General features: G+C 46.2%; 4 protein-coding genes across 4 annotated transcripts; all 4 read right to left on the reverse strand.

The window, feature by feature from the left end:
• Positions 1–17674: 17674 nt before the first annotated feature.
• LOC124685862 (protein LYK5-like) lies at positions 17675–18903 on the reverse strand. Its single transcript, XM_047219885.1, has one exon. The coding sequence runs from the start codon at positions 18901–18903 to the stop codon at positions 17773–17775; it is 1131 nt and encodes a 376-aa protein (XP_047075841.1). The 3' UTR covers positions 17675–17772.
• Positions 18904–31787: 12884 nt separating this feature from the next.
• LOC124689134 lies at positions 31788–36476 on the reverse strand. Its single transcript, XM_047222716.1, has 13 exons — positions 36264–36476; positions 35896–36153; positions 35421–35595; positions 35206–35267; positions 34952–35115; positions 34734–34831; positions 34269–34327; positions 34056–34190; positions 33721–33977; positions 33488–33647; positions 33301–33382; positions 33181–33225; positions 31788–32122 (listed from the first exon to the last, which is right to left on the reverse strand). Exons 1-13 carry the CDS (start codon positions 36474–36476, stop codon positions 31902–31904), a joined length of 1929 nt encoding a protein of 642 aa, XP_047078672.1. The 3' UTR covers positions 31788–31901.
• Positions 36477–38028: 1552 nt separating this feature from the next.
• LOC124685863 (pathogenesis-related thaumatin-like protein 3.5) lies at positions 38029–39911 on the reverse strand. The gene is made up of 4 exons (XM_047219886.1): positions 39854–39911; positions 39630–39766; positions 38755–39436; positions 38029–38231 (listed from the first exon to the last, which is right to left on the reverse strand). Exons 2-4 carry the CDS (start codon positions 39682–39684, stop codon positions 38102–38104), a joined length of 867 nt encoding a protein of 288 aa, XP_047075842.1. The 5' UTR covers positions 39685–39766; positions 39854–39911; the 3' UTR covers positions 38029–38101.
• A 193-nt stretch (positions 39912–40104) lies between these two features.
• On the reverse strand, positions 40105–43733 carry LOC124685864. The gene is made up of 3 exons (XM_047219887.1): positions 43635–43733; positions 41277–41745; positions 40105–40555 (listed from the first exon to the last, which is right to left on the reverse strand). The coding sequence occupies exons 2-3, from the start codon at positions 41730–41732 to the stop codon at positions 40403–40405; spliced, it is 609 nt and encodes a 202-aa protein (XP_047075843.1). The 5' UTR covers positions 41733–41745; positions 43635–43733; the 3' UTR covers positions 40105–40402.
• Positions 43734–71531: the final 27798 nt, after the last annotated feature.

Below are 71531 nucleotides of genomic sequence, written 5' to 3' on the forward strand. Positions count from 1 at the left end.
GGGGCCACACGAGGGCCCCACACACCAGGGCCGCGCGGCCAAGGCCTGGGCCGCGCCGCCCTGTTGTGGCGGCGCCTCGTGGCCCCACTTCCTTTGCCCCTCGGTCTTCTGGAAGCTTCGTGCAAAAATAGGACCCTGGGCGTTGATTTCGTCCAATTCCGAGAATATTTCCTTTGTAGGATTTCTGAAACCAAAAACAGCAGAAAACAACAATCGGCTCTTCGGCATCTCGTTAATAGGTTAGTGCCGGAAAATGCATAAATACGACATATAATGTGTATAAAACATGTAGATATCATCAATAATGTGGCATGGAACATAAGAAATTATCGATACGTCGGAGACGTATCAAAGCTCTCCATGATGTACAGTTCACTACCTGCATCGGTTGCACCGAATTTAGCATTCAGTGCATCCAGAGCTCTTTACTGTCTGTTATGTGCATGTACACATCACACAGACGATCAGCAAGAATACTCAGAACGCATCCGACGAAGAGAGTATTGTTTTCCTTGAACTTGTTCTGATCTTGGTCAGATATAGTTCCTTCAGGTAAACCATCACTAACTTCGAACACTTTCAGATGAGTAAGCCAGAGCGTGGCCTTAACCTGCCACCTCTTAAAGTGCACACCGGTAAACTTATCCGGCCTCAGTGCATCCGCAAAACCAGCCATTGTTAACTCAGGAAATTGCCTACAATTAGGTTTTTGGATTGTTGGATAATTAGGCAGAATTTCCATGATTAATTCCAGAATATAAAACATAACGACAGCAGCTACTAACATGTGAAACTCGAACATACTAGATGCATTAATCAACATGAGTAGCAGCAGCGCAAACGGTAAAGCATCCATCGCTAAACAGATCGAGATATGTCGCACGTACCGATCTGATGGAGGTGGCGGTGGAGGTGTAGCAGATGATATCGCAGCAGTAACGTTGTTGATGACAACGTTGTTGACGACAGGGAAGACGGGTCGAAGTAGACGGCGTTGAAGACGATGGTAGGCAGCACCGCCCGACTTGGACGGAAGGCGACCTGTGATGAAGAGCTTGAGCGAGTCGCGCAGAGCGCTTCCCAAAAACCTAATTCGCCCTCTCCCGTACAGGATCGCAAGGACGAGCGGTTCCGGAGACCTGCTCTCCCGTTCGCCGATACACGTCGGCGCGCGGGATGGAGTAGGCTACAATGGCGGCGCAAGCAGAGAGAGGTGGAAACCCTAGCTCGTGTATCAGATGTGTTTATGCGGTAGCCGGGCAGGAATAGGCAACGTGGGCCACGCCCACGTCGCACGAACGTTTCGAGTCGGTTACAGATAGCCCACGATCCGGGAGCGACCCGAACCCGACTAACTGCGACGCGTCCGTCTAGGACTCTGTTCGTTTTCCTGAGCTGCAAAAAGTGTCGTGTCGTGTCGTGTCGAGCGAGCGAGGAGGAGGAGGAGCGCGCGCGTGTAGCACTCCTATTCTCACTCACTTACTAGTGGTGGAACAACCCACCTTATAAGATGGTCTAACTTTCTCCCAACTTTCCATGTGGGACTAAACTTCCCACCTCTTGCCACTCCCTAGTGAGCTGCCACCAACTTGGGCTCAAACTCACAAGGCTGCCACTAAGTGGGCTTTGAGATTTATAGAGAAAATCTGAAATCTAGTATGGGTCACCAAATGTGGGCCCAGTATTTCAACAGAAACTATAACTCCCCCGGATCTTGTATCTCCAGTTTTGTGTTTCAGCTAGATGCTGGGGCACTAGCTGGCTTTATGTGTTATCTCTTTCACTGGTGCAGTTGATGAACTGCTTGTAAGGCTTTTTTTTGTGTGCTCTGTCACTTGTTTGTACTCTGGTTGTTGAGTATTTATTAATTTAAAGCTAGATTCTGCTCTAGCCTTCTGTCTAAAAAAATATGACAGTGTTAATATTTCGCATAAGTTTAGAATTAAATGACACTAGAAATAGATGAAAGGATAATTTAGCAATAGTAACTCATACGTTTAAATTACAAGTTTTAAAAGGTTCATATAAACCTAGATTCATATAATGTGTATATGCAATAAATAATAATTTACAGACTAAAACATGTAAACAATGCACAACTACATGATAGGGCTTTTTCCTCACGTCGTTGCCGTCAGACTATTCTGCTATCGTCGGTCTATGCCTCTCCGCTCCCGGAAAAAGCGACGGGACGGTGATGCTCTACAGAGCACCTATTAGTTTTTCTTTCCTCATCAAATTGGTGTTTCGTCTCGCTTGATTCCTAAGAGCATCTCCAGCCGCGTCCCTCAAAGCGTCCCCTAAAGGGATTTGGGGCGCGCCGGACAAAAAAACCGTTCCAGCCGCGTCCCCCAAAGCCCATTTTTGTCCGGCGCGCCCCCATACGGTGTCCGGCGCTCCGAGCCCGTCCCCGTCCCACAGGAGACGCTCCGGTCACGCCGGACACAACGAAAAGCGAGGCGAACCGACGCGGGCCCGACGCGTCAGCGGCTCGGAAGCCTAAAACCCCGTCGCCTACCTTTGGTCAAGCGACGTTAATGGCGTCCCTGTTTTCCCAGGCGACGCAGGGACGCGTCTCGTCGTGCATGGCCGCGTGGCCGTCCGCGCCGGCGTTATTGCGTGCAACCACCCGCTGCCGCCGCTGTTTAAAGACGTCCTGCAGTTCTCACCATTCACAAACCTTCTCGTCGCCGCCGCCTCCCCCCTCCCAGATCTTCTCCTCGTCGCTCCAAAAATTTCGAGCTCGTCCTCCCGCAAGATCGCCGCGGCGAACGGCTTCGGCCGCGGCAGCCTCACCGTGCCGGAGGCGTGGTATCCAGTCCCGCCGGACATGCGGCTGCCAAGTAGCGGCGGCTGGAAGATGGCCGTGAACGGCATTGGCGTTCCGCCGCCGCCGAAGCCGCGCACGGACCAATGGTGGGACGCCATCAAGGCCCGTCGGGCTCAACTCACCGCCGAGGAGCGGTTGGATCCGACGTGGGTGGCCAACAACAACGACGCCTGGTGGACGACGTACTTCAAGGAGAAGTACGACATCGAGATGCACAGCACCGACGGGCTCGTCGGCGGCCCCAATAGCTGGAACAAGGACGGACGCGCCCTGTTCTGTGGCGTTCCGGGGCGCACCCTCAAGAACGTCATCCGCGACATCCGCAACGGCGCTCCAAGGCTGGAGATGCCGTCGTCACCGCCGCCGTCTCCTCAATGGCAGCCGAGGAGGACGACGTACTCGTCCTCCTCGCACTCTTCTTCCTCAGGACCGGCGCGATCGACGCCGTCCTCGTCTTACCGGTCGGCGCCGTACACCGTCCCCAAACGGGAGGTGAAGGAGGAGCCGGCGATGCCCGTCAACACGAGGCGTGGCGGCAGCGGCAGCCGGCGGCAGCAAGGGAGGCGCGGCGGCGCCCTCCTCATCCCGAAGCCGGAGGTGAAGGAGGAGCCGGAGGAAGCGTCGCAGGCGGCGCTGCTGGCGGAGTACGAGCGGCAGCAGCGGCTCATCGCCAGCAGCGACGACCCCGAGGACTGCCCAGGTCTGCGGGCGGCATTCTTGGCGTCCATGAACGACAAGGACGCCTGGAGGAGCCACCTCGACACAGCGATCGCCTTGTCCATCCGCGACTCCGGCAAGCCGCTGGTGGACCTCACCGACGACGGCGAGGCAGGACCAAGCGGCGCGGGGAAGGACGAGCCCGTCGACGAGCCCGTCGACGAGCGCGTCAAGCAGGAGGTCGTCACCGACGAGATGTACAACTTCCAGCAGTACTACGACGCCTCCGGCCACCGCAAGTGGTTCTAGATTAGGTTTAGTTTAAATTTAGTCAAATTTCGTTCGAATCTATGTAAGTTTGGACGAATCTTAATCGAATCTCGTTAAGTTTAAAATTTCCGAAATTTTGTTTGGGGGACGCGACTGGGGAGCGACGTCCCCAAACGCGGCACGAACGAAACACGTCCCCCAAACGCTCAATCCGGCGCGGTTTGGGGGACGCGGCTGGAGATGCTCTAAGGCACACGTGGAGATTGTTGGAGAGAATTCTGTGCCTGCATGCCACTGAACATCGTGGACAAACAAATTTTGGCCTAGGGTAAAGTAAAATAAATATATTTTATACGAGTACTTTTATTGTATTAAATATAAATAAGTACGATTTTTTGTTACTTACATTTCATAGTTACCACATAAAAAACCAGAAATTTAGTTAGTTTTATTTGTTGTAAGGTTCTAATGTATCTAACCGCAAGGTTTTTGTGTGTGCTAAATTAAATGGTATGTTGTAATATAAGTTATCCTTGAACTCTTTTTTTTTTCAAAACTGCAGAAAATATGTATTGTGTCTATGTAGACTTTAATATCCTTAAATACCATGACAGACTCTAAAAAGTTTCAATCAAACATTGCAGTAGTTCTAGTGTAATATTATGTAAGTATAATTATAGAAAAATTTAAAATACAATTTGAACCATTGGCAAAATGGTATTGCTGGTTGGGTTAAGTAATAAGCTAACAACATGTGTAGGCTTTGCACTTAGTAATCTTAGCAATGTACGGAAATTCAATTCGGCTCCCGGGTGCGTATGCTCCCTCTATCAAAAAATCATATTTCGAAATGTCGACAAATTTTAACGAAAAAAATTACATGTATATCTTCATAATATTTGTTCGTTCGTCAAGTTTCACGAAAAACTAATATTTTTTGTGGTCTATGTAAAAAAAGAGAAAACTTATCTTGTGAAAAGCATTATTTTTAGCACTGAGTTTTGTCTTTTTTACACACGTCACATGACAAGTCGATTTTTTATGAAACAACTTTGTAAGCGTGTAGCACGAGAAGATGTATATGTGAATTTTTTTTTCAATTTTTTTCAAATTCAAAATACGTGTAAGATGCATTTCAAAATAGAGGGTAGCAATGTAATACTATATAATATGTACTAGGTTGGAGTAGTATACATATTATATAGTCATCGGGAGTGGTGTTTTGGAACATGGATGCATATGCTCCCTATATTTTGAAATGCATGTTACACATGTTTTAAATTTCAAAAAAATTGAAACAAAAAATCCGCTCGTACATCTTTACGTGCTACGCGCTAACAAAGTCGTTTCATAAAAAATCGACTTATCATGTGACGTGTGTAAAAAGACAAAATTCAGTGCTAAAAATAATGCTTTTCACAAGATAAGCTTTCTCCTTTTTACATAGATCACAAAAAATATTGGTTTTTCGTGAAACTTGACAAACATTCATATATTATGTAGATGTACATGTAGAATTTTTTGTCCAAATTTTTCCACATTTCAAAATATGATTTTTTGGTAGTGGAAGCATACGCACCCGGGAGCCGAATTGAATTTCCGTCATCGGCGAACATTCAGTACCTATTACATACTGAGACTATGGACATGGGTAACAACATTCGGTGGAAACGGATAAGGCCTGCGCCGCCCGACTATGTCAGTGCGACTACGTCACTGATGTGGAACCTCAATGGAAACAATTATTTACAATATTTCCTACTTAAGTTTGTCACCTAAGTTTTTTTTTTTTTTTTTGCGAAACACAGTACAATCAAAGACGCTCATACATACGCGCACACACCCACCCCACCTAAGTGACTACATCAATTACATACTAATCGGAAACACACATTGTTTATATTTATTGTGCAGAAGAAAAAAAAGGCAACATGAGGTTCACTTCGCCTTAGTTGGAGCCTGGCTCCTATGTTTTCATGTCTGCCACATTGTTGCCATATATTTTGTCCTCCACCTCATCTTAAAGGACATAAGAATGCATAGGTAAGAAAAAAAAATATAGAAAAATGACTCTATCTAATGCATAAGTGTAGGGATGGGGTTAGGATTTTAGCATAGGTTAGAGCAAGTACAATAGAGTCCAGTCAGCTGACTATAAGACATTAAATAATATATTTTAGATGAGTTGGAGGAGAGAGAAGAGGAGAGAGAAGGGAGGTGGGCTACTATGCAATAGCCAGCTCTTGCACGTGCTCCTAGGCACCTTGTGAGAGTGAAAGGTGGGCCATATATTAGTAAAGTATTACATTCTTATAGCCAACTATTGTACATGTTAGCTATATGATGACTACAAATGATATGACATCTTGTTATAACCAACAGTTGGCTATACTACTGGAATTGCTCTTAGGCGAAAGAGACAGTGATCGAATATCATATATAATGTAAGAACTCCTTTTATATAGTTATGGAAGTACGCACTCTCATGGTAATGTAACTTTTAAATGATTTTACTATGCCCAAACCGAACTTCTGATACCTACTTTGGGGCAGGTGGTTCTGAATCATGTGAAACATCTCTCTAGAGGCTAGTAACTGTTAGATGTAATAAGACCTTGACACGTATACCGTATGGAGTAGTACTCCAACACGTCTACGTGTCCTACATGTACACGTCATCGTGGGGCTTTTCCACCTATATAACATGCAACACGAGACCCCAACGGGTCATCGTTTCCGCCTAGGTTAATATGGTATCAGAGTCTGCCTCTTCCACCTCCTAGCCACCGACACGCAAAAATTTTCGCCGCCGCCTACACATCTGCCGTCGCCGCCGGTCCTTCTGACCTGCTGCCACCGTCTTACATACAATAGCCAAACCTCCAACCTACAAAACACCGCCGCTGCAGCTAGCCAAGTGCCCCTGCCGCCGCCAACACACAACCCTAGCCGCCGCCGACTTCCTTGTCCGCCGCCGTCGCTTCAATAAAACCCTAGCCGCCGCCACCGATCTTTGATCCGCCGCCGCCGCTACACACCTTGCCGCTCCAATGGCGTCCTCCTCATCGTCGACTGTCCTCGGTGTGACCCTCGGATCACCTCCGTCTCAGAAGCTGACACGGGGCAATTTTTTGTTCTAGAAAACACTTGTCACTCCGACGCTGCGTGGCGCTCAAGTTCTGCCTCTCCTTGAGGGTACCGACGTCGCCTCCGCGAGTTCATCGAAGTTGAAGATGCTGACAAAAAGAAGATCAAGACTGCAAGCCCGGCTTATGCTGCCTGGATCGCTCGAGATCAGGCGGTCATGAGCTATCTCCTGAACTCGATGTCCCCTGATATCCTTGCACACACTGTTGGCCTCGAATCCTCGGCTCAGGTCTGGCTTAAGATCAACACCATGTTCGCTACTGCCTCTCGTTCCAAGGTCAACCATCTCCGTGATGCTCTCAACAGCACCAAAAAGCTTGAGCTCTCGGCTACGGCCTACTTTGCAAAGATGAAGGGTTTCTGTTCTGAGCTTACTGCGATGGGCAAGCCTGTTGATGATGATGATGAACTCGTTGGCTACATCTGCCGTGGCCTTGATGGCTCTTATAATGATGTTGTTTCTGCAATCAATGGCAATCCTAGTGCCACCTTGGACGATCTCTTTGATCAAATCAGCGCTCATGACATCCGCCAAGCACATCTTCAAGCCTCGGGTGATTCTTACACCCTTCATGCCAACCTCGTTCGTCGTGGCCGTGATCCTCGTGGGGGTCCCGACCGTGACCCTGATCGTGCTGATGATGATCGTGGCCACCGCCGTGATGATGGTGGTCGCCGCGATGATACTGGACGGATGATCGGCGTCGTGATGATTGGCATCGTGAAGACCGGCGCCGTGATGATAACCGTCGCCGTGATGACCCCCCTCGTCGCCGTGATGACGCTCCACGCCGCCGCGATGATGATCCTCCTCGCCGCCGTGATGACAAGCGTGATGGTGGTGCTCCTTCTCGTCGCCGTGATGATGGCGACCGCACTGACCGTCGCCGTCGTGGACGTGCGCCCACTCCCTTTGTGGATACCACGTGCCAAATATGCAAGATCTATGGCCACCCTGCTTCTGATTGCTGGTGGCGCTATGATGGTGATCGTGATGATTCTGATGATGATGATCGTGACACCAAAGCGGCTCATATAGCGTCCTATGGTGTTGATACAAATTGGTACACTGATATCGGCGCTACGGACCATATCACTGGCGAGTTGAGCAAGCTGTCTACTCAGGAGAAATACACTGGACGGGATCGCGTCCAAACGGCCAATGGTAATGGTATGCAAATTGCTCATATTGGTCATTCAACTTTTCGCACCCCATATCGTCGCATGCATCTTAATGACGTCCTTCATATTCCTAGTGTCTCTAAGAATCTGCTTTCTGTTCATCGATTTACTCTTGATAACCATGTCTTCATTGAATTTCACCCCTTTTTATTTTTGATTAAGGATCAGGCCACACGGAGAATACTGTTTAAAGGTCCGTGCTATGGCGGCCTTTACCCCCTCATCCCCTACATGACCAACGCCTCCAAGCAAGCCTTCATCACCATCAAGCCTTCCTCCTCCACGTGGCATCGTCGCTTAGGACATCCTTCTTCTTTTATAGTTCAGCAGATTCTTAGGAAAAATAAAATTTCGTATACTCCAGAAATAACACCTTACGTGTGTGATTCATGTCAATTAGCTAAGAGTCATCAGTTGCCATATCCTGTGTCTACCAGTGTTTCTACTGTTCCTTTGGAACAAGTGTTCTCTGATGTCTGGGGTCCAGCACCTTTGTCTGTTGGCAAGAATTCATACTATGTAAGCTTCATCGATGATTACACTGTTCAAAAACTAGGCCGATTCAACGATTACTAGGCCGATTAATCGCTACTAGGGGCTTGACCGTGTCGATTACCATTAACCTCTTGTGTTAATCCTTTAGCTTGATTAATCAGTTCGAAAGTCCGATTACTAGGTATTTTCCCGATTAACTACCACACTTGATCAAAAAAGTTACAATATTTTCAATGCATATCGCTAATACATGCGCTACCCCTTCCCAATAAAGTAGATTTTGCGAAGCTCCCGCTTGATTGCAACTTCCAATAGCTTCATTTCCACTGTTGCCAAATAGTTTCTTGCCCTCCCAGACCAGTTACTCATAGTTTCCCAGACCTCAGGAGCTCGATCACCATGACGAGCTCGTCCAGGAACTAGAGGATGCCTTCAATAGGTTAGGTGGTTGAGGTGTAAGAGGGGCCGTACCCTAGGTGGGAGAATATAAACTTCAGAGGTGAGAGGAGAAGAAGTGGAAGGAAGGAACGCGGCTTCGGCTAGTGGATCCTGATTCGCTCCTGACCTTAAAGATTAGGTCATGGAGGAGAAGCGTACAAGTTTTTCTAGGATTTTAGGCTTTAGAGAAGTAGGGAGAGATATATAGAGGCTCATATACTATTATTTTTCTTATATAAATTTTTTTAAGTGCTAATTTGTGTAGGTTGCACCGATTAATATCCGACCGATTAAATCAGTTAATCGTCCGAATTCCGATTAATCTCTACTCCCAAGCCGGCCGAGCAGTTAACGATTACCGATTTCCTTAACATTGGATGATTATAGTAAATTTTCTTGGATATTTCTTCTTAAGAAACGTTCTGATGTCTATCGAGTATTTCTTAACTTTCAGCAATACGTTGAAAGCCAATTTGGCACCAAAATTAAAACCATGCAAACTGATTGGGGAGGTGAATATGAAAAACTCAACAGTCTATTTCAGAAAACAGGCATTGTTCATCATGTCTCTTGTCCACATGCTCACCAGCAAAACGGCTCGGCTGAGCGTAAGCATAGACATATAGTTGAAGTTAGTCTTTCTCTCCTTGCTAATGCCTCTATGCCTCTCAAATTTTGGGATGATGCTTTTCTTACAGCAACGTTTTTAATAAACTTGCTTCCTACCAAAATTCTCAATTTTGACACACCGGTAGAACATCTTCTTGGTATTAAGCCCAACTATCAGTCTCTTAGAATTTTTGGCTGTGCTTGCTGGCCTAATCTTCGTCCCTATAACACTCGTAAGCTTGCATATCGGTCTACCCAATGTGTTTTTCTTGGATATAGTCCTTTACACAAGGGAGTTAAATGTCTTGATGTCAAAACAGGCAGGGTTTATGTCTCTCGTGACGTTGTTTTCGATGAGAATGTCTTCCACTTTGCCTCTCTTCATCCCAATGATGGTCAACGTCTCCGTCAAGAGCTTCTTTTGTTTCCTCATGATCCGCCTTCCACATCTTTGAATATTGGGGATGCACCAGTTGATGAACATATGACTATGCATTACATACCTGTTGTTACTAACAATACTCAGAATATTGTTGAGCTTGATGTTACAGATAATTCTACATCAGATTCGGAGCACACTACAACAAATCTGAGTGAAAACGGCGAAGATACGGAATTTTTACAGCATGAAATACCGATGCCAGAAAACGACAACAGCACTGAACACGATGTTGATTCAGGAGTTGTCTCCTCTGCGCGCGCGGATCTCGAGGACGATCTGCTGCAGCGCTCTGCCGCGTGTGCGCGTCCGCCCGCCACGTCGCCGCCCCCTACTGGTCCGTCGGCCGGGCCGAATCCGCCCCAACCGCGCCGCGACACGTCGCCGCCCCAGACTGGCTTCCCGCCCGACCCGCGCCCGGCCCCGCCTGCCTCCTCGCAGGCTGCGTCTGCGCGTGCGGCTCCACGCCCGACAGCCGGGTCAGCTGCTCCCCTGCCGCCGTCAGCGCCAGGTCCAGGATCCTCTGTGCCGCCGACTGCTGCTGCTCCTGGTGTGCAAACACGCTTACAGAAAGGTATTCGAAACCCGAAAAAATATACTGACGGCACTGTCCGCTATGGTTTGCTTACTGCTTCAGGCGAACCTCGGACGTTGTCTGAAGCTCTTCATGATGATCATTGGCGATCTGCTATGGAAGAAGAATATCATGCTCTTATGCAAAATCAGACATGGCATCTTGTGCCACCCAGTTCTAGCAAAAATTTGATTGATTGCAAATGGGTCTATCGTATCAACCGTCGTGCTAATGGTATCATTGATCGTTATAAAGCTCGCCTTGTTGCCAAGGGATTTCAGCAACGCTATGGCCTTGATTATGAAGAGACATTCAGTCCAGTTGTCAAAGCTTCCACCATACGTGTTGTCCTTGCTATCTCTGTCTCTAGAGGTTGGAGTCTGCGGCAGCTAGATGTGAAGAACGCGTTTTTACATGGTGTTCTGGAAGAAGAGGTCTACATGAAACAACCCCTGGCTTTGAAGATTCTACTTATCCACAACACATTTGCATGCTTGATAAAGCACTCTATGGTCTTAAACAAGCTCCTCGTGCCTGGTTCTCTCGCTTGAGCTCTAAGCTTCATGAGTTTGGTTTTGTTCCATCTAAAGTTGATACGTCTCTCTTTCTTTATCGACGGTCACAGATCACTATCTATGTGCTCATATATGTGGATGATATCATAGTCACGAGCTCCTCTGATGCTGCAATTTCGGCTCTTCTCAAAGATTTGGGTACAGATTTTGCTATTAAAGATCTTGGAGACTTGCACTACTTCTTGAGTATGGTAGTTCAGAAAACTTCTAATGGTATTGTTCTCACACAAGAAAAATATGCCTCGGATATTTCTGACCAAAGCTAATATGACCGATTGTAAATCTGCACCCACTCCTTTGTCTTCTACCGAGTCACTGTCCCAGCATGAGGGGGAACCACTTGGTCCTGAAGATAGTACACGATATCGCAGTCTTGTTGGTGCTCTTCAGTATCTCACATTGACACGTCCAGATTTGTCGTTTGCAGTTAACAAAGTCTGTCAGTATCTTCATGCTCCTACGACCTCTCATTGGTCGGCTGTTAAAAGGATACTGAGATATGTCAAAGATACAGTCAACATTGGTATAACGTTTCAGCGGTCATCCTCCACTCTTCTGAGTGCCTTCTCAGATGCTGATTGGGCTGGCTCTCTTGAAGACAGACGTTCCACTGGTGGGTTTGCCATATTTGTTGGTTCTAATCTTGTTTCTTGGAGTGCTCGAAAACAGGAAACTGTCTCAAGGTCTAGTACTGAAGCAGAATACAAGGCTTTAGCTAATGCTACAGCAGAATTAATATGGGTTGAAGCTCTTCTGTGTGAACTTGGAGTTCAGTTAAAGAAGAAACCGTGTCTATGGTGTGATAATCTGGGAGATACATATCTTTCTGCAAATCCGGTGTTTCATGCCCGCACAAAGCACATTGAGATAGATTTTCACTTTGTACGTGAAAGAGTTGCCCGTAAATAGTTGGACATTCGGTTTATCTCCAGCAAAGATCAAGTTGCTGATGGTTTCACAAAGGCGCTTCCAGTCAAGAATCTACAAGAGTTTCGTCGTAATCTAAATCTCCTTCGTCGCCCTCCGTAGTTTAGATTAAGGGGGGGTGTTAGATGTAATAAGACCTTGACACGTATACTGTATGGAGTAGTACTCCAACACGTCTACGTGTCCTACATGTACACGCCATCGTGGGGCTTTTCCACCTATATAACATGCAACACGAGACCCCAACGGGTTATCGTTTCCGCCTAGGTTAATAGTAACAACACTTGGAAATGCAAAATGAGGAAATCAAAAAAATTATGTTCGGTTTTGAATTAGACACGTTAAAAATAAAATCAACATCGACTATAACCCCTAGCCTTCCAAGCCCGAGAGCATATCCCCTATTTTAGTTTAGATCCAGTCCGCCCTTAGACTAGAGTCCTTGGGCACTATATACCCCTAAATAAAGTAAAGGTGGGATCTGTGACCAATAGATTATGCAAAGCTAATATGAATGATCATTGGCAAGATGTATCCAATCCTTTTCCTTTAGTCCATCATGATGGGAGAATCCCACTGCCCAGGATCCCGGCATACCTCCCACTTTTTCCTGAGATATTAGCCTGAATTGTCAAGAACAACAAAAGAACTCCAATCCAGCAAAGAAAGTTAACATAATATTATTATGACAAATAAACTGAGTGAATATTGATTACTCGTATTCCTGCAGGACATGTACAAAAAGGGGTATGAAATATCCATAGTTGATGCACCACATGGACGCCAAGTGATTGATACTATACCTCCCGGGCCAAAACTTCTTGTTTCAGAGGCGTGGGGGGGGGGGGGGGGGCCATCAAGCTTGGTCAACCATTAACAAGCTATCCTAAATCTAATTTTATCAATTCTATATGCACGGCAACGGCAGCTCTCCTATCGGTCGGGGATCTGGGTTTTCTAGTTAGTTTCTCCCTTAAATTAAATTATTTCCCGACCACCGACCTAGTCCATTTTGTATTTCTAATGGAACTCCTTGTGATCCCACTGATTATGCTACAAAGCCGTTGCCACTGTGATGTTCGATTTTTTGACGAAAGAGCGCATAAATGGTGACACTTCTTGTACAGATGTTTCTCCCTGGAGCCCTGCATCCGTCCAGAAGGTCGCCCTCATCCCATCACCGACACGGATGTCGATAGCAGCTCTGAAGAGGGCCTCGGCATCTAGGTCATTCTCAACTGGAATCAACGCCCAAGGACACATCTCTGAGGCCCATCGCAACCACTTCCAGTAACATCGGAGTGCAGTGCCAAATAACTTGAGGTTCAACATGCCAAGGCCACCATTTTTAGCCGGCTGGCAAACCCTCGTCCAAAGCAAAAGAAAATGGCCACCATTCACCTCCTCCTCACCCTTCCACAGAAAACCTCTGCATTGGTGGTTAATGATGTCTAGTGCCCATTGTGGTAGGGGTAGGACCGAGATAAAATATGGAGAGCCATAAACACTAACTGAGTCAGGGTGAGGTCCTGATGCATGTAAAATGCATACATGAACTTTGTCCGTTATTAGAATGAATTTCCACATATTTGCAACATATATGATGATAATACCATGTTTTACATTGATTTATGGGGATTTACCAATAATCCCCTTTATTTGGTTTATATCTCTGCATAATAAGAATGCCCTATTTTGTGTATTTTTCACTTTCAGAGATTTATACAGATTCAAATGGAGCTAGGATTTTTGGATGGTTATTTTTTTCATTGGGAGAAGCAACCTGGGCCCTGGAAGCACACCCGGAGAGGTCTGAGGCCCAAAAGAGACCAGGTGGCGCGCCAAGACATGTAGGGCACGCCACCCAGGCTCTTTCAGCTGTCAATGGTCCAAATCACTTGATTCTTTCACCCACCGACGTATTTTGACCTAAAAATCACTATATATATGGCCCCGAAGAGTTCTCGGGAGGAGAGCGCCGCAGAAACATAGAAACACGAAACAGAGGCTGCAGCAGCGAAGATTGGAGGGAGAAACTCCACCGAACCTGCCACCGGAGGGATCTCCACCTTCTCCAACGTCTTCCTCATCATCACCATGATCAAGGGGAGGTAGTCCACCTCTAGAATACGGGTTTGTGGAAGTAGCTTGATCTATTTCTCTTATGTTCTTCATAGTTCTTAATGCCATATGAGCTACCCAATATGATTACGGTCATATTTGTAATCCCTATGTGGTGGACCATTATTCGGAAATACTTTTGTATACCCACGCATGGGTGTGGGTATTTCCGTCACCGTCTATTACTTGAGATTTATGCCCACCATGGTAGATGGAAAGATTCATTTCTATTTCCTCTTTTTATCCGAATCTCAAAGCACGATGGACGATGACGGAAACACACACACCCATGTTTGGGTGTACAAAATCCACTCTCTTATTTATTCTATGATATGATACTATGAGATTTTGCTATAATTTGTTTAAAATGTATTGATAGATGCATATTATGTACCTCGTAATTAAGTAATTGTTCTGATCCAACTAATATGCAAGAACGTGTGTGGGGTGATGTGTGTGTTAGATAGAATAGCATGATTTTAGTGATTGAATAATGACAACAAATTCATGATCTATTATGGCTTTGCTTTTTTGTTTTGCTATCTCACTAGGGATAAAGTGAATGCATGTGCATGTTAATTATGTGATAAAAAGTAATAATCTTGTTTGTTTAAGGTAGCATATTTGATATTTAAACATCATATCAAAGTTCTTATAACTATGCTCTGTTAATTCTTAATATAAGATTATTTGAAGTTATTCCTGTCTTGTGGAGTGTAAGAAAGATGTGTTGCATCATCTCTATGTTAGGACGTGATGCCCATATGAATGTTTATCTTATACATGTTAGAGTTATTGTATTCATAAATCATTGCTGAATTGTTTTTGTCCACTACAACTTAAAAGAAAGAATAGTCAAGTGAACCCATAAACCCCGATCCAATTTTGATTATAAGAAACACATTGCCATCACTTTTACTTTTTATTTACATTACTATTTTAATCCAAAAATACAAAAATATATATCTTTCTTATTTGCACTTAAAACCCCAAAACAAACAAAACTTTAACGCTTTTACTTAGTTTATTTTAGTTACTTAGTTTACTTTGCTTTCATTACTACTTTATTTATTTTTACTTACACGAAATCAATCTTATGCTTGACAACCGTGTGCGAAATAGTAGCGACGCGACACTCGGTCGGGCATGTTCCCGAAAAAATGGCCGATTCGGCCATTCCTCTTGGCCTGCTTTAAATATCATATCATACAAGATTTCGGTGCAAGCTAGGCTTTCGAACGGACGTTTTTTTGGCACACTAGATGCGAGAGAAAAGGCTTCGTGACTAACTAACCAAACAGGCAGTTCAAAAAAAAAAAAAAAACTAACCAAACAGGCACTTCATGTCAAAGCTAGCACACGGAGCAAGTACTGGTCCATTTCCAGATGATGATGGAGTACAAAAGAACAAGGTTTGCTTCAAAGGCTACTCGCACATGACGTTGCTTCAAAAGCATTTTTCCTGTTTTTTTTGAAAACACAAAAGCATTTTTCCTGGAGCACACAAACAAGGTTTATTGTGTTACCATGCTAATATACTAAAGTAAACACCTTTTTGACGGAAAATGATCCGCCCCGTTGGCTTGCACAGATCGAATGCGCGAATTGGGTTATACTCCAGGTTACTCCTAAAGAGATTAACAGAAAAAGAAAAGACAACTTGGAAGTGCATGTTTATACATTTCATCAGCAAACACTTTTTTTTTTGTCTTGAATCTTCCTATCTTACTCTTCCGTATGGAAAACAAAATGAGGTACTCCCACTTGAATTAGATAATTGGCTTTCTGTTTGGCTCATAGATGCAATTCAAACATTTTCTTACATACTTGTATCTCTTAAGATCAGGCAGTGAACAACAAACAAATCAGCCTATCCCCGAGGTTCTCATATCAGTTTCCGAAGTGAACAATGCGTAAGCGGATAAATTGTCAATGAGATTTCCATCTAGCTTTATGTGCCATCTAATTTTCTGATTTTTGTTGCTGTGTGATCGTGGCCGTTAGGTGAGGTTGTTTTCTCTCTGATTGTGACATGTTAGAAGATGAGGTGGAATGCGAAGTCCTTCTGGTATCACCATATTTGAGGACAGGGAGGCGAAAGCAGATGAGGAGGGAGACCCTCCAGAGCCATCTCCATCTCGCAAAAGGATACCAGTGGAATTCCCCGGGATAAACGCGCTTGTTCCAGAGAGCGGCGACCCTTGGCTCCAGGGCAGCGCTCCACCCCAACCCTCAGGCCGTCACAATTCATTGTCATATTCGAGGGGCAAAGCCGAACAGTACTCTCGTCGAGTCACCATTCATACGACTACTACAGGCCAGCGACCCATAGTCTCGGAAGGTCTCACTCGGACAGGAGACGGAGAAGCTCCCCCGGTTACTATGAGAACTCACCACTGCCAGTTGACAATGGCGCTCGGACCTCGCACGCGTATTCAAGCAGGCAGTACAACTCAAGCTCGAAGATGTCCTCGCACCCCGAGCGAAAAGGTTATCGAGAGATCCTGGCCATCCATATGCCAAAGTTTGGAGGTGTGAGAACACTAAAACAAAAGTCTCGAGAGAAAGGGAGAGGGAGAGGGAAAGGGAAAGGGAAAGAGAGAGGGACCGTCATGATAGATTGACAGGGCTAGAGAAGTGGAATTCGTCAACTTGGTTTCCATCAAGGTTGAATTATTGAACCTTTTTAGTCGGGAGATTCAAATCATAAAACATTGTTCAATTGCAGGAGAATTTAAAGAGATTTTCTTGGAGGCATCGTTGCTCTCGTACCTTCACCTGGTCAACTTCGGGGGAAACCCTTGATCCTTGCGATCGGACGATGGTGTGATTTCAGTGTCGTTTTCCCTCTTGTGGGCTTCGTCTTTGGAGCTGTGATTCCAGTCGAGTGAAAGCGCGAGACGGCGGTTGGAGGCGAGGAGCTCTCTGTCGGCTAGGTAGGGGTGTGACCTTGGGGTTGGCGTGGTTTTCGGAGCAGCGGCTCTTTTCGTGGGTGTCAGGTTTGGTCGCTTGGGTGGCGGACTTGTCGACTAGTTCGGTGCACTGCCTCGGGGTCGGCGTGTGTTGTTCCGGTTGTAGCTGGAGTGGCAGCTTCTTTTCGGTGGGGTGTTGTTGTCTTTGCTTGCTTCGGCGGTAGAGCCAATGGCTCGGCGGGTGTGTGGTCTCAGGACGAGCGTGGGTGTCGCTGATGTATCGATTTTCATTAGTTTTTTCGTAATTAACCGGGCAACTTTCTTTTTAATCAATGAAATGGGCAAAGCTATTGCTTAGCGTTTTCAAAGAAAAAGAGATTTGCCTGATCGATTTTGTTCTTCAAATTCTTAACTCAATCACATTCCGCAAGGGTCTGGTCTATCCGTCCCTTTGAATAATGAATCTTTCATGATTGATCAAGAAACAAAACGAAAAAATAACTGAATTTCCGAGGTGATGGTCAGATGGCAATTTCCTCCTAATCGCGTGTCCACGTGGCAAGTTGCCAGTGGTAAAAACAATGTAAGTTTTGCAGCTATCGAGGTGCCACCGAGACGGAGGAGAGGCCGTCCGAGTGCTGCAGCTGCCGCGCCCACGCGCGGGACTCGACGTACGCCTTGGACACTTTCCCGGCCACCCACGGCATCTCCGGCGGCGGCCTGTCCTCCGGCGACGCGCACCGGAGCCCCACCTCCAGCAGCTTCTCGGCGGCCGCGACGGGGAACGAGTCCCCGAGCCTCCTGTCGACCCAGGTCCTGACGCGCCCCGTCGCCAGCGCCTCCGCCGCCGTGTCCAGCACCGACACGGTCGCGAACTCCTTGGTGGCCCTGTCGAAGCGGAACCTGGACGCCTCGGCCTCCCCGGAGAGCAGCTGCAGCAGCAGCAGCCCGAACGCGTGCACGTCCGAGTCCGACTGGGCGGCGGCGGCGTCGGGCTGGGCGAACTGGTCGGCGCCGAAGTGGGTGAGGCTGGCGCGCAGGCCGTCCGGGTCGGGGACGAGGAGGACGGTGGAGGGGGAGACGCGGCCGTGGACGGCGTCGGCGTGGGTGTGGACGTAGTCGAGGCCCTGGGCGACGTCGGCGGCGACCTGGACGCGGGAGAGCCACGTGCCGAGAATGCTGCTGGCGGGGCCGGCGCGGAGGAGGCAGGCGGCGAGCGAGGCGGCGGCGGGCGGGTGGCTGTAGGCGAGGTAGACGTGGGGGCCGGCGAGGCAGGCGCCGAGCAGCGGGGCGAGGCTGGCGTGGTGGTACCGGGCGGTGCGTGCGAGCGCGGCGGAGGCGTCGGCGCGGGTGAGGCCCGGGAGCGCGCGGAGCTGGAAGAGCGCGGCGTCGCGGCCGCGGAGGGAGCAGCGCCAGTAGGTGGAGGAGGCGTCGCGCTTGGCGAGGAAGCCGTTGGTGGCGGCGGTGAGCTCGTGGAAGGGGTAGAGGAGCGGCGGGGGCGGCAGGGACGCGCGGGCCGCGGCCAGGCTCGAGCGGCTGGACCTGGAGGAGGTCGACGAGGTGGTGGTGTTGCTGGTGTTGGTGTTGGTGGTGTGACGGTCGGGTCCGGACGAGGTGGAGGGCGCGGCGGCGGAGAAGGATGCGGCGGCGGTGGCGGCGGAGGAGGAAGAGCGTGAACGGCGGCGAGACGCAGTGGGTGCCAGTGCGTCTGAGCTGGACTTGCACATGTGTGAGAACCAATTGTAATGGAAAGAATGCCTTGGAATCAATGCGGTGTGGAAGTGGAGAAGATAAGGATTATGGAGGTGTGCACTGCCCGTCAGGCTACTGTCGGTGCTGTCCACTTCATCTACAATAAGAACGAAATGATACTACTGTATCAGTTTTGTTTTGCTACTAGCGATTTTTTAGCTACCAGTCAATCGCACGTACAAGTGCGACTAATTTTCCCAGACATGAATGAGCGGCGGCTAAATGAGAAATCCTGCGAAAAAGTAAACGCTTCATCTGTATTTCAGAGTTGACTATTAAGGGAGTCGGCATGCATGAAAGTGATTCCAAAGGAGCATCCGATCCAACACAGTGACCGGATCAAGCGATTCTATGCGAAATACTACTACCACTAGTCTTTGCGGACTAATCTGCGCCGTGGAGATGATCGGTTTGGTGCCTGGCTGCCTGCGCCGTGGACAATCTCACGGGTCAATGCAGATGCACGTGTAAGGGCATCTCCAACCGGGCGACCCATCCCGCGCCCGCGCGTCCGGATGGGTCGAAACGGACAAAGCGGCCTGGCGTAGCGGACCCATCCCTAAACGGATGGCCGCGGCGTCGGGACGACCCAAACCCGGCCCAAATCTTGGCCGGGTTTGCGTGGCCGCGGACGCGAAAGGCTGGTCGCTCGCGTCCTCCCCTTGTCCGCCCTGGCCCGCTCGTACGCCACCCAAAACACAAGGCCGCCGCACATCTCCCCACCCGCTCGCCGCCACCCACGGACCGGCGATTTCGGAGCGCGTCGACGCCGGCCATCGTCGTCGAGACGCCGGCAAGCGGGCGGAAGCATAGGTCGAGGTCCGCACGCTGCTTTCGCCGCGTCGTAGCGGAGTCCGGAGGACGCCGGCGCCGGCGTTGTTGTCCTCTCACCGTCGCGACACCTCCCGCCGTTCGCAGGCTGCGCGCGTTTCCGCCGGAGGTGAGCCCTCTGCACCGTGTTTCCGGACCGCAAGTCGGCTGAGACGGCCATGGCTGCGGGTCCCTAGAGAAGCATTTGGATCGCCTCCGCTGCGAGTGTTCGTTCAAAAGCTCGAACTAATATGTGTCCCTTTTCGGATCATGGTGGACAGCGACGACGAGTACTACTTCAAGAACTTCATCGACACGTCGTCGGAAGAGGAGTCCGACGACGAATTTTTCACGGATCTTCGCGGTGCTCATCCACGAGCACATTGTCTCGCGAGATCCCCGTGTTCCGGGGTCCTTGCCGAGGCGCGCGGCCGCCTTGGACCGCAAAGAGAACGCGGCCACGACCAGCTCTACAACGACTACTTCCAACCCAATCCATTGTTCGTGCCGCACTTGTTTCGCCGTCGTTTTCGGATGAACAGGCGGCTGTTCCGCCGGATAATGGATGGCGTCAAGATCTACGACGACTACTTACGTGCGAAAGTGGATGCACTTGGCAAGGTAGGCCTCTCTTCGTACCGAAATGCACGGCAGCGATTAGGATGCTCGCATATGGCGTTGCCGGTGATTTCGTAGATGAGTACACGCGCATGAGTGAGTCAACCGGCCTGGAATCGATGTACAGGTTCTGCGGAGCGGTGATCGGTTCGTTCGGAGAACGATACCTCCGGCAACCAAATGCGAGAGGACACGGCTCGTGCTGTTGTCGATCAACGCTTCCGGGGGTTTCTCGGGATGCTTGGCAGCATAGGCTGCATGCATTGGGAGTGGAAGAACTGCCCCTTTGGTTGGCAGGGGTCATACGACGGCCATTCGAGGGTGCACGGTCATTCTTGAAGCTGTTGCTTCCCATGACACATGGATTTGGCACTCATTCTTCGGAATGGCTGGCTCGCACAATGACATCAATGTGCTGCAGCGCTCTCCGGTGTTTGATAGGCTAGCGTACGGTCGGTCCACGATGTGGATTTTGAGATCAATGGCCACCACTACACCAAGGGGTACTACCTTGCTGATGGTATCTATCCACCTTGGGCTACACTCGTGAAGACAATCCGAAACCCCAGCTCGGAGCAGGAGGCAAGGTTTGCCAAAGAGCGGAGGCAGCCCGGAAAGATGTCGAGCGGGCGTTTGGCATCCTCCAAGCTCGTTGGGCTATCGTCGGACACCACTGCGAGCACTGGGATGTGCAAATTCTGTGGGAGGTGATGACCGCTTGTGTAATCATGCATAACATGATTGTTGAGGTAGAGCGGGATGATTCACTCTTTGATAATGACTGGGACGGCCAAGGAGAGTTGGTTACTCCTCAACGTGCTCCGGCATCATTCCGGGACATTCTTCATGCGCACCATGAAATTCGAGATCTAGCTGTACACAACCAGCTTCGGGCTGATTTGGTCGAGCACATGTGGCAGCATGTAGGCAACAATGCTGCAAACAACAATGATGAAGGAGATCCTTAAGCCTAGAGCATTTTGTATCGTTTCTTCATTTTATTTGAATAATACTTTATCCTTGATTACATGGACTATGTAATGTGTAATACATTTAGAGCATTTCAACTATTTTATATATTTTTTCTATAATTTATTTTGCGTTTTTCTAGTGAATTTACAAGAAAAACATACCATGGAGCGCCGCGACCCAAATCTGGCGCGTTGGGCGCAGCGCGCGACCCAAACGGACGCGCGGACGCGGGGCACCGTCCGCGCGTCCGCTCGGGCACGCAAACGGCCCAAAACGGACGGCCCAGCGCGTCCGTTTGGGTCGCCCGGTTGGAGATGCCCTAACTTCCCGGTGAGGCTCGTCAGAATGCGTCAAGTCCAAGGTGATGCTTATATACGGTGTGTTGTGTGCAACACCACACTACAACACCTCTAGGGTATTATAAACGGAAGGAGCTCGGCTTTATATTAACGATGCCATCAACCCATCAGGAGTTACAGCACAGGTTACAATACACACGCTAAAGCGCACACCGCAACAGAACAAAAGACAACACAGAGAACGTCAAGCTGAAGCGCCAGCTTGATCCATGATAAGGGAGCCTTGTCTCCTGTTACACCGAAGCGATCGCGACCATGTCTACAGCAACAAACCTCCACCGCGCCAAGCCTACTGCACACGACGACAAGCACACAAGCTAGTAGACCTTGAGGAGCCAAAGGAGGGGGGTCTTACGATGACGCCTCCAAGAAGGTCATCATCGTCGGCAGATACCGAGGTCCTCCGAAGTTTTCACCCAGACCCGAAACCACCACCCCTAGAGCTCGGGTTAGGTCCAGACCAAACACAACATCATCCCCTTTCATTGGGATAGGCACGTACACCGGCAACAGCTATGGCCAGACGCCGAGCTAGCAAAGCCTCCGAAGGAGCTAGAGAGAGCATTAGCTACCGCAGCATAACCGTGTAAAAGCAGCCATGACGATGTTGCGAGAGGGCTGCGACACCAGCGATAGGCCGCAGTGTGATCCAAAAGACACTACCAGAGAGGCTAGCACAAAGCGAGGCCCCTAGGGGGAGCAGATTGAGGCGGAGAGACGGAGTCCTTCCTCTCTAACGGGAGGGCCCGTAATCGGAACACCTTCAATAAGGGAGCGACACCCGCAAGTGACGCTGTCACCGGCACATGCAAAGTTGTGCGTGAATTCCACCGAGGTCCAAACCCGATCCAACAATAATCGTCATGCAGTTGTATGACTTTTATCACTTGGGTACTACGTACCCCCCATGGTATTCAGAGTCAAATAGTACTGCCTAGGGAACGTACCTGAAATTGAACTGGAATATCCCCTTAAATTAAACCTTATCGGTGAAATAGTAGAATCCTACAGTAGGAGTATTATGGAATCATAGTATCTTCAGTTATATAAACTACTACACTATATATTGACCAACAGTTTTTGTTCTGGATTCTGAGAAAGTTGGTGTATATTTCCATTACGACAGGTTAGAACATTCAAGCTTTTCATGTATGCTGTAGCAAAAGGCACAGAAGCTTGCTTGTTGGATTTTGTAAATGCAACGTGCAGATTCAGTACTAACCTGCAAACATCAAGATACGTTCAGCAGACATCAGTTACGACAAATAGACGATGTGTTCAACCAAAAAAGAAGACTATGGAAACATACATCAGAGTGAATCTGTGCAGTTCCCTGCAGGGTAACTTCTCTAGATCTTCTTTAACTATATACTCCTATGTTTGGACATGTAAGACTTTAGAGCACATCCACTTTAGTTTATACCTAATCTATTTTGAGTGTGTAGGTGCGAGAGCGAACATATGGAACTCGGCGGTATATGCTCCCGCCGCAACTCACCATCTGATTGGTCCACGATTTTAACCTGGTCCCCTCATCACATGTGCTCTTCCGTATACATTAGCAAAGAGCCAGAAAAATACCACAACATGCATACATGGGCCCCTCAGTTCTGGGGAGAGAGAAAGCTATTGGTACATGATGTTTTGGATGTTCGGCAGCTGGTGGTTGGTGGTGAAGTTCATGACGGACATGGATGGCCTTGACGCCGGCACGAACGGCGGGTCGGCCTCCCAGCTGAGCATCCGAACCACGCCGCGCATCCCCGGCCGGAGTGCCGGCTTCGGGCTTGATCACCCGAGCCCGACCAACAATAGTGCAACACCCTCCTCTTCTCCCCATCTCCATGATGGAGAGCTCGAAGATGAACTCGGCCCGCGCCTGCGCGCCATCCGTGTTGGCGTCGGGGCTGCGCTTGACGACCACCATGGCCCTCCGTCCGCGTTGGCGTTGGTGCAGACGACGCCGAACAGGCTGTTCTCGATGACGCGCGACGCGTCGAAGCCCGCGTGGCGGCGCCAACCTCCTTGTAGGTGAACTCCCGCGGCGACACGTCCGACTACTGACACAGCGAAGCTGCGGCGACACGACCGGCCGCTGACACAGCGCACCGGCGACGGCACAATAGTTTCACCGTTGGATTGTGCCCCGGTTCGAGCACGAACTTTTGAATGCTGGCGGCGGTGCCGGAGACGAAAGGAGATGCCACATTTCTGTCGCTTGTCGTCTGGGAAAGGAGGAGACGTCTTGAATTCAGGTCTTGGCGCCGTCATTCATCACATCGGAGAGAGAAAGAGAAACGTTGGAGAAGGGGCAGAGGGAGAGGAGCCAGCGCCCAGCGGCGCCAAGCGCACGAACAAGGGCGGCTAGGTCGACGCTGAGCAGCTCACTGCCGCTGCGTGCTGCGTGCGCGTGCCGGCGTGGTGCGGCAGAGATGCTGAGGTGGCAGAGGGCTCTCTCTTTCCTGACGTGGTTTTAGTTATGCCGTCGCCGGCCTCGGGCTCGACTTTTCCAGCGGCTGCTCTCCGCCGTCAAGTCCAAGGGCCTCATGGAGGGGAAAGTCACTTGGATACTCATCAACTAACTACGCCAGAACTCGTTGTACGGGCTCATGACCTGCAGGTACATGTCGGCGGCTGCACGGACACGGACACCCTCAAGAAACAGCGCGCCGTCATCGAGACCATCGTTGGGCTGCTGCCGGCGCAGTCCAAGAAAAGCCCGGTGCCAATGGCCTTGCTCTCTGGTTGTGAGCGCTGTTGTGCAGATAAGCGGAAGGAGAGTGAGAGAGGCATTTAATTGCTAGGCCCCGGGAGTGTATTCCGATTCGTAGCCTCCTTTCTACCAGAAACTGACTGCTGCACTTGTATGGCCCACGTAAGAGCTGGACCAATCAAAACTAGACTTCTGCCCAGAGCATATACCGCCAGGTTCAACCAAGCATTTTTCGTGTAGGTGCACCCACTTTAGTTTGTATCTAGTTGCGGTGATCCAGCATACCACTGCATGTTGTAGTATACAAGTCGTTGATATGATCTTTGTGAAGGGACTTCTTCACAATTATCATATCCCTCAGAGTGGTACAACAGAAACATTGCAGGTCATAACACTCTAAATATTATTATTACAAACATTGTCTTAACAAGTTGGTATTCTCACAGGTCCGATGAGAACACCCTAAGATACTACTTAAGTACGATTACAACTCACATATATATGAACGAGAGCTCAGCAACTTATTTAGGTAAGTTCTACGTTGCTCGGCTCTATGATACTAGGGTATATCACTACTCCTCTGCCTCATTCTCGTCGGGTCCGTAGACTATCCCATAGTCTACTCCTTCAACTCCGCCGGTCAGACCAGAGTTCCTCGTAGACCAGCTCGTAGTCTCCTTCAGGTGCTCCATCGGCGATGGCCTCCACTTCCGTATCACAGTCTAGCAAGGGTGTCGAAAGAAAGTGAGTACAGAGGTACTCAGCAAGTTCAAAAGAGTAAAATGTGTTTGACGCATTAGCTACGACCGTTGATCAGGAAATCTCAGGTCAATGCATGTTTCGAAAACATTTCTTCAAAAGGTTGCTTTTATTCTGAAAACTATACCCGTCAGTCTTCACAGGTTGACCAGAACTTCATGGAGTTCCTTTCCTGCCGCGTTCGCAGTTTGTTGGGGGGATGACCCCCGGTATGCCAAAGGCATGCCAAACCGGATGGTTTGAGCCATCAAAATACCGGTTTAATGTTCGTACCGGAACATAGAGATAAGAAGTTAGCTAAGTGAGGCTAAGCCGGTATCCCCAAGAGGGTATGCCGGAACCGGATAAAAAGGTACCGGGCTACCGGAAAGAAGAGCATGTCGGCGGGACTGGTCAAAGATTCTCTCCGAGCTAGAAGACAAGGATGAGCTAAGCAAAGTAGCTTTAAACGAAGGGCTGACGATAAAGAGAAGGATGACGGTCAAAGAAGCCGGAGGACGTCGGCATCCACGATTAAAGAGGACTCCGGTGTTATCTATGATTAAAGTAGCTTTATAAAGTAGTTTATCTAGTCAAAGATGCCATTAGGGTTTCTTGCCCTGTAAGCCACCCTCTCCCCTATATAAGGAGAGGGGCAGCCCTTCTCACGGGCACGCACGGAGAGAGCTAGGTTTAGAAGAACACTTATCGTTGAGAAACTTGTAACTTGTTGAGATCAATAAAGAAGATGATCTAGAGCGAGTTCTTCCTTATTTCTTTCTTCTTCAACCTCTAGCCTTGGCTAAGTTCTTGAGGAAACCATCCGGAAGTTCATCCCATCTAATCACAAACCCTCCCCGAATCCTCTTGCGTCCATTCGGCCCCAACTTAAGCCATCCTATGGCATCTGTCTGTTCACCACGACGACAGTTGGCGCCCACCGTGGGGCATGAAGTGGCGCTTGCTGGAGTACACATTCGGGCGGGCATCCTCGAGGTCGCCGGCGAGCGGACAGTGTCTGCGCTCGTCCAGCGCTTCTACTCCATCGACTTCATCAACGACAACGCGGGCTGCTTCGCCAACGGCGGCATCTTCCCAAGAACGGCCGCATCATCGAGTTCGGCAGCCACCGCGTCTACTTCGGCACCGTCCCCGTGCGCCAGCGCCTCTCGCCGGTGCTGGTGGCACCGGACCCGCCAAGGTGGCTCTGTGCTGGCCGCGCTGTCGGCAGCGTCGAGGTGATGATGGCTGGCGTGGCCGGCGCGGGCAAGGAGGTTGCGGATGAAGGTGCTGGTCGTGCGGCTTCGACCCGTGCGGCCAAGCCACCGGCCGGAGCGCGATACCGGCGCACCGGGAGCGTCTTCCGCACCACCGGCGACACCTCTCCAGGCGGCGATGAACGTGCTGGCAACGCCCATCGCGCAGAACATCGACCGGCGGCGGCTCGGGCGGAGCCGGAGGCGCAACGCCGAGCTGCTCGCGAACGGCGCCGACATCGTCCGGGCGCAGCGCGAGCTGAACCTAACCCTACGTGAGTACAACGCTGCCCATGGCTTTGCTTCGTTAGCGCTCATGCTGCTAGGATACCGGAGAACCGGCTTAAGGCTCGCAATCTAGATCAGGATTTGCGTAAGGAAGTTCTTACCGGCAAAAGTACCTCTGCATCTGCTAGCATCGTAGAGAAACCTAAATACAGTAGCCCGGATAAAACCATAAAAGCTGCTAAGGCTGCAGTAGATCTGTGTGACTCGCTTACCGGAGATGCTTTGGCAAAACAACAAGAGCGTGTTAGAGAGCTGCTAGACACTATCGAGCAGCAGAATGCTGAGCAGCTGGCTAAGCTGAACAAGGCTGTGGCCTCGAAATCCGCACGTTCAACAAAGAATGCCGGAAGCAAGTCCCATGGGCAGGCCTCGTCCCCCCATCCGGACAGAAGAAGAGAAAAAGAGGTGAACGCACAGCAGATGACTGTGTACGATCCGGTCCTTGCCGGTAACGTCCACACTTTGTTATCATACATGGATCCCATTTCGGATTTCATGGCTTCTTGCCATTTGTTGGAATCTGGGCTCATCATCGCTTCTTCATACGTCGCAGGGTCTTCATCATTGTTGTCCACAATCATGACATTTAGACAAGGATCATACCAATGCGGAGTGGTACGCTCCCTTGTCGATCTGCGAGGTTCAGTAGCTACCTCGTTCGAAGTTTCATGATCATTATCATTTGCTTCCTCTCTTATCGGTGTAGGCTGTACAAGAACATCTTCCGGCACTGCGCTACTCTGATCTACGAGAGAAGGTTCAACAACCTCGTCAAGTTCTACTTTTCTTCCAGTCACTTCTTTAGTGAGAAATTCCTTCTCAAGAAAGGTTCCGTTCTTAGCAACAAAGATTTTGCCTTCGGATCTGTGATAGAAAGTATACCGAATAGTTTCCGTAGGGTATCCTATGGAGACGCATTTCTCCGCTTTGGGTTCTAGCTTGTCCGGTTGTAACTTTTTTACATAAGCTTCGCAACCCCAAACTTTACGGAACGACAACTTAGGTTTCTTATTAAACCATAATTCATACGGTGTCGTTTCAACGGATTTAGATGGTGCCCTATTTAAAGTGAATGCAGCTGTCTCTAATGCATAACCCCAAAACGATAACGGTAAATCAGTAAGAGACATCATAGAACGAACCATATCTAAGAGAGTTCGATTACGACGTTCGGACACACCATTGCGCTGTGGTGTTCCCGGCGGTGTCAACTGTGAAAGTATTCCGCATTTCTTTAAATGCATGCCAAACTCATAACTCAGATATTCGCCTCCACGATCAGAACGCAGAAACTTAATCTTCTTGTTACATTGATTTTGTACTTCACTTTGGAATTCCTTAAACTTCTCGAAAGTTTCAGACTTATGTTTCATGAAATAGATATACCCATATCTACTCAGATCATTTGTGAAGGTTAGAACATAACGATAACTACCGCGCGATGCTGCACTCATTGGTCCACACACATCGGTATGTATGATTTCCAATAAATCTGTAGCTCGCTCCACTATACCAGAGAATGGAGTCTTAGTCATTTTTTCCATTAGACATGCTTCGCATCTATCAAGTGACTCAAAGTCAAGTCACTCAAGTAGTCCATCAGAATGGAGTTTCTTCATGTGTTTCACTCCAATATGACCAAGACGACAGTGCCACATATAAGTAGAAGTATCATTCAATTTAATTCGCTTAGCATCAATGTTATAAACATGTGTATCACTACTATCGAGATTTAACAAGAATAAACCATTCATCTCAGGCGCATGACCATAAAAGATATTATTCATAAAAATAGAACAACCATTATTCTCAGACTTAAATGAATAACCGTCTTGCATTAAACAAGATCCAGATATAATGTTCATGCTCAACGCAGGCACCAAATAACAATTATTGAGATTTAAAACTAATCCCGAAGGTAGATGTAGAGGGAGCGTGCCGACAGCGATCACATCGATCATGGATCCATTTCCAACGCGCATCGTCACTTCGTACCTCGCCAGGCTTCGTTTATTCCGTAGTTCCTGTTTCGAGTTACAAATGTGAGCAACCGAACTAGTATCAAACACCCAGACACTAGTACGAGAACTAGTAAGATAGACATCTATAACATGTACAAAAGAAGCCTGGTGACCGGGTGTATACGTGAGCACGCACCAGTTGAGTGACATGTGTCTAACGACATATGTTCTCTCCGTGAGGTGATGTACTACTAAAAAATTGTTTCACAGGATTCCTTAGACCGTGTCATGCTCTTTTCCTCCATCTACTCCCACTCCCGCTGCCGTCCTCCCACCCACCAACCCGGTCACCACGACGGCATCGGCAATGGCGACCATGGCGCCGTCCAACGCGGAGGCGGCAGCAGTGAAGTCGCTCGACCGCGCAACCGCCGCCCAGGCCTGCTCCGCCTTCTCGCGTCGCCTCCGGATGTCGGCGCGCCTGATTTTTCCCAAATCAAGGGGCCCGGGCGAGCTCGTCGGTGATGCGGGGGTCGCCGCGACCTACCGCCAGAGAGTGGAGGTACGGGTGGCCGCCCCGAGCTCTGACCCCGCGTGGTTGACGAGGGATGCCTCCACCAGCTCAGACCCTGCGAGGAATCCGCACCGGCGAGCCTGGGGGCCGATGAATCCTGGGAATCCCCACCGGCGAGCGGCCGAGGATCGCGGCGGCAGCGCGTCCCTGAGCTCCTCTCCCCGGACCTCGCCGAGGCGGAAGAACATGGGGACGCTGCGGCATCCTCTCTTCACTCGATTTGGGTCTGGGAAAGGCAAATTTGGCGGCCTTCCGCGCAGGTTCTCCGCTCTCTCGCTGTTGCCGCTGCAGTTACGGGAGGGGCGCGAGCTCCACCGACGGCCCCTCCGCCCGCCACTCCGACAGGTCCCTCCGCCCCGGCTGCGACAGCTCCGTCCGCTGCCCATCCGCCCGCTGTCCCATCGCTCCCCCCCACTCCGTCGGCGGCCAACCCCTGCGAAAGACGCAAGGCGAGGCAAGGCTGATGCTCGATGGCGCCGTCCAGCCTCCATGGGCGAGAACCTGCACCTCCATTGCCCCCTCTCGCGAGCTCCATTATTGACTGGCCCGTCGTGGCATCGTTGTTGAATCGATTTGAACCCGCTCCTCCGTGAGCGTTGATTGACTGGCCCGTATAGGACCAGGGACGGTGCGCAGCGTTTGCCTGGACGATGTGGCGCGGATTCGAGCCTTGGAGGAGCATCGGACTTGCGTACAGGCCGTAGCTCGCGCCGCGTCCCGGCCAGGCAGCGGAGCGAAGGCAACTGCAGGCGTGCAACCTGCAGCGGGATGGGCGGTGGCCTCTTGGAGTCTTGGTGCAGGTTGGAGAAGAAATAGACGCCTAGACGGGAGGAAAAAAAGAGGACGAGGCGGACTGCTCCGACGCAGCAGCTCCGTCGGCCAGGTGCAGCCGATTGATAGCGTGAGTGAGGCGGACTCCTCCGACGCAGCAGCTCCGTCGACCACTACGTATCCCATCGTCAGCGCCGTCCCGTGCGTGTAGAACCACCGGAGAGTCCGAGCCGAGTCAGAGACGGCAATGAGCACGTGCGGCCCGACCATGGCCAACCCGTCCTGTTTGACGCCCTATGCCACCGACCCGGACGGCGAGATGAAGGAACCCGCTCATGCCGCTAGCTGGTGCTGTTCATCTCCTCGCCGTTGCATCTGTCGTGTCGCTGTTGTCCGTCACATGCCATGCGAGCTAGGAGTGTAGGGGAGCGAGAGGAGAACACGTTCTGCCACCGAGCAGCAGATGCTCAGAGAGAGTCAATGGGATGGTTGTTGGGAGTAAATTTGATCACGTTTTGTTCTCTCTCCTCTCAGTGGCGGGTCCCATCCTGTGTATTTATAGCTGTATTGTTGATTGCAGTAAAAGAATTGCCACTGCTATAGCAGGGTCCACCTATTATTCCCTGGCCAATGGGATGACGAGTTCCACCCGGAGCAAATACCGCCCGGTTCATTCCAGAGTTTTCCAAATTTGTTGACTTATGATGTTGCTTGCTCAGCAGGTATCTAGAGTTGTGGTGACTGAAATGAAGAATGGCTTGTTAGGTGTAGGTTATTCTATTTTTTATGTTCTGTGGCGGAGGTAGACCCTCTATGAAGCGGACCTGCAGAACAAATCTCTTAATTTGCAAACTCCATTGTACTATCAAATTTCCGTAGGCATAAGTCAACTGGCATGAAGGTTGAAGGCACACTGACTTGCTCCAATCAGTTAGTGGCTTAGTGCTTACTTTGTGATTCATTTAATCTGATTTACTTTAGTATTTAGAGCAAGCATTTTGGTGTGAGCGTGTGCATCTGATTATCTTCGTTGAGCGTGCACATCTAATTATCTTCCGTGTTGTACCAGGCGGCAGATTTCGCTTTTGGGTTCCTGCTTAAATTTGTACCATGATGTCCTGCACTTTAAAAAAAATCTGCATCTTATTTGGAGCTTGGTATTTAGAATAATAGCATCGCCTAAAACAATGTTGAATCGCATTGGTCTGAGCTGGGAGTTGGGAAGAAGCTCATGTTTGTTCGATCGCACATGCTGTTCTGCCAGGTCTGATCTGGTGATATTTACTACTGCATAAATAGCTTTCGGTTCATTTGTTCAAGCAGAGCTGGTTTCAGTGCTATTTTGGTTTTCCCTGAGATGATGACAAGGCTTGCCTAGATTTTGGATTCTTTCATCACTTTGTAAAAACTAAAATGTCTCACTTCCTCACAAAGAAGATTAGAGATCTTGTTACCGTGACGAGGCCAGGGAGGTATATCAAAACCAAAGCAACATTAGCATGGATTTGACTCCAGTATACCCATGACCGTCTTGCCTTTTAAGATTGGCACGTTTTTAACTGACTCCAGCTCTAAACATGGCTCGTGGGCCAATTTCTGTATACAGTTATAGCTCTTAAGAAACGAGTTGTAATAGTATTAGTTCATGTTTTATCAACGTTCAAAATAGACTGCTTCACTTGGAGCTTGGCCTGCAGCGCAGGCACAAACTGCAGAGAAAAACCGAGAACCGTTGAGCATAATTCAGATAATCAGCAAGGCAGTTACTCTCTACATCAAACCCTTTGATTTTGGTGTTTCACAACCCGACGGCACATTATTATTCAAGGTTCATGCTGACGAGATCAACATCATATCATCGACGTAGGTAGGCTCCCAAGTTTATTCGCAGATTGAGAAATTTGTGGCAAACCTTAACACATAAGTTCAAACACTGCCGAACCATGTGGATTTATAACTGCTGAAATCTCCTCCTTCAGGAGACCAAGGTTCCTCCCGCTCCAGGCATCAGTGCAGCTGCACGAGTGTGTTCGTACGAACGATGTCCCAAGAACCTTCTGCAGGTCTGATATTCTGGCAGTTATCTTCCTGCTCGTCGAGTCGTCGAGGTTGAAGAACGCGAGGTAGATTTCTCCTGCAGCAAGAAACCAAAAACATCAGTAGTACTTTGTGTTACCAAGAAAGATGCAACATGCCACAAGAGTCACTTAGGATCCCAAAGTATCAGCATCCCAATTAGGAATAAAATAGTCATAGTGCATACCAATGTGTGCAGATAAGCATTTGAAGTCTGGTATGTTCACACTTCACAGTACGTAATACGGAGTAGTATACAACATAATCGTTAGGAGATGCCACATGCTTGTTGTGTCATTTTCCAGCTTAAGAAGGAAGGTAGTATGTCCATGTTTTCTGAGCCTGCATATAAAACTCCTCTCTACTTTTCTTAAGTTGTGCTTATCATTTGAGATATTCACTTTGGGTCATAGGTGTAGATACACCCGTTGCATAAAAATCATATTTCAAAATGTTCAAATTGTTTTTAAATATCCTCGGGTACATCTGGACATTCTATGTTCGCACATAAAATTTCACGAAGAAATGACAATTTTTTTGGCCTGTGCAAAAAAGACAATTTTTTGTGCTTCAAAATAGGTTTTCATTTAGCATTTTTTTGTCTTCTTTTCATAGAACACACAAAATGTCTTTTCACCGCCATATTTTGTGAGCGAACATAGAGTGTCTGGATATACACCCTAGATTTTTTTTTCAGAATTTTTTGACTTTTTAAAGTGGATTTTAAATATTATTTTCCTAATAGGTGCATCTAGACATATGAGCCAAAACACCATGTCCCATTCATCAATGTTACCAAAAAGGTGACAAGAATGAACTCGCACTATTAAAAAGGGTTCTGATGTCATACAAAAGGTTATAGAGGACATCATGAAACATATAGCATTGAAGTTTTTCAGTTCTCTTCAGTTTACACTCCGATTGAGTTCTATATTTCTTGGAGATAACAATAGCTCCAAATTTACTCTTATTACAAGTGTATAAATAAGACATTGTGCATCAATGAAGCATAATATTCTAGAAACAGATCTAGCAAAAACGGCATTCCTATCGCAATTCCAAAGGATTTGATTCGTAGGATCTTATGTAGGCTGTAGGATATAAACTATCACTAACCTTTACTTCCAGTTGCAATCCATGCACGCGCTCCAGTAATACCAACTGCATAGACAATTTTGTCAAGTATGTATCATTTTCCCCATTCAATTCACACACAAAAAATGATGTCATGTGTACCTCCTTCCTTGCTGAATTCAACTTTGGCACATAATCTTGAATAGCTGCTCACAAGGTTGCCCTTGTCATTCAGCTCCCACAACTGCAATTGTTCATACAAGTAATTATAGCATGACTTAAATAGCAAAGTAGGACAGGAGTCCAGTTTTCTAGGACTTTATCATAGTATGATACATTTGCTGTGTACCTGCTTTTCATGCCACTTGCACCTGGAGAACATGGGAAGCTTGATCTCTGAGGCAGTCCACCGCCGACTAGCAGATGCATCCAAACAAGAATCATTAATGTCTGCAACTGCTAAATGGAACTTTGCCTGGTGGTCTTCATTGTCCATGATAAAATCATCCCTGCAGCGGATAGAATGTGATAATAAAAATCATTGCCCCATTAATTATCCATTAATACTTGGATTGTACTTACGATGCAATCTGAGGTTTTGTTTTTCCCAAGCAAAATGGGATGTCTTTTCCATTCTCTATTCTATAGTTCCTGCATATATGATCTGATTTCCCATCTTGTGAAAATACAAACCATCCCTTAGCTTGGTCGCTGCTGCAGGAAGTCAGACCCACAGCGATGCCGTCATGCTTTGTCAGGTGTACAGGATACCTAGAACTCGAATGACCAGAATATCCCCTACTGGAAGTTGATTCACCGTAACCATACACATAATGAAACTGAAGAAATTAACAGGTCAGCTTATTGTCCAAGTATATGTACACGTTGCTGTAGTAAGAATCCTAAAATGCAAGTACCTCCATATTATTTTTGCTGTAATGGTTTATCTTCAGTAAAGTAGGATTGGTTATTATGCTTAATGTATTATTATCAAGGTGTCTCAGATCTCCTCCATACATGAGAGGCGACTTGGCCATTGACCAAAGTGTCATCTGCATGTTCACACAAAAGAATTTTTTTAGTGGAGAAGCAAAATGAAAAAGTAGGCGCGGAGATCGCCAAGTGCAAACCTGAGCTTTCTGTTCATCAAATGTAAGTTTACATGGCCTATGAGGGCCCTGATTGACACCTGTAGTATTAAAGGAAAAGAAGTTTGTTTATCACTCCACAGAGTCTGCAAATTCCTCAGTACCACAGTATAGATCAGATGGGTTGGAAAATACCATCGATGTATCACTGACATGTGGCCTGAGGCACTACATGTAAGCCTCACACTGAATAATATTTTCCAGTTTGCAAAATTTTGTGATGGTACTAAGCAAAGTTACAGTTTGGGAATCAAGACCATGTTAACTATAGAATGAGATATGTCATGTTCCAGATCTGTTTAGGAAGTTCGCGGAGCATAAGTAATGCTGCATCGTACAGTCTTTATCTAACGTACTAACATGCATCTCTAGACAATTGTGTACAGTTTCTTTGGCAAGCAAGGGGAATCAGGACTATGATACTAAAGGAAAGGTATAAATCATCACCTGGATCAGTTAGCCAGCCAAATGGAAGCATGTCCAAGTCTGGCCAAGATTTTCCACGTAATCCGGTGGCCCCGATCTTGTTTGCAGCAGCGAAGGCACTGTAGAATATGCAAAGAAATAATTTGATACTTACTACACAGTGTCTATCCAATTACAATCTAAATCGAGAAATAAAGATTATGTAATTAGATATATAAAGAATATATGTTCTGATTTACCTTGACACAGCAAAATGTGAACTAACATCATTCCAGCTGTCCCAATCATCTCCTGTTATCCTATACATATTAACATGCTCGCTGATGTTTTGAGCTAACACTGGAGAGACTTGAGTTCCTGGTGAGATGGACAGGACTATTGGGCGGTCAAGCCCTTGCAGGAGCTGCCATGTGAGAGTTAATTGACTGTGAAGTTGCACCAATTTCATCAGGACTTGTGTAACTAACTCTAGGATGTGTGTGAAATTATTTACCTCCGAAATAGTGATAATTTCTTTCGGGCTATAATCATCACCGAAGATACAATCAACCTTCACTGCAAGAACGGTACATATGAAATCATCTCCTCATACATCACTTGAGGTATGGCAGCATTTTAGAAAGGCCAAATGTTCACAAATTGGGAGCTTGCTACCCTGTTCTGAGGATCATGCAACTAAAGTAAAGTACATGTTCAGAGATAGCATACCAAAATCAACACCCCAATCTGCATACTGTCGGTAAAGAGATCTTAAGAAGGCCCGCCCAGCTCCAATGTCCGTATTTACACTCATAAATCCATTGTGCATCCATTTACATTTTGTCTGGTTCAGGCCTATATCACGAGCTGTCCATTGCCGACCATTCTCTACATAAGGTTTTCCCTGAAAAGAATAACAAGAGAATGCACTGAGAATAATAGAAGGACAGCATCATTTGGCAAAGCACGTCAGCGACTCCCTCTAATGATAACATGTCTATTAACATCATCGTAGAACCTTGAAAATCTATGAATGTATTTCTTTCCAGCTAACATATCCTTGACTTCATTATATATTTCACATAATTTTTTTGAATATTGCATTACGTGGACATGTCTTTTGCTGTTTGCGCTAAGAGATCATTCATTCGGAAGCAGCAGTCTTTGAATTAAAAAATTAAGTATTTCAAAGGAAGAAGCATACCGTCTCAATGTCCAAGATGGGTGTGCTAGCATTAACAGCCTGTGTACTTATTCCTTTCATTAAATGGATGCCGAATTTCAAGCCCATGCCATGAACCTTGCTGGCAATCTGGGTGAATCCTTTATCACCTTTGGATGAGGGAAACCTCTGAAGGTCGGGAAATGGTCTGCCCCACGCATCGATGTTGTCGAATCCATATGAATCCGCGTGTGCCCCCTCAACGTACCTCCGGTACCACAGGTAATCGATAACTGCATACTGCCAGTAGACATGCATATGGGACAAGAGGTTAAATCAGATTTCTCCTTCTTTTCATGCCGTTAAAAGTATAGCAAAATTCATAGTTCTGGTAAGTAAGTAACCTAAACCTGATATCCATGTGGGAGTAGCTTTTCTGCCAAGACCTTTGCGTTCTGCAAGTACGCATTTTCGTCGACCGTCCAGGAAAAGGAATCGAAGGAGTTCCACCCTCTTGGTGGTACCTCGGCAAGCTGTTCATTCGCCTCAGAAGTAGACCTGAAAATGTTCAGTACTAGCTGGAGTTTATTTCTTTTAGGCATGCAGGAGCATATACTATCCATTTGGCGATTAAATATATTTTTTTCTCAGCGTTTATCTCGGAGTACTTTCTTTTAACATTCGCATACAATTATCCTACTACTTGAGAGTTGATACTAGAAGAGAAATAGAGAGAAATGTGGTGATGAAGTATATTTGGTAAAACAATGTTCATCTAAAAAGAGAGAGGGATTTCATAATGCATCGTTCTGTTAAATCGATCGAGGCTAAGGAAGGAGGAGAGCGCGGCACTGACCAGAGGCAGAGGAAGACGAGGAGCGCGAGGTGGAGGAGATCTCCATGGGGACGCCATGGCGGAGGAGCTCCCAGTTCCATCCCAACTTTTGCCCCTAGGTGCGATGAGATGAGCTGAGCTGAGCTGAGCTGAGCTGAGTGGAGTGGAGTTATGGATGGCGATGGACGAGCGATCATTGATGCGGTGGAGGCTTGGCAGTTGGGACTCCTGCCGAGGTGGGGAACAGCCCAACAGAGGGGATGTCGTCGTGTCGCATCGCCAGGAGAGCAGACGGCAGCTCCAAGCGTGCACGTTCCCAAGTGAGACGGGTAGAGGGAGACGCCGGCACGCTCGGGAGTCTGGTGCGCACTGCGAATCACGACGGTGGCCGTTGAGCGGCGAGCGGCGAGGGCCGGCGCATTATCTTTCTCCATGTTATCTTTTCAAGGATATGTACCACCCAGAACTGAAGATGAATGCATACAGCTCCGCAAGCTGCGGATTTTTTGAAGTTAGTATTTTCTATGTTGTGAAGTAAGTGTCATAAATTTATCAGTATTTACATGTATCTACACGCTAAATCGTGTCTAAACACTCCCTCTATCCTAAAATAGGATGTCTATAATATTTAGATAAAGTTAAACTTCTCAAAATTTAACCTACTATATAGAAAAAATATCAACATTTATAATCTTTAACTTATATTTTTAGAAACATTATGAAATATAAATTTTGACTCATGACACCTTATATTTTAGGCGGTGCAAAAATAAAAAAAAAAGCGGAATTCTAGAGCAGTGCAAACTTTGAAATCTCTAAAAATTATCAGATTTCGTTTACTTTTGTGTGCTACAAAATGTATGGTCTTTTGAGTTGAGATTATGCACGCTTTTAGAATAGATTATTATCAACATCTATTTTTTAGATTTTTTGAAACTTTAAAATATTATTTTCAAAATTTTCAAAGAAACGGCCTACAAGTACACTGAGGTACATTTGTAGTTTCAATCCGGAAAGTCACAAAAAAATAAAGTAGACAGAGCGAATCAGAATAATCCAGAATTCCCAGAAAGATTTTCCCTCGTGTCATTTGCAAACTCAGCAATGTTCCTCTGCACGGTCTCCATGATCCGTTGTTACTACACCACATCACACAAGAATCATTTCAGGCACCGGTTGCTGTGTCTCCACTTACACCAGAACAGACGATTATGAAAGCAGAGAAAGAGAAGAAAAAAATCACTCATGATGTCTGTATTTATCCAAAGAATAATTACATTCACATGGGCTCGGAGTGACTGCGTGGACGTTTAATGAAAGAAAAACATCTAGTACTTCAGTTTCTCTCTGGGAGAGGAATAAAAACTAGGAAAACACTACATCAGGTCAGTTTGTTCTTCAGTTAACACTTAACTATACTGGGAGTGCAAATTGTAATGCTATGAAGCTGGAGAGCAGCAGCATCAGGGTCAGTGCAGAGGTGCTTCCGCTGGAGCCACTGCAGACGAGCCGCTCGTTGTGGTAGGAGCACACGGATTGCTTCCTGGAACAACAAGAACAAAGATGCATAAGATAGACGGTTTGAAAAAGTCAAGAACTAAGTGTCATCCAGAGAACTGACATGTAAGCTGACATAAACTTGTTAAATCAGAATGACACTGAGAAATTGCCACTCTCGTGTTCTAGGTTCAATCTCTGGAGACCTTTGCAGATGGCCCACGATGGGTGCCAAGAATCGGATCCTTTGACAGCATCTTCAGACCTGTGTATAAATTTTGTGGCACTTGGTGGTTGCTTACGGTACACTACAGGGACCCCAAACAGAATCTTACTACAATGGTACTACTTCAACTTTGTACCGATTTAAAGCATCAATCATGCATCAATTAACAGTGCAGTTGCAAGTTCGGAGTTATTTGGTGTGAGAACAAATTGGATAAAACTATGCATCAATTAACAGTGCAGTAACAATTAAGTTAAAGCAGGGCTCGTGTTGAGCCTACCGTCTTAGTGCAGTAACAATTATGCATAGATTTTCAGTTGAATTGTATCTTAAATGGTAGTACCTGTTGGAGCAAAATATGATGGTGTAGTCAGGGGACTGGGCGCAGGTGAAGATGCTGGAGGGGTCGTCATAGGCGTAGCTGTAGGCGCCGGGGCAGGCCGCCTTGAACTTCTTGGAGTAGAAGGTCGGCTGGCAGGTCACCGGGTTCGCGTACTGCCCTCGGCAGCAGTACTGGTCGGTGCCGAACACGTCGCACGCGCTCCGGCAGGCCACCACCGCGCCCCCGGCGCCCTTCACGGCCAGCTCCGACGGGCAGTCCTGCCGCAGGTCGCCGTCGCAGCCGGCCACTGCGCAGCTCGACCCGTTGGCGCTTGCCTTGGGCGTCACCACGATCGGTAGGTTGAAGCCGTCCACGAGGCTCACGTCATAGTAGTCCACCGACGCCAGCGTGAACTCCGCCAGGCTCGCCGGCGTGGCGCCGGAGGACGACGCGCACTGCAGCGACGTCCCGCACGCGCCCGTCTCGCACGTGCCGTTCCCGGCGGGGTCGAAGTCGCAACCGGTCCGGCCCCACACGCGGCCAGACCACCCCACGGGCGCAGTGAACACGATGGACTGCCCGGGCCGGAGCGCGAACCCGCCGCCGCCGAAGCTCTCCCCTGGCGTCACCGCCGGCCAGATGTCCTTCTTGCACTGGTTGATGATCGTGAACACGCGGGCCGAGTCCGCTCGCTTCATCGCACCTGCCATGTCACAACAACAACGATAAAAATAACACTCTTTCTTTCAGTTCATAATACTATGACATCAAATGGGGATGAGTCCAAAGCATTCTTGCGCTCAGAAAACCTGACACAATCCTAACAGCACACACACGTGTTGTGTGGTTCAAAAAGAATAGCAGAAAGTGGGAGGAGATGAGAAGATGGAGAGTACCTGAGAAGAAGCAAACAAGAGCCAGAGTCAGAAGCAGAGAACCTCTCCTCCCCATGTTGCCCCTTCACAAAATCCCAATGCAAAGCTCAAGCACTGTGCATCCGAATTAACCGATGTTGTAGAGGTAGGTAGTTATACTGAAAGGAGCACAAGAAAATAATAATTTTCTACAGTAACACAAGAAAGAATACGTGAGAGGGAGGTGAGGACAGGCATGGACAAACCTTGCTTGCCATGGCTTCCTTCCTTGCTTCCTCTTGCTATTTCTTCCCCAGATTCTCCAACCAGCTCAGAGTGTGCAGCCTCTCCTTCCTTTTTCCAAGATACAGAGTGTGGCGATGAGTCCATTCCTGAGGCACAAGACAGAAGCACGGTTCCCTCCTGCTTGAAGCAACAACACATCTTCAGGACCGACAAGTATATTTCAAGCTAGCCACAAAACTGAAGGACAGGACTGAACAGCGGCACCAACATCTCTGATAAGAAGGTTTCACGTAATACAGGAGACAGGAACAGACATCACTGGATCATCTCAACAAAACTTTATTACACCGGGCATAGCCTCAACGGGTCATAATGTATCAACGGCTGCTACACTAAGCAACTACTACATTTGACACTGAGGATGCAGCTGGCCACAAAGTAGAGCGTGGCTGCATCGATGTATTATTACTATCACACCATCACACATTTATGAGTGGAATGCCCCAGAACCAGAAGAAACTAGCTTTGCACTAGGAACGGCAATCTCCAGGGCTGCTTCATTGGCCTGATCAGTTGTCAGCCAGGTTGACCTTATAATGATGGGCGAGGTTCTTGATGTTCCCGTTTTGCATGATGTTCTCGATCATGTCGTACTTCTTGTAGTTCGCATCGAGTGTTTCCTGCTGCTGCGTTGCCAGCTCCTTCTCCTCTTCCAGTTCAGTCTGAAAGGAAGAGATAGAGGTTCAATAAGATTATACAACCAAGGTTCAAAGCAACTGCATCGTGTTTACAGAACAGCAGCAGCATAAAAGTCCACAAAATACTTGTGTATATGTAGATAAGCTTCAATGAAATGGTGCAAGTATAATAATGAATGCCAAAAAGATATGTTGACATATCTGGTTCCATTTGCCTAAACCCTATTAAGCCTTATATTCACCTGAACAATTGTTTGTTTCATATTTGGTAAGTAAAGCAGAGAGATTTGGGAGGTGGTGTTTTCACTCATAGGTGCATATGAACCTATTATTAAAAAAGCATAAACATAATTTAAAAATGTCAAAAAAGTTTGAAATAAAATTTCGTTTGTACATCCAGACATTTTATGTTCGTACACAAGTTCTCAGGGAAAGAAAATTTTATGTGGGCTGTGTAAAAAAGACAAAAAATGTTAGGTGTATAATCATGTTAGAGCATCAAAATTTGTCTTCTTTACATGGGACACAAAAAATGTACTTTTCCCCCAAAAACTTGTCTACGAACATAGAATGTCCTAGATGTACATGCGGGATTTTATTTCAGTTTTTTTTGACATTTTGAAATGTGTTTTGACAAAACGGGCTCATATGCACCAGTGAGCCGAATTGGATTTCCCAGAGATTTGTAGCTTTTTGAACTAGGGAACATAGCTACATAAGATCAGTCATAAATAACCAAGTTCACCTTGATGAGAGCCATATTTTCTGCTTCTTGCCTCTTGGCCAGGCCCTTCAGCTTACTCATCCCATCATACTCCGGATCCCCTTGTTTCACCCAGCTGATTTGCATCTTCAATCCAGGCCGACTAGGGCGATCCCGAAACATCTCGGGCTTCGCATACACAGCTTTTACAGGCCTGGGCATCCCGCCGATGATGAAAGGGAAATCATTCATCAAGTCAACAGCTGCCTTGGCCTGCGACTCATCGTCCAATTCCACCAATGCAGCGGCAGGGATATCATACGGGATCGTGTAGTTCACGATGAACTCCGTATTGACAACATTCGCACACTGGGCAAGAGCAGCCTTGATAACCTGGCTAGTAACCTCAGGGGAGAGGTGATCGATATATATCGTCCTCTTGACCCTCGCCTCAAAATCAGCGTACTCCTCCTTAGCCTGCTGTTCAGATGCCGCCATAGGAGCGTGACTTCTGCGAGAATAACAGTATGTCACGACTGTGACTTAAAATGGCTAAGATTTCCTCGGAACAGGAAGGAGGGCATGCTTTGTGCAGGAAAAGCATCTACATGGTTTACATTTATATAAAATAAAAAGGGGTGACAAACATAAAGATAACTGCCAACAATGAAAGAGAACTGTTGTCAGTGCAGGGTTGGTTTTCTCCTGAATATAGTCATTAGGTAGGAAAATGTGCCCAATTTCAAGGCACCACCCAAGATAAGACCTCAGTTTAGGATTAGAGTTTAAGGTACACCCAAGATAAGCTGCGGCTGCTGGCTGCTGGCTGCATCCGGGTCGCCAAACCAAGTTCCACGGGGTCAGCTCAGATCCATCTTGAGCGCTGGACAAGAATAACAACGGATGGCAGGGGCAGATAACGCAAAACTGGTGGAAGTTATTTAGTGCATCTCCCAGTCGACAATTGCTAGCAAGGAATACACAATACTAGAACCAAATTCTAGCCATCACGGCATAGTTACGGCCTGATTAACAGAGACACGAAACATTGGCAGAGCTATAAGTGAGGGGGTGGCAGCAGCCCCCCTCCCCTCTCCCCTCTCCCAAGCCTATATATTTTTTGCTTAATTAGTTTGTATAATCTTGGCTTAGATAGGGGAAAAAATGGGTAAGCTTTCATGAATTGACACTACCACGGTGAATGAAATCAGGGGCGGATCTCTAAGTCGTACATCTTAAAGACGAGCGGGATATTTTTTTTAGATGAACAGGGAGCACTCCCCAGCTCCATTTTCATTGAAAATGAAACATAACAGCGTAGCAAGGTTTCCAGCAAACTAAAACTTACAGCAACCATCCATAAGCGGGAAAAGGTTCAGCTAAAAGACTCACTCCAGTCTAACTACTACCTGGAGGCCTTAGACGAAACACATCAAAGTTTTTTACCGACACCACTAAAACAGTAAGGACAGACACTGGACGCCAGCTACACAAGTTAAACCCAGATCACATCATGTTTCTCCAGGAACTCTTTCTCTCCCCTTTGCTTGAAGCCTCCATCTTTAGGTCACCACATGGATGCTGTCCGATTCTTCAGGGTGCTTCAGTAGGAAGGCTTCAGAGGCACGACCAAGTGCATACCAGGCGAGCGGGATTTAACCAAGTGCATCGCTGCTGGATGGAAAGCAAGCCCATACCTCGAAAATACAATGGACAAAGACTGTGGACGGGGTGGAGGCAGCAGGGACACTATTTCGTGATGACGGAGAAACTATTCGAAATTTAAATCAGTTTACTCCTCGGCCTGTTGGTTTGATGTCAAACAGATATAATAACGCTATGTTGCAACGGTGACTTAAAATGGCCAAGATTTCACTGTAGAAACGAAAATATTGTGCATTTGTGCAGAAAAAGCATCTACAGGTTTTGCATTTATAAAAATAGCTGGCAAACATAAAGAAAGTACTACTATCTGAATCTTAGTTAGGAACAAACACGAGTGTCAAGGCATTGTCCAAAAGATGGGGGTCCAGTTTAGGACTAGCAGGGTTTAAGTACTAGTATCTCCAAGATAAGATAGATAAGCAAACTGGTTCACCAATCCAGGTAACCACTGGGAGACAATTAGATTCTTTTACAGCAATGGTATCTCCCTAGGAAGGATTAGCAGACACAACAACGCTGTAACCGAATTCGAAATTTCGAATCGTCATGTCATCAACAAAGGCAACCAGATTAGCAGAGACACGATTCTTTTTTCACTAATTAACAGCGCCACGGGGAAGCGAATATCAGGGGCGGATCGGATAAATTCGCGGAGGCCAGTGAGATTTGGATAATCGGTGGACGGAAGCAACCTGGCGCCCCTAGAACCGAAAGATTGCGGACGGGGTTCCTCACCTGAGTCCCGAGACAGGCAGCCAGCAGGGACGCGACGAGGAAGAACGGGGGCGGCGGTGGAAGGGCTGAGCTACGGCGGCGGCGGCGGCGGCGGTACGCTGTAGGACAGACAGAGTGCCTGGGAGGAGGTCGGGTTGGTTAAGGTAGCGTGAGAAAAATACTTATATACCGTCCAAATTTGTGATCCGGCAAGTGCCGTACAGTACGGGGTAATCATAATTTTGGGTAAGTTTCTTGACCGCAAATGTGCTTCCTGCCATTGCCACGCATACGATGCTTCGATACTGTGAGTCTGGGATTAGTTTGAAGCAGGCCGGTCCATGGTCAGTTACTATAGGGAGAAAAAAGGAGCTGCAATAATAATGCAGAAAAAGCCAAAAGAAATGAAGATACCCACAAGGCCACAAGTCTAGTCACCATTTTTTTAAATCTAAAATCAGGTTTAAAGTTTACAATATTGTGAATTCTTTTTTCTCTCGATGTACACTCTGGATCTGAGAGCTACTCTAACGGATCCCGCAAAAATGCAAAACCTTAAATAACAGTTTTTTCTTACAATTTTTGCCTGAAAAAAAATGACCCGAGCAAGTATCATATTATTTTTCTTCAAAACATTAAATGAATTTGATGTGCGGCATAGAATTCCCTCCGAGAACCTCATATCCCAGTTTTCGTGAGCGAACTGGTGCACGACCCTTTTCCCCTCGAAACCCTTGGCGCACTGAACATTCAGCTCTCCGGTTCCCCCATTCGCCGCCGCTCCCTCCCAAGCTTTCCACCGTCCCTTCACGTTCGCGACGCCCGCCGTATTGGTTTTGCAGGTTTTGGACCGCGAGCGCCGCAGATCGGTGCCGAGGCGGAATCGAGCGAGGTCGCGCCCCGCCATGGACACCGCGACCCCGATGGTGTAGACAGAGAGGTAGTCACATCCCTTCCCTCGATTCGTTGGAATCATCTCTGACTCGCTCTGTTTTTCTTCGATGGCTCGTTGTCTCAGATCTTGAAGAATTTCTCTTTGAGGATGACATCGAGCAAATGATTGTACTCCTCGCGGTGAAAGAGCTGGAGGATCAGAAGAAGAATCCCTGAGGATCCAAGGTTGGCCATATCTGCATCACGCGGAACCGCGCGCTCAGGCACGATATGCTTGATGGCGTGTATTTCACACGTTCGTTGGGCAACCCCAAGAGGAAGGTATGATGAGCACAGCAGCAAGTTTTCCCTCAGAAAGAAACCAAGGTTTATCGAACCAGGAGGAGCCAAGAAGCACGTTGAAGGTTGATGGCGGCGAGATGTAGTGCGGCGCAACACCGGAGATTCCGGCGCCAACGTGGAACCTGCACAACACAACCAAACTACTTTGCCCCAACGAAACGGTGAGGTTGTCAATCTCACCGAGCTTGCTGTAACAAAGGATTAACCGTATTGTGTGGAATATGATTGTTTGCGAGAGAAAACGGTAGAACAAGTATTGCGGTAGATTGTATTTCGATAAAGAGAATTGGACCGGGGTCCACGAGTTCACTAGAGGTGTCTCTCCCATAAGACGAACAGCATGTTGGGTGAACAAATTACGGTTGGGCAATTGACAAATAAAGAGAGCATGACCATGCACATACATATCATGATGAGTATAGTGAGATTTAATTGGGCATTACGACAAAGTACATAGACCGCCATCCAAGCTGCATCTATGCCTAAAAAGTCCACCTTCGGGTTATCATCCGAACCCCCTCCGGTATTAAGTTGCAAAGCAACGAGACAATTGCATTAAGTATGGTGCGTAATGTAATCAACAACTACATCCTTAGACATAGCATCAATGTTTTATCCCTAGTGGCAACGGCACAACACAACCTTAGAACTTTACGTCCATTGTCCCGGTGTCAATGCGGGCATGAACCCACTATCGAGCATAAGTACTCCCTCTTGGAGTTAAAAGCATCTACTTGGCCAGAGCATCTACTAATAACGGAGAGCATGCAAGATCATAAACAACACATAAGCATAACTTTGATAATCAACATAACAAGTATTCTCTATTCATCGGATCCCAACAAACGCAACATATAGAATTACATATAGATGATCTTGATCATGATAGGCAGCTCACAAGATCCGACAATGATAGCACAATGGGGAGAAGACAACCATCTAGCTACTGCTATGGACCCATAGTCCGGGGGTAGACTACTCACTCATCACTCCGGAGGCGACCATGGCGGCGTAGAGTCCTCCGGGAGATGATTCCCCTCTCCGGCGGGGTGCGGAGAGCGATCTCCGAGGATCCCCGAGATGGGATCGGCGGCGACGGCGTCTCGGTAATGTTTTCCGTATCGTGGCTCTCGGTGCTGGGGGTTTCGTCACGGAGGCTATTTGTAGGCGGAAGGGCAGGTCAAGAGGCGGCACGGGGGCCCACACCACGGGCCGGCGCGGCCAAGGGGGGCCGCGCCGCCCTAGGGTTTGGCGCCCCTGTGGCCCCTCTTCGTCTCTCCTTCGGACTTCGGAAGCTTCGTGAGAAAATAGGCCTCTGGGCTTTTATTTCGTCCAATTCCGAGAATATTTCTTTACTAGGATTTACGAAACCAAAAACAGCGAGAAAACGACAGCGGCACTTCGGCATCTTGTTAATAGGTTAGTTCCGAGAAAATGCACGAATATGACATAAAGTGTGCATAAAACATGTAGATAACATCAATAATGTGGCATGGAACACAAGAAATTATCGATACGTTGGAGACGTATCGGCATCCCCAAGCTTAGTTACTGCTCGTCCCGAGCGAGGTAAAACGATAACAAAGATAATTTACGGAGTGACATGCCATCATAAACTTGATCATACTATTTGTAAAGCATATGTAGTGAATGCAGCGATCAAAACAATGTGTATGACATGAGTAAACAAGTGAATCATAAAGCAAAGACTTTTCATGAATAGCATTTCAAGACAAGCATCAATAAGTCTTGCATAAGAGTTAACTCATAAAGCAATAATTCAAAGTAAAGGTATTGAAGCAACACAAAAGAAGATTAAGTTTCAGCGGTTGCTTTCAACTTGTAACATGTATATCTCATGGATATTGTCAACATAGAGTAATATAATAAGTGCAATAAGCAAGTATGTAAGAATCAATGCACAGTTCACACAAGTGTTTGCTTCTTGAGGTGGAGAGAAATAGGTGAGCTGACTCAACATTGAAAGTAAAAGAATGGTCCTCATAGAGGAAAAGCATCGATTGCTATATTTGTGCTAGAGCTTTGATTTTGAAAACATGAAACAATTTTGTCAACGGTAGTAATAAAGCATATGCATCATGTAAATTATATCTTATAAGTTGCAAGCCTCATGCATAGTGTACTAATAGTGCTCGCACCTTGTCCTAATTAGCTTGGACTACCTGGATTATCACCGCAATACATATGCTTTAACCAAGTATCACAAAGGGGTACCTCTATGCCGCTTGTACAAAGGTCTAAGGAGAAAGCTCGCGTTTGGATTTCTCGCTTTTGATTATTCTCAACTTAGACATCCATACCGGGACAACATAGACAACGAGATAATGGACTCCTCTTTTAATGCTTTAAGCATTCAACAACAATTAATTCTTTTCTCATTAGAGATTTGAGGATGTTTGTCCAAAACTGAAACTTCCACCATGGAACATGGCTTTAGTTAGCGGCCCAATGTTCTTCTCTCACAATATGCATGCTCAAACCATTCAACTCGGTGTAGATCGCCCTTACTTCGGACAAGACGAACATGCATAGCAACTCACATGAAATTCAACAACGAGTTGATGGCGTTCCCCGAGTAAACATGGTTATCGCACAACAAGCAACTTAATAAGAGATAAAGTGCATAATTACATATTCAATATCACAATAGTTTTTAAGCTATTTGTCCCATGAGCTATATATTGCAAAGGTGAATGATGGAATTTTAAAGGTAGCACTCAAGCAATTTACTTTGGAATGGCTGGAAAATACCATGTAGTAGGTAGGTATGGTGGACACAAATGGCATAGTGGTTGGCTCAAGTATTTTGGATGCATGAGAAGTATTCCCTCTCGATACAAGGTTTAGGCTAGCAAGGTTATTTGAGGCAAACACAAGGATGAACTAGTACAGCAAAACTCACATAAAAGACATATTGAAAGCATTATAATACTCTATACCGTCTTCCTTGTTGTTCAAACTCAAAACTAGAAATTATCTAGACCTTAGAGAAACCAAATATGCAAACCAAATTTTAGCATGCTCTATGTATTTCTTCATTAATGGGTGCAAAGCATATGATGCAAGAGCTTAAACATGAGCACAACAATTGCCAAGTATCACATTACCCAAAACATTTATAGCAATTACTACATGTATCATTTTCCAATTCCAACCATATAACAATTTAACGAAGGAGAAACTTCGCCATGAATACTATGAGTAGAAACCAAGGACATATTTGTCCATATGCTACAGCGGAGTGTGTATCTCTCCCATAAAGTGAATGCTAGGATCCATTTTATTCAAACAAAACAAAAACAAAAACAAAACGACGCTCCAAGAAAAAGCACATAAGATGTGGCCGAATAAAAATGTAGTTTCGGGGGAGGAACCTGATAATTTGTTGATGAAGAAGGGGATGCCTTGGGCATCCCCAAGCTTAGACGCTTGAGTCTTCTTGATATATGCAGGGGTGAACCACCGGGTGCATCCCCAAGCTTAGAGCTTTTCACTCTCCTTGATCATGTTGCATCATACTCCTCTCTTGATCCTTGAAAACTTCCTCCACACCAAACTCGAAACAACTCATTAGAGGGTTAGTGCACAATATAAATTGACATATTCAGAGGTGACACAATCATTCTTAACACTTCTGGACATTGCATAATGCTACTGGACATTAGTGGATCAAAGAAATTCATCCAACATAGCGAAAGAGGCAATGCGAAATAAAAGGCAGAATCTGTCAAAACAGAACAGTTCGTATTGACGAATTTTAAAATGGCACCAGACTTGCTCAAATGAAAATGCTCAAATTGAATGAAAGTTGCGTACATATCTGAGGATCATGCACGTAAATTGGCATAATTTTCTGAGCTTCCTGCAGGGCAGTGGGCTCAGATTCGTGACAGCAAAGAAATCTGGAACTGCGCAGTAATCCAAATCTAGTACTTACTTTTCTATCAACGGCTTAACTTGGCACAACAAAACTCAAAACTAAGATAAGGAGAGGTTGCTACAGTAGTAAACAACTTCCAAGACACAAAATAAAAACAAAGTACTGTAGGTAAAAACATGGGTTGTCTCCCATAAGCGCTTTTCTTTAACGCCTTTCAGCTAGGCGCGAGAAAGTGTGTATCAAGTATTATCGAAGGGTGGTGCATCAACATTACCTTGGGCCTTACCCTTACCTTTATTATTGTTTTTCTTTCCCTTTGGTTTAGGAAATATACGAGTTTCTCCTGGTATAGAGGTGAATTTCAAAGTGCCTTCTCCAACATCAATGATTGCTCCCAATAGTTTCGGCGGGGATCTTCCGAGTGTGAGTTTTCCTGTTTCAACAACAAGATAATCAATGGATATTGTTCTCCCACAAATAGTTGTATGCACACCTGCGGCTATTCCTTTAGGGATTATAGTAGAGTTATCAATGAGAGTTATCTTTTCTCCTCCTTCCTCAACTCCCCAAAGTTTCAAAGATTTATAAATACTTTCGGGCATAAGGCAAAATTCATACATAATATCACGGTAGGCATGGAGTGTTCGATCACCGATAAAAATTTTAACAGAAGGATCCCACAATGAGAGTTTAGAGTTCACTAAGACTTGTTCAAGACGATTACGAACGTGGCAATAGTTATCATTCAAGCGAGATGTACTTATCTCCGGAGTATTTAATCTACTATATATGCTAGCGAGGACTGAATCAAAGTTATTAGCTGAATCATATGATGCAACCAACTTCTTTATGGCATTAAAAGCTTGATCCCCATTGCAATGAAGGAAATCTCCTCCCACTAAAGTATCCAAAGCATATCTATAGCGAACCATAAGACCAAAATAAAAATTACTAAGGAGCAAACTTAGAGTCATTTGAGGTTCGGTTTCACGATAAGAAGTAAAAATTCTAGACCAAGCATCCTTAAAACTCTCCTCATCCCCTTGTTTAAAAGTGAAGACTAATTCTTCAGGCGAAGAAGTAACGGGTTCAGAGCTAGACATGGTAACAAAAGTAACTAAAATTTTTTTGTATTTTTAATATAGAGTGCAAGACAATAAAGCAAACTAGATAAAGTAAATGCAAGTAAACTAATTTTTTTGTGTTTTCGATATAGCAAACAAGATAGCAAATAAAGTAAAACTAGCAACTAATTTTTTTGTATTTTGATATAGTGCAGCAAACAAAGTAGTAAATAAAATAAAGCAAGACAAAAACAAAGTAAAGAGATTGAGAAGTGGAGACTCCCCTTGCGGCGTGTCTTGATCTCCCCGGCAACGGCGCCGGAAAATATGCTTGATGGCGTGTATTTCACACGTTCGTTGGGCAACCCCAAGAGGAAGGTATGATGAGCACAGCAGCAAGTTTTCCCTCGGAAAGAAACCAAGGTTTATCGAACCAGGAGGAGCCAAGAAGCACGTTGAAGGTTGATGGCGGCGAGATGTAGTGCGGCGCAACACCGGAGATTCCGGCGCCAACGTGGAACCTGCACAACACAACCAAGCTACTTTGCCCCAACGAAACGAGTGAGGTTGTCAATCTCACCGGCTTGCTTGTAACAAAGGATTAACCGTATTGTGTGGAATATGATTGTTTGCGAGAGAAAACGAGTAGAACAAGTATTGCGGTAGATTGTATTTCGGTAAAGAGAATTGGACCGGGGTCCACGGTTCACTAGAGGTGTCTCTCCCATAAGACGAACGGCATGTTGGGTGAACAAATTACGGTTGGGCAATTGACAAATAAAGAGAGCATGACAATGCACATACATATCATGATGAGTATAGTGAGATTTAATTGGGCATTACGACAAAGTACATAGACCGCCATCCAACTGCATCTATGCCTAAAAAGTCCACCTTCGAGGTTATCATCCGAACCCCCTCCGGTATTAAGTTGCAAAGCAACGGACAATTGCATTAAGTATGGTGCGTAATGTAATCAACAACTACATCCTTAGACATAGCATCAATGTTTTATCCCTAGTGGCAACGGCACAACACAACCTTAGAACTTTACGTCACTTGTCCCAGGTGTCAATGCAGGCATGAACCCACTATCGAGCATAAGTACTCCCTCTTGGAGTTAAAAGCATCTACTTGGCCAGAGCATCTACTAATAACGGAGAGCATGCAAGATCATAAACAACACATAAGCATAACTTTGATAATCAACATAACAAGTATTCTCTATTCATCGGATCCCAACAAACGCAACATATAGAATTACATATAGATGATCTTGATCATGATAGGCAGCTCACAAGATCCGACAATGATAGCACAATGGGGAGAAGACAACCATCTAGCTACTGCTATGGACCCATAGTCCAGGGGTAGACTACTCACTCATCACTCCGGAGGCGACCATGGCGGCGTAGAGTCCTCCGGGAGATGATTCCCCTCTCCGGCGGGGTGCGGGAGGCGATCTCCGGGATCCCCCGAGATGGGATCGGCGGCGACGGCGTCTCGGTAATGTTTTCCGTATCGTGGCTCTCGGTGCGGGGGTTTCGTCACGGAGGCTATTTGTAGGCGGAAGGGCAGGTCAAGAGGCGGCACGGGGGCCCACACCACGGGCCGGCGCGGCCAAGGGGGCCGCGCCGCCCTAGGGTTTGGCGCCCCTGTGGCCCCTCTTCGTCTCTCCTTCGGACTTCGGAAGCTTCGTGAGAAAATAGGCCTCCGGGCTTTTATTTCGTCCAATTCCGAGAATATTTCTTTACTAGGATTTACGAAACCAAAAACAGCGAGAAAACGACAAGCGGCACTTCGGCATCTTGTTAATAGGTTAGTTCCAGAAAATGCACGAATATGACATAAAGTGTGCATAAAACATGTAGATAACATCAATAATGTGGCATGGAACACAAGAAATTATCGATACGTTGGAGACGTATCAATGCTCATGCGCAACTAGTTCACCGAGGTACCTATCTACTCGCCCAATCTCTTTTGATGGTGATACTGAATGCGTAGGGAACTATCTGTGAAAATAGTTGTGAAAATAGTTGAAGCTTGCGATTTTTCACCCACCAGAGGAACGTGGGGGGCTGCTTGGTTTCATCCCACACCGAAAGATCTCGACAACTATGCGAATGATCGCCTATGGCATTTCGGCGAACTACACCAGGAAGATCAGTGATCCCACAATAGTTCTACAAGCGGTGGCTTGATAAGACTTAGTTGAGGGTTCAAAAGAATTGGTTGAAGCAAAGCTAGCTCTTAGATGAGCGAGGATACCAATCGAGACTGTCAATTGGATTCCCCATCCAATTGAAGACAATCCAATAGTTTATAGTTGATACAAAGAAAAAGATAATAGGGGTAAAAAAGTTCTTAGATAGCGAAACCAAGTAAATTCAACACTATCTAGTACATTTGTAATTGTTTCTTTAGTCTCCAGGTTCTCTGGATGACATCACTATCTGGCAGATGTCTCATATTTTTGCAAGGTTGCTAGTGTAGATGCTCTGGCTTGCAAATACAAAATGAATGGGCACAACTTTTGTTCCTCCAAATTTAATTCATGGTTGCATTAATTTTGGATGAATGTTACTGCCGTATGCTCCCCATGTGCATCAATATAAGATGTTTTAGATATTTTTAAAGTAGACTAGTGTAATAACCCAGAACATAGGATCAACGAATGGTAGATTTAGAAATGGGACGTGCATTTCATCGCAAAACGGGGGGAAAATTCGCGCCTTATTGCAACTAAACCTAAGAGGGATCGAGGTTCTCTCTCGAATTGCAAATTAGGGTTAGGCATGTCGAGGTGTGAATTTTGACATGATCTCTTTTGTAACTTGTTGTTTTGGGAGTTGATTTCATTTGACAAGTAATATGCAATTAAGAATTCAATAATATACAATAAGTAATATTGAATATGAAAAAGGAATTCAAAGTTTAAGAACAATTAATGAATTCAAATGAATTTGAATTCTAACTTGAAATTTAAATATAACACACAAGCTCATAAGCAAAACTTGAGCTTTATTAATCACACACACATTTTACAATGTCTTTACAATATTCTTATTACAAGAATTTAATGGAAAATAAACAGAAATAAAAAGAAGATTACATCATTTGCTCCTAAACTAAAATCCTAGACTAATGAATTGGAAGAATTCTTCTGTGGTCATATTCATCTTCAAAACCCGAAAAATAAAGCAACAGTACTAGCCAGAGGGTTACTGAACCACATAGATTCAGTTTGGTCAGTAAACCAAGTGTCATTGACACTTGTGTTTGTCCAAAGACTTGGACAGTACAAGGATAAGAGCAGCAGCAGACCAAAACTGAGCACATCAGGGCTCAAGTTTCACCACAGCACATGTAGGTGCTATGCATCAACAGCACAACACACATAGATGACTCACTGGACAGGCTAGGGTAAGGTGTCAAGGCCAGAGAAGAACCACATCAGTAATAAATAGGATAGAAACCCTAGAATTGATGCACAGTCAACCAGGACATCATTCAGCAAGCCACAACCAAGAACATCCAGTGTTCTTCACTGTTCTTGCTCAAGAACATCACAAACCATCACATAAACCAGCCAAACACCAGAAATCATGGTGACTTAAGGAGGAGACAATCCAGAAGTCTGCATCAACGAAACATTTCTTTCTAGGAGCTGGAACAAGGTATACCAAGTTCCTGGACTGGATCCAGTGGATCCAATCCATTATTCATGCATGACACAGGTCATGGGGTATGAGCAGATGCTCAAGGGATAAATCATCACTTGGTTTTCACCAAGGATTACTGGCAGTATAAGAAACCACTAAAACTGAAATCATCTAGATACAAATCTTGTGCAGAGAAGTTTGAGAGCATGCACAGAGATACACCTCAGCAAGAACACATGAACAAATAGCACCAGTAGATGGATTACTAGGAATAGCAGCTACCAAGGCCAACACAGTAAGATCCTAAGCAAGTAACCATCAGGAAAACCCTAAATTTCTTCACATGCAAGCATATTGTCAATTGTGTGAGCAACCAGTCAGTAGCAAGGCTACTGAGGTCACAACAAACACAAAACCAACCAAAGTAAAGCCAAACAGTTGAATCATCACTATCCAGTAATGGATTCAGACTCCAATTATTTTCCAATTAATCATGGAAAATCAAATCATGCATAGCAAGTCATGTAATCAATACTGCATAAGCAGTTCATCAATAAATAATTCATCCAGGCATGAATCAATAAATAATCCATGCACAAGTACATAGTAGCATCACTGCAAGGCAGCAACACACATACACATCAGCACAAGTATGCTTGAGTAGCAGTAGCAGTAAGCAAACCATCCATTTAGCCAAAGAATCCATCAGTAACCAGCCACTGAAATTTAATTGATCAAATGGATCAATTAGATCAAGTCAAGCAACACAGAGAGTCTAGCCATCAGGATTTACTTATCCAATGGATCATTGGATCATACAGAAGGCACAGAAGCACCTCACAGGCATCACAAGTGTCACAGTAATGCATAGCAAAATACCTAGACAAGCAAGCAAAGCATACCAGTAAGCCTAGGCAGCATGGTATAGCATTTTGAGCACGGCATAGAAAGGCATAGCATGGCAGAAACAGTGAGAGAGTAACAATGACCATGAACAGCAAGAAATACACACTTGGCCAGTAACCAGAGCTTGGTGTATTGGCCAGGGCTTGCAGTAAGGGGGCGTAGGATGAATAGGCAGCAGCATCAAGGCCTGTATGATCATAGGAGCATCAGGAGGCCTAGGAGCAAGAGGAAGAAGAAGCACAGTAGAATGGGAGGCGCACAGACAAGAATATGAGAGGGAGGAGGAGCAGAGGTGAAGCTTACCAGCGCCTGGAAGCAGAAGCCACAGCATGGCGAGGTAGTGCCCACGCGGCCGTAGCAGCTGCGAGTCCAGGGAAGGCGCCGGCGTTACGCCGACGAGCACACGCACAGCACAACACCCAGGGGAACGATGGCACAGGTGCTACCAAGGCAGCACCCGCGCCAGGTCAGTCCCTGGCACCCGTTCGCGTCGACGGCGAGGACACCAGCTCGTCGGAGATCACAGATCGTCGGAGGCGATTCTCCGCGAGATCCAGAAGGGTGGCGATCTGGCAGAGGAGGAAGAAATCAACGGAACCGCGCGGACAGATCAATAGATCATCGCACGGCGGTTCAGGTGGAGTCGGCGGCGAGGTCAGGGGAGGCCGGAGTTGGCCAGAGCGTGGCGGCGGCCATGGCGGCGACGCCATCGCCTCTCAGTCGCCTAAGCGTGTTAGGGTTAGGTCACGAGAGAGGTGAGAGAGATGAGTGGGTGGGCCGACGTGGTCGGTGGCCACCAGGGGGGATTTGGCTCAGCCAAATGGGTCGACCCAATTGGGCCCATTTAGTTAGTTTAGTTGGGCCAGGGCTATTTTGGTAACTTCACATTTAAAATAACCCTGAATTTTACCAAATTCCAAATAAATCATTTGAATCTCTAAAAAAATCAAGAAAATAAGATTTATGAATCATAAATTATCCTTAACAAAAATCAAATAAGAAATGAAAATTGAGATAAAAAATTCAAATTTTGAAATTTTTGAAATTGAATTCAAACTTGGGAATTTTATTTATAATTTTTCCTTGTATTTAAAAATCAAGGAAAATTACAAATGAGTTTAAATATTTGTTTTCAAATATTTCAAAGAGGAAATTCTAATAATCCAAGTTATTTCTTTCAAAATAGATATTTTCCAAAGGAAAATACTCTATTCTTCTTATTCCAAAAATATAAAGAAACCTCTATTGTTTCAAATTATTTTTGAAATAAATATTTTACAAAAGTAAAGTTGTATTACTTTGAACAATTCTTTCTTTATGAAATGAAAGTGTTTCTACAATTAAAAGTAATTTTAAATTACTGCCAAAGGCACAACTCTTAATTCAACCCTAAGTCTTAATACCATATTGGGGTAAGGGACTCAACATAAAATAATACATTCATGACTGCATTATTTGGATTTTTATAACATTATCCTTACTGGACAATGATGCTTCTTTACAGAACCCGAGGTTCAGGTTCCTTCCACTGCATTGAACTGCATTATCTCGCAGTCCACAGGCAAGTTCAATCTTGCTCATATCAACTTGAGTATTTTCTATCAATTTACTGCAAAGCTATATACTTACCATTCATGCATTGCAAATGAAATGTTACTTTTCCAATTATGAATGTGACTATGTGGCTGGCAATGGAACCATGGTTGTTTTGATATGGTGGAGGTTCCATTGCATGGGTTGTATTAACCTAGGGGTAATTACCAATGCCGTCCAGTGATTCTAGCGCCGTACATATCGCGTTGACCATAAGATCTATAATGGCTCTAGGGAAGCCAGCTGTATCTTTTCCCTCCTGTACGCCAACGGACTTGATAGGGCCTGGCGGGGTGTTGGGAGAACACTGCCGTAGGTTGGGAAATCCTTTAAAATCCCCATCCGTGTGGATGAGAGGCTCTACCGTCTATGAGGGATTGTCCATAGTACACCGGGGGTAAAGCCGTATGTACGGGAGATGTCTACCGAGGGTGTACGGATGGAGAAAAGGGTGGGTGTGCATGGTCGCGGAAAAGGCGGTGTGGGCTTGGATCTTCTTTCCTGGCCTCACACCAAAGGAAGTGTGAACGGGGGCAAGTCCCCGCGGATGGCAAAAAGGATGAGATCTCTTATGGGAAAAGTAACGCACCTCTGCAGAGTGTATCAAATTGTGGCTGACACTCCTTGTTCCGGGAAGGGAACTGTGTCGTCGTGGTGAACAGACAGATGCCATAGGATGGCTTAAGTTGGGGCCGAATGGACGCAAGAGGATTCGGGGGAGGGTTTGTGATTAGATGGGATGAACTTCCGGATGGTTTCCTCAAGAACTTAGCCAAGGCTAGAGGTTGAAGAAGAAAGACATAAGGAAGAACTCGCTCTAGATCATCTTCTTTATTGATCTCAACAGGTTACAAGTTTCTCAGCATAAGTGTTCTTCTAAACCTAGCTCTCTCCGTGCGTGCCCGTGAGAAGGGCTGCCCCCTCTCCTTATATAGGGGAGAGGGTGGCTTACAGGGCAAGAAACCCTAATGGCATCTTTGACTAGACAAACTACTTTATAAAGCTACTTTAATCATAGATAACACCGGAGTCCTCTTTAATCAGGGATGCTGACGTCCTCCGGCTTCTTTGACCGTCATCCTTCTCTTTATCGTCAGCCCTTCGTTTAAAGCTACTTTGCTTAGCTCATCCTTGTCTTCTAGCTCGGAGAGAATCTTTGACCAGTCCCGCCGACATGCTCTTCTTTCCGGTAGCCCGGTACCTTCTTTACCCGGTTCCGGCATACCCCTCTTGGGGATACCGGCTTAGCCTCACTTAGCTAACTTCTTATCTCTATGTTCCGGTACGAACATTAAATCGGTATCTTGATGGCTCAAACCATCCGGTTTGGCATGCCTTTGGCATACCGGGGGTCATCCCCCAACATTAGTCCCCGAAGCTGGTATAGTCTGGCGGATCCTATCCAACAGACCATGCCAGGTTCTTTTATCTTAGGATACCGGTTTAATCTATCCGACATTGGGCTTGGATCCGGCACCTTTGCCCGGATTATCGCTATCTCTTTTTGCAAGACATTATCCGGTGTCTTACCCTCCCGGCATCTTAGTCATTAAACACTTCCTCGGCGAAGTCGAGAATATCTTGGGCCCCGCGCCTGTCAGTGACATGCGCACTGTGACTGACGCGCCAGTGTCAGGGGTCACTTCCCTTCGGCTTCTGCGCGCGCATTAACTGCCTCACAGCAAATCCTGGCCTCCGTTCTGGATCCGTATGCGCTTCCCTGTGGCCTTCTATTTTCTCGCGTGCACCACCATGCCACGTGGCGGCCCGTGGAGCGAACCGTCGCGGCCCACGACCCAAACCACCGAGGCCCAACGGTTTTCGGCCCACGTCTCCCTCTTCCTTTATAAGGGGGAACCGCTCCTCCTTCTTCCTCTTCTCGCATTCTCCACTTCCTTGCTCATAGTGCTCTTGCCCTCTGCGCCTCCGCCACTCCGTTTCGTCGTTCGAGCTCCGCCGCCCGACGAACTTCCGCTGTTGCTCCGCCGGACGTCGCCGGACTTCACCGCGTGAAGAACTACTCCGGCGCTTCTGTCCCAGTCGCGGCATTGGCGTTTCCTCGAGCTCTTCCTCACCTCGCCGTCGACGGACCTCCTCACCGGCCTTAGGTTCGTCACCCCTCCGGCGAACTTCTTCCTCTGCAACTCCGCCGCCTCAGGTTAGGCCCGATACTCCTTTACTTCCTCTCCCTTAGCTTTCTAGATCTTGGGCCGGTAGAGTATTTATCCCCTCTTTATTTTGCTTTTTCTCTTACTCGTAGATCTTCGCGCGAGGGTCTTTCTGGGGAAAACTATTTTTGGGTAGACACCGGTGTTGCCCAGATCTACATGTCTAGCGAAGAGTCTCTCCTTGCCCCCTCCTCTAGTAGTCAAGGCAGTAGTACCTCTGACGGGCTAACCGAAGATCTCGCCCGGATGGAGTTAGAATCCAACAAGGATCAAGAGGCCGGCACCTCCAACCGAGCCCCCGGAAAGGATCTTTCCGGTATCACACGCGGAGCCTGGAGAGGTTCCGACGTGTCCCAACATGAGATTGACTGGCTCTACCGGTCTAGGAGGATACCGGAAGGGGTCTCCTGCCGGATTCCTGGCGACGAGATCGAGCCGGTACTCAACCCCGGTGAGGTCGTCGTCTTCCTTGCTCACTTCGAGCGCGGCTTCGGCCTCCCTACCTCCGACTTCTTCCGCCAATTTCTCGATTTCTATCGACTTCAGCCTCACCACCTTCCCGGCAACGCCGTTTTTTACCTTTCTTGCTTTGTGGCCTTCATGGAAGGCTACATCGGCATCCGTCCCGCTCGTGAGACGTTTGCACGCTTTTTCTCTCTTCGGATCAATTCGGTCCAGGGCAAGGACATTCCCAAGCCCAAACCCCCCGTACAATGCGGGTCTTGCATCATCGGCTCCCGCCAAGGGAGCCCCTTTTTTAAGTTCAACGGCCTCGAGTCTTGCCGCTTGTGGCAGACAACGTTCTTCTATGTGAAGAACGAGAGCGCCACCGATCTCATCAACTTGCCGCCCTTCAACCCGGCGCCGCCCGCCAAGACCAACTGGAACTACAACCCTGGTACGGATCATATTGAGACGAACCGGGTGGTACGCTTCGTGTTGAAGCTGATGAAAGAAACCAACATCCGTGATACGTCCAATTTGCATCACTATTTTATATCATAATTTGCTGTTATTCATTGATATATTTCATATTGGGACACAATACTTATGGTATTTCATCTATTTTGCATGTTTCATCATTATTGGAGGATCGAACACCGGAGCCAGGATTCTGCTGGAAAAAGCACCGTCAGAACGCAATATTTCGGAAGATCAACTGTGGAAGGAAATTATACCAAAAATCCTATTTTTCAAGATGACGAAGGAAGCCAGAAGGAGGAGCCAGGAGGAGCCAGGGTGGGCCCACACCCTAGGGCGGCGCGGCCCAGGCCCTGGCCGCGCCGCCATGTGGTGTGAGGGGCCCACGACCCCTTTCGCCTCCTTTTCTTCGCCAAACCCTTCGTCCCGAAGACCTAAGCCACAGAGGAATCCTCACGAAGGGTTACAGCCGCCTCTGCGGGGCGGAGAACACCAGAGAGAAAGAGCTCTCCGGCGGGCAGGAATCCGCCGGGGAAATTCCTCCCGGAGGGGGAAATCGACGCCATCGTCACCGCCATCGAGCTGGACATCATCTTCATCACCATCATCATCATCTCCACCATCATCACCGCCATCTCCTCCGCAGCACCTCGTCACCGCCGTAGCAATTTGGGTTTGATCTTGATTGTTTGATAGGGGAAACTCTCCCGGTATCTATTCATACTTGTTGTTGATGCTATTGAGTGAAACCATTGAACCAAGTTCATGTTCAGATTGTTATTCATCATCATATCACCTCTGATCATGTTCCATATGATGTCTTGTGAGTAGTTCGTTTAGTTCTTGAGGACATGGGTGAAGTCTAAATGTTAGTAGTGAACTATGGTTGAGTAATATTCAATGTTATGATATTTAAGTTGTGGTGTTATTCTTCTAGTGGTGTCGTGTGAACGTCGACTACACGACACTTCACCATTTATGGGCCTAGGGGAATGCATCTTGTACTCGTTTGTCAATTGCGGGGTTGCCGGAGTGACAGAAACCTGAACCCCGTTGGTATATCGATGCAGGAGGGATCGCAGGATCTCGCAGTTTAAGGCCGTGGTTAGATTTATCTTAATTACTTTCTTGTAGTTGCGGATGCTTGCAAGGGGTATAATCACAAGTATGTATTAGTCCTAGGAAGGGCGGTACATTAGCACAGGTTCACCCACACAACACTTATCAAAACAATGAAGATTAATCAGCTGTACGTAGCGAAAGCACTAGACTAAAATCCCGTGTGTCCTCGAGAACGTTTGGTCATTATAAGTAAACAAAACGGCTTGTCCTTTGTGCTAAAAAGGATTGGGCCACTCGCTGCAATTATTTCTCTCGCATTTTACTTACTCGTACTTATTTCATCTGTTACATCAAAACCCCCGAATACTTGTCTCGTGAGCATTTACAAGTGAAACCTTCATCGAAACTGCTTGTCAACACCTTCGCTCCTCGTTGGGATCGACATTCTTACTTATCGAAGATACTACGATACACCCCCTATACTTGTGGGTCATCAAGACTATTTTCCGGCGCCGTTGCCGGGGAGTGAAGCGCTATTGGTAAGTGGAATTGGTAAGGAAAACCTTTACTCGTTTGTGCTAATTTTATTTCTGCTCGCTGCTATAAATCATTATGGAGAGATCTTCTCTTCAATTTCTATTTGGGAAATCTGCTACTACTGCAACGGTAGTGGATGAGGCGCCAGGTGAGGAAGTAATACCATATAAAATACCTACGAAAATTATTGAACATGTTATGGATAACCGCTATGAAGGGGATGGAACTGTCCATCCTGGTGATCATTTACTGTTTTTGCATGAATTATGCGGGTTATTCAAGTGTGCAGGTATTGCTATGAATGAAGTTAGGAAGAAGCTATTCTCTATATCGATGTCTGGTAAAGCGGCGCATTGGTATAAATTGCTGAAGAATGGTGATTCTCTTGATTGGGAGGACATTGTGCCTTTATTCTATTCCAAATTTTATCCTCCAAGTGAAATTCACAAAGATCGGAACCGCATATATAATTTTTGGCCTCATGATGGAGAGAGTATTGCTCAAGCTTGGGGGAGATTGAAGTCTTTAATGCTCAAATGCCCCATTCATGAGCTTCCTGGTAATATTATTATTGATAATTTCTATGCAAGACTTTCTTTTCAAGACAAGACCTTGCTAGATACTTCTTGTTCTGGATCATTTACACGCAATAAAGAAGAGTTTAAAAGGGACCTTCTTGATCGGATCCAAGAAAATACTCGAAGGATGGGAGAATGACAAAGATAGAGAATCGGGTATAATTTATGATTATAAATGCATTGAAGCTTTTATGGATACCGATACATTTCGTAATATTAGTGCTACATATGGCCTTGATTCTCAAGTTGCTCGTAAACCTTTATAAAGCTTTTGCCTCTCATTATGAATTGCCTAAGAAGAATTTTGATAAGTATCATGAACCGTATAAAGATAAAATTGATTCATCTATTAATAAGTGTGTTGTAGTTGAAACTGCCGATCGCGTTATTCCCGAAGCTTATATTGAAAAAACTCCTTTTCCTGCTAAAATGAAAGAGTACTCGTTATAAATAGTGCGGTTCATAAAAGTGAAAAGAAACCTAGAGAACCCGAGGAACAAATAAAAGTTGAACCTGCCGTTGCCATAGTTAAAGATCTTGTGATCGAAAATGTTGAGGATGGTCATATTATTTTCTGTGAAGATGCTTCTAATATTGTTTCACATCCTAATAAACCCAAACAAGCTAGTGTTCCTATGCTATCCGTTAAAATTGGTGATCATTGCTATTATGGTTTATGTGATATTGGTGCAAGTGTTAGTGCTATACCTTATGAGCTTTACACGGAGATTATGCATGAAATTGATTCTTGTGAACTTGAAGAAATTGATGTGGTTATTCAGCTGGCTAATAGAGAAACTATTTCACCAATTGGTATTGTTCGAGATGTGGAAGTTCTATGTGGTAAGATTAAATATCCTGCTGACTTTTTGGTACTTGGTTCTGCTGCTAGTGATTACTGTCCTATCATTTTTGGTAGACCTTTTCTAAATACTTGTGGAGCTATTATAGATTGCAAGAAAGAGAAAATTCTGACTAAATTTTCTGGTGAATCTTATGAGTTTAACTTCTCTAAATTTACTAAAACTCCTTATAAAGCTGATTTGCCTAGTAATGATTTTAAAATGGAGCAAGTGTGCATCTATTGTTCTTGTTCCTAATAATCCTTTGCAGCAACATTTGGAGGATAGCGAGAGTGAAGTTTTTAGGAAGGAAAGAGAGGAGCTTGAGGAGATTTTTCTTCGCCAACCTATTCTCAAGCATGATTTACCGGTGGAAGACTTGGGTACAACACCGCCACCAAAGGAAGATCCTGTTTTTGATTTAAAGCCTTTACCTGATAATCTTAAATATGCTCATATTGATGATAAGAAAATATATCCTGTTATTATTAGTTCTAAGCTTACAGAGTTTGAGGAAGAAAGATTATTGCAAATATTGAAGAAACACCGAAGTGCTATTGGCTATACTCTTGATGACTTGAAGGGGATTTCTCCCTCTATTTGCCAACATGCCATTAATATGGAAGATGATGCGAAGCCTGTTGTTGAACCTCAGCGTCGTCTAATTCCCAAGATGAAGGAAGTGGTAAGGAATGAGGTATTACGACTTCTTGAAGCTGGTATTATATATCCTATTGCTGATAGTAGATGGGTTAGTCCTGTACATTGCGTTCCTAAGAAAGGAGGTATGACTGTTGTGCCTAATGATAATGATGAGCTCATTCCTCAAAGAGTAGTTGTAGGGTATAGAATGTGCATTGATTTTCGAAAAGTTAATAAAGTTACTAAGAAAGATCATTACCCTTTACCATTTATTGATCAAATGCTAGAAAGATTGTCTAAAAATACTCATTTTTGCTTTCTTGATGGTTATTCTGGATTTTCACAAATTGCTGTTAAAGCTAAAGATCAAGAGAAAACCACTTTTACTTGTCCCTATGGAACTTATGCTTATAGGCGTATGCCTTTTGGTTTATGTAATGCTCCTGCTACTTTTCAAAGATGCATGTCCGCTATTTTTCATGGTTTTTGTGAAAGTATTGTAGAGGTATTCATGGATGATTTTTCCGTTTATGGGAATTCTTTTGATAGTTGCTTGCGAAACCTTGATAAAGTTTTGCAGAGATGTGAAGAAACTAACCTTGTTCTTAATTGGGAGAAATGCCACTTTATGGTTAATGAAGGAATTGTATTGGGACATAAAATTTCTGAGAGAGGTATTGAAGTTGATAGAGCTAAAGTTGAAGCAATTGAGAAGATGCCCTATCCGAGGGATGTTAAAGGTATTCGTAGTGTTCTTGGTCATGCTTGGGTTTTATAGGAGATTTATTAAAGATTTCTCCAAGATTTCAAAGCCTCTTACTAATCTTCTTCAAAAAGATGTACCTTTTGTTTTTGATGATGATTGTAAGGAAGCTTTTGAAACTCTAAAGAAAGCCTTAACAACTGCTCCTATAGTTGAACCTCCTGATTGGAATTTACCTTTTGAAATTATGTGTGATGCTAGTGATTTTGCTTGTAGGCGTCTGTTCTTGGACAGCGAGTAGATAAAAAACTGAATGTTATTCATTATGCTAGTAAAACTCTTGATGCTGCTCAAAGAAATTATGCTACAACCGAAAAGGAATTATTAGTCGTAGTCTTTGCTTGTGATAAATTTAGATCTTATATTGTTGATTCAAAAGTTACTATTCATACTGATCATGCTGCAATTAGATACCTAATGACAAAGAAAGATGCTAAGCCGAGGCTTATTAGATGGGTACTTCTTTTGCAAGAATTTGATTTACATATTGTAGATAGGAAAGGTGCTGATAATCCTGTTCGTTGATAATTTGTCTAGATTGGAAAATATTGCTTATGATCCTGTTCCTCGTTAATGATAGTTTTCCAAATGAACAATTGGCTGTGATAAAGGTGAGCTCGCGAGACAGTCCTTGGTATGTTGATTATGCTAACTTTATTGTTTCCAAGTACTTGCCTCCAACCTTTTCAGCTCAGCAAAGGAGGAAATTCTTTTATGATTTGAGGCCTTATTTCTGGGATGACCCACACTTATATAAAGAAGGAGTGGATGGTATTATGCGAAGGTGTGTTCCTGAATATGAACAACAAGAGATATTGAGTAAATGTCATGGCAGTGTTTATGGAGGACATCATGCTGGAGATAGAACCGCGCAAAAGGTTCTACAGTCAGGTTTTTATTGGCCAACTCTCTTCAAAGATGCAAGGAAGTTTATTTTATCTTGTGATGAATGCCAAAGGGTTGGTAATATCTCCAGACGCAATGAAATGCCTATGAATTATACTCTTGTTATTGAACCATTTGATTGTTGGGGATTTGACTTCATGGGACCATTTCCCTCTTCAAAAGGTAACACTCATATACTTGTTGCTGTTGATTATGTTACTAAATGGGTGGAAGCCATACCTACAAAAAGTGCTGATGGTGAGACCTCTTTAAAAATGCTTTTAGATATTATTTTTCCTAGAATTGGAGTACCTAGATATATTATGACTGATGGAGGTTCTCATTTTATTCATGGAGGTTTTAGAAAAACTCTTGCTAAGTATGGTATTAATCATAGAATTGCATCCGCTTATCACCCTCAAAGTAGTGGCCAAGTAGAACTATCAAATAGAGAAATTAAATCTATTTTGGGAAAGACTGTTAATAAATCTAGAAAGAATTGGGCCAGTAAATTGAAAGACGCACTATGGGCTTATAGAACTGCTTATTAAAACCCCATGGGAATGTCACCTTATAAAATGGTTTATGGAAAAGCTTGTCATTTACCTTTAGAACTAGAACACAAAGCTTATCGGGCTGTTAGAGAATTAAATAAAGATCCTAAACTTGCCGGTGATAAGAGGTTGTTACAATTAAGTTCTCTAGATGAATGGAGAAGTGAAGCTTATGAAAATGCTAAACTCTTTAAAGAAAAAGTTAAAAAATGGCATGATAGAAGGATCATCAAAAGAGAGTTTAATATTGGGGATAAAGTCCTATTGTATCGGTCTCGTCTCAGATTCTTTGCGGGAAATTACTCTCAAAATGGGAAGGACCATATGTTGTTGAGGAGGTGTATCGTTCGGGAGCAATTAAAATTAGCTCTCTCCAAGGCAATGCCACGCAAGTGGTGAATGGACAAAGACTCAAGCATTATATCTCGGGAGATTCTTATAATGTTGATGTTGATATTATTCGAGTGGAAACACCGGAGGCTTTCATCAAGGGACAAATTGACAGTCCGCCAGAACTCAACTTTGAATAGGTAACAGTACTGGTAATGAAAAGTACGCAATTTACTTTCCGAACAATATTTTCGCTGTTTTTGGAAAATATGAGAAATTACGAGTTCGAAACGGAGTGGAAAGGACGCACGAGGGCGTGGCACCATAGGCCGGCGCGGCCTAGCCAGGGCCCGCGCCGACCTAGGGTTTGGCCGCCTCGTCGCCCCTTTCCGACTCTAGTTCGATCTGGTACTTTCCGTTTGTTCTGAAAATTCTTACTATAAAATCCCCCGGACCCCTGGAGGTCCGTATATCGTGTTTTCGACGTGTTTTGTTTCAAGCTGTTTCTGCCAGGATCTGTTTTTAGTCTAGAAGCACCATGGCCTCCAACAACAAGGGCAAGGGGCTTTCGGAGGAAGAAGTGAAGGAGGTGCCATCAAGACAAGAGCAGCGAGTTGGAGGGAGCGAGCAAATCTTGGCGGGATCTGTTGACACTCGACGTTCTTTTTCTCATGACCTGCAGGGACCTTTATCACCAGCTCTTAGCCTCGACTCTTTCCCCATGATGGAAGAAGTTCTACGAGTTACCGATGAGTTTTGTGATCAATATCGGGCTGCGAGAAGAGAAGTGGAGATACTCCAGGAGGAGAACTGCCGTCTCCGAAGATTGATTGAATACCACTCGATTCGGGTCACAAGGTCGTCATCGCCAACTTCGGATAACAATGAATCTCTTCGAATCTTAGTGCAGAATTATCAAACTGAGAAACTGAAGACGAAGGAGCTTATTAAGAAGCTCGGGAGGAATTCATCACCACCATCTCCTCAGGAGTAATTCATCATCGGTATTGGCATCCCCTTGGTTTGTTCCAAGCTTGGGGAGTGCCGCGGTATCACATTATCACTACCTTTTACTTTTATTGTCAAGTAGTGTCATATCATGAATAGGGAAGTTATCGTATAAGATGGGTTGCGTTTGGAAGTATCTCTCCTTTAGTTGTCTATGTATCCCTTGGTGTGAGTTATTGATATGGAATATTAATGAGAAGTCTTATCATTTACATATTGCACATCTTATTTTAGTTTGCGATCTATATGATTCATCTTGTTGTTAGTATTGGTATCACTTTGGGAGCATTGAATAAATCTATTTGGTTTTGGCAAACTTAGCATTGGTCAGTAGCAACAACACTTTGAGGTTTAAATAGAAAAGAGAAATACATGTAGATGTTTCATTGTCTTTCTTGTTAGCTCATAGCTCATTATTCTGAAGTTAAAATTGTTTGTGCTTACAAGGAAGATGCATGATTGTTTCTATCATATGTATATTTGTTTGTTTCCCTCGACTCTTATGCTTGCTAATTAACCTTGCTAGCCAAAGACCTCGTACTGAGAGGGAATACTTCTCGTGCATCCAAACCTTCAACCAAACCTATGTTATTTGTGTCCACCATACCTACCTATTACATGGTATTTTCTGCCATTCCAAGTAAATACTTCATGTGCTACCTTTAAACAATTCAAAACTTAGTATCTCTTATTTGTGTCAATGTTTCATAGCTCATGAGGAAGTATGTGGTGTTTTATCTTTCAATCTTGTTGGGCAATTTCCACCAATGGACTAGTGGCTTCATCCGCTTATCCAATAATTTTGCAAAAAGAGCTGGCAATGGGATTCCCGAGTCCCAAATTAATTAAACTAAATAGACACTCCTCCATGGTATGTGATTGATGGACGGCACCCGAAGGATTCGGTTAGCCATGGCTTGTGTAAGCAAAGGTTGGGGGGAGTGTCATCATCATCATAAAGCTAAAATAAAAAGGCACTCCTTCATGGTAAGAGATTGTTGGCAGGCACCCGAGGATTCGGTTAGCCATGGTTTGTGAAAGAAAGGTTGGAAGGAGTGCCACACAAAATGAAAATATTATGGGAGCCGCTCTTAGGAGGTTGTCCGGCAAGGGGGTTAGAGTACCCGCTACCCGTCGTTGACAACAACAAACACCTCTCAAAATGTTACTTTTATTATCTCTATATGATTTCAAAACTGAAAGAGCTCTAGCACATGATTTAATCCCTGCTTCCTCTGCGAAGGGCCTGTCTTTTACTTTATGTTGAGTCGGTAAACCTATTTCTCTCCATCTCAAGCAAGCATTTGAGTAGTTGTGATCAAACCATTATATTGTGATTTGCTACATCATGTCTTTTATTCTTCCTTGTTTAGTACAAGTTTTATCCGAATGAATATAGCTTTGCAAGTTATCAATGATTATGAAGAGACCATTATGATTGAGTATGCAAGTTGTGCATTATAAACTTTAACATGAGAGCGCTGCTCAATAAGATAAATATAATCTATTAATTGTTCTCTGACCAAGAACGAAGTTTGCCATCACCAATTATGATTTCTCATGCACCTTTACTTGTGATTACCTTATACTTGTTTCAATATGAGTTATAAGAGGTTGTTTACTATAATGTCCTGTGTGAATGAATATGATGTTTCTTGTCCGTATTTTGGTTATCGACTCTTCACTCCATAAACATGTGGTCATGTCTATTGAGTTCGGTTTCGCTTGGGGACAAGCGAAGTCTAAGCTTGGGGGAGTTGATACGTCCAATTTGCATCACTATTTTATATCATAATTTGCTGTTATTCATTGATATATTTCATATTGGGACACAATACTTATGTTATTTCATCTATTTTGCATGTTTCATCATTATTGGAGGATCGAACACCGGAGCCGGGATTCTGCTGGAAAAAGCACCGTCGAACGCAATATTTCGGAAGATCAAGCTGTGGAAGGAAATTATACCAAAAATCCTATTTTTCAAGATGACGAAGGAAGCCGGAAGGAGGAGCCGGGAGGAGCCGGGGTGGGCCCACACCCTAGGGCGGCGCGGCCCGAGGCCCCGGCCGCGCCGCCATGTGGTGTGAGGGGCCCACGACCCCTTTCGCCTCCTTTTCTTCGCCAAACCCTTCGTCCCGAAGACCTAAGCCACGAGAGGAAACCTCACGAAGGGTTACAGCCGCCTCGCGGGGCGGAGAACACCGAGAGAAAAGAGCTCTCCGGCGGGCAGGAATCCGCCGGGGAAATTCCCTCCCGGAGGGGGAAATCGACGCCATCGTCACCGCCATCGAGCTGGACATCATCTTCATCACCATCATCATCATCTCCACCATCATCACCGCCATCTCCTCCGCAGCACCTCGTCACCGCCGTAGCAATTTGGGTTTGATCTTGATTGTTTGATAGGGGAAACTCTCCCGGTATCTATTCATACTTGTTGTTGATGCTATTGAGTGAAACCATTGAACCAAGTTCATGTTCAGATTGTTATTCATCATCATATCACCTCTGATCATGTTCCATATTATGTCTTGTGAGTAGTTCGTTTAGTTCTTGAGGACATGGGTGAAGTCTAAATGTTAGTAGTGAACTATGGTTGAGTAATATTCAATGTTATGATATTTAAGTTGTGGTGTTATTCTTCTAGTGGTGTCGTGTGAACGTCGACTACACGACACTTCACCATTTATGGGCCTAGGGGAATGCATCTTGTACTCGTTTTTCAATTGCGGGGTTGCCGGAGTGACAGAAACCTGAACCCCCGTTGGTATATCGATGCAGGAGGGATCGCAGGATCTCAGAGTTTAAGGCTGTGGTTAGATTTATCTTAATTACTTTCTTGTAGTTGCGGATGCTTGCAAGGGGTATAATCACAAGTATGTATTAGTCCTAGGAAGGGCGGTACATTAGCACAGGTTCACCCACACAACACTTATCAAAACAATGAAGATTAATCAGTCTGTACGTAGCGAAAGCACTAGACTAAAATCCCGTGTGTCCTCGAGAACGTTTGGTCATTATAAGTAAACAAACCGGCTTGTCCTTTGTGCTAAAAAGGATTGGGCCACTCGCTGCAATTATTTCTCTCGCATTTTACTTACTCGTACTTATTTCATCTGTTACATCAAAACCCCCGAATACTTGTCCGTGAGCATTTACAGTGAAACCTTCATCGAAACTGCTTGTCAACACCTTCTGCTCCTCGTTGGGATCGACATTCTTACTTATCGAAGATACTACGATACACCCCCTATACTTGTGGGTCATCAATCCGCTCCGACGATATCATCCGCACTTTCATCAGCCGCCGGGTGCTTCCCCTCAAGCGTCGCGCTCACAAGATAAGTGAGATGTATGGCCCCGGTGATCCCACCAAGATCACCGGCCTGCCCTTGAGCAAGGCAGACGTGGTCCTGAAGGCTAACCAGATATGCCAAACGGACATGCCGGTTGATTGGGAATGGGGTTTCCGGCCTCTTAGTTCCACCAATCCTCCAACCCAAGAAGTAAGAGACTTGCGCAACTCGGGTTGGTTTACCGGTAACTCTTATATTATGGCTAACTGTTTCTCTTGCTTGTTTTCAGGCCAAGGACCGCTTCCCCCGCATCGACTCAGACCGGCGAGGCCCTTGCCGGAAGCGTGCCCTTGACAAGTTCGACCCGGACCCTTTCATCAATTGGCTAGACTTGAAGATGGGCCGGACTCCAGCTTCGCGCCTCGGCAAGTCTCCGCCGGAGCCAACCGGTTCGTCCGACGACCTGAGCTCAGTCGAGGTAGCCCTTCTTTTTTATCTCTCATATTCTTCTGTTATCTATCTCTTTCTGTAGACGCTCCCTCAGCTGGCCCCAAACCACAGGTTCTCGAGCATGTTGCTCCTCTGGGGGCCGAGGCGGGCGACGAGTTTGTGGATAAACTCATGGCCCAAGGCCGAAGAAGAAGGCTCCGGCTGCTGACGCCGGCCCTAGCCAAGCTCCTCCTTCCAAACGCCCTCGGACTGAAGTCCTTGGGGGAAAGGAAGTAGGCACGAAGCGCTACAAGCACAAGAAGATGCCGGTTTCTTCCGGGTAAGTTCTTTGCTTCTCTTTTTGTTTGCTTTGTTCTTACTAAGCTCTTTTCCGGTTGCTTTTTTTTTCAACCCTTTCTTTTTCTCTCTTTCAGCCCCGTGCTTCAGCTTGGCTCCAAGCCGGAGGGCACTGCCGGCTCGGCAAGGACCTCGACTCCTCCTCCTCACTCAAGCCCGGCATCATCTGGTGCCGGCAACATCTCTGCCTCCCCTCCGGGAGGCACTACAAGTTTGGGGCGCGCGGCCCCTACACCGCCAGATCACCGCGCGGAGGAGGATCTTATCTCCCCTCCAGAGACCCAAGACATCGGCGCCAGCAACACCGGCGCCGACGACGAAACTGTCGGGCGGGCGGAACCTCTGGTTCCCCCCCCCCGAAGAAGAAGAAAAGGAAACAGCCAAGCTCTTCCCCCACCAAGGCCGCGTCGGATACCTCCGCGCCGGCCTCTTCTGCATCACGCCCGGAAGCTCCTACCTTCGAGCCAGCCGGGGCTACTCCAACTCCGCCGCCAAGCCAAGGACCTTCCGCGGCCAAGCCAAAACCGCCGCCGACGACGCCCAAGATCACCCAATTCCTCAAGCCGGGGGCGTCCCGCGGAAAGGCCGTGGATGGCAGCACGTCAACCGGCTCGCAGTCTTTAGTGCTGCATGTCGGGCCTGCCGCCGCCGCGGTCTCAGAGAAACCTTCCGGCCTCCTGGGCCGGATTGTTGAGCTAAAGCGCGAGGGCAAGGAGCTGGGGCACCTTCTCCCCTATGCCCAGAAATGGAACGAAGCGGACATCTCCGCATCCACGAAGGGCTTGGGGAAGGACCGCCTTCCGGCGCCGGATCCCGCTGGGCCGCGGTCCACTGAAGAACACTTCATGCGGCTCAAGCGTGCCGTGAAGGAGTTCGACAGTGCGTGGTACGATGCCACCAGCAACGTCGTGGTAAGTTTCTCCAACCTTCTTGTACTTTTTGTTGATGCCGGTTTCTTTCTTTCCGGTTCTTGTCTATCCTCCCAGTCCCCGAGTTTCGTGTTGAGAGCGTAGTTCTTAGCGCGAAACTTAATTAAAAACGCGCGAAACCGGCATAGCCAGTCCCCGAGTTTCGGGTTAAGATCTATGTTCTTTCTTTTTCACACTTATCTTCTCTTGAACAGAGCACCGCGGACGCCCGGAAGCAGCTCTTTGAGGAGCTTCTGTGGGAGCATCGGG

Source organism: Lolium rigidum, chromosome 2 (genome assembly GCF_022539505.1).
Source record: "Lolium rigidum isolate FL_2022 chromosome 2, APGP_CSIRO_Lrig_0.1, whole genome shotgun sequence".
Lineage (NCBI taxonomy): Eukaryota > Viridiplantae > Streptophyta > Magnoliopsida > Poales > Poaceae > Lolium > Lolium rigidum.

What these genes read in the sequence shown, in the direction of transcription:
- LOC124685863 (XM_047219886.1), bottom strand. Translation starts at nt 39,684, where the DNA reads ATGGGGAGGAGAGGTTCTCTGCTTCTGACTCTGGCTCTTGTTTGCTTC. An exon ending in TCTTGTTTGCTTCTTCTCAG is followed by an intron (nt 39,437 to 39,629) that starts GTACTCTCCATC and finishes GTGACATGGCAG; the next exon opens with GTGCGATGAAGCGAGCGGAC. An exon ending in ATCATATTTTGCTCCAACAG is followed by an intron (nt 38,232 to 38,754) that starts GTACTACCATTT and finishes TTGTTGTTCCAG; the next exon opens with GAAGCAATCCGTGTGCTCCT.
- LOC124689134 (XM_047222716.1), bottom strand. Translation starts at nt 36,476, where the DNA reads ATGGATAGTATATGCTCCTGCATGCCTAAAAGAAATAAACTCCAGCTA. An exon ending in TACTCCCACATGGATATCAG is followed by an intron (nt 36,154 to 36,263) that starts GTTTAGGTTACT and finishes GTCTACTGGCAG; the next exon opens with TATGCAGTTATCGATTACCT. An exon ending in ACAGCAAAAATAATATGGAG is followed by an intron (nt 33,978 to 34,055) that starts GTACTTGCATTT and finishes TAATTTCTTCAG; the next exon opens with TTTCATTATGTGTATGGTTA.
- LOC124685864 (XM_047219887.1), bottom strand. Translation starts at nt 41,732, where the DNA reads ATGGCGGCATCTGAACAGCAGGCTAAGGAGGAGTACGCTGATTTTGAG. An exon ending in AAAATATGGCTCTCATCAAG is followed by an intron (nt 40,556 to 41,276) that starts GTGAACTTGGTT and finishes TCTTCCTTTCAG; the next exon opens with ACTGAACTGGAAGAGGAGAA.
- LOC124685862 (XM_047219885.1), bottom strand. Translation starts at nt 18,903, where the DNA reads ATGTGCAAGTCCAGCTCAGACGCACTGGCACCCACTGCGTCTCGCCGC.